Genomic DNA, 72,089 nt, shown 5'->3' on the forward strand with positions numbered 1-72,089 from the left:
CCTCAAGAGGCTAAAATGGCCCTTTTCAAGGACAACAAGGAGAGGGGGGGCCCTCTCCTTCCTAGGACCTCAAGGCACCATCCTCATCACTGAAATCCCTCAAGATTTCAGTGGTGAGGAGGCCCAAACACAATGGCCCCAGAGCTCAACCGAAATGGCACAAAACAAGGGCCAAACAAGCCCTAAGAGGGGTCAAACAACCCCAAAGCTTAAAACACCCTTAACAAACTATTTAGAGCACTCAAAAACAAGACTTTTCTATGTTATATGTTAAGCTCAAAAACAGTTGCAAATATGGAAAAACAAGCTATGAAAACAAGGCTTAAAATAGGTAAAAGCTCACCCTTGAAGCACAGCAGCAAATCAGCAACTTTTGGACCAAGAAAAGGCTTCAAATCACTCCAAAAATCACCTTCAAGTACCTCAGCTCAATAAAAGGAGTAAAGAACTAGGTGTTTGTATGCAAAAGTGCAAATAAAATGCACTTTTGAGCACAAACAAGCCCTAAACCTTAGAGAGAGAGGCAGAAAAATATATAGAGAGAGAGCGAGATTTTTGCTCCTTAGGTTGTATATTTCCTCCTCTTCCTCTTGCCTCTCTCTCCTCTCTTGAGAGAGCTTGATTGATATAGAGATATATCAATTCTGTAGCTTCCTCAGAAGTCCCGCGTCCAGGCATGGGCTGGGGTATGGCCTGGAATGACAGCTGCCAGCTGTCTGCAGAAATATCTGTTGAAAATCACATTTGGCCGGCCGGCCGGCCGGCCATCAAAGTGGCCAACCGGTAGTCAAATTGGCCGGCCGGCCATCACATTTGGCCGATGGCAACATAACACAGCTGGTGGCCTCAAGCCATGGCCGGTGGAGTGTGGGGATGTCCCAAAATCCATTCCCTGCCCTCCAAAGCAAAAACACAAGTGTTTGGTGCAAAACCAAACACAAAACGGTCGAGTCGAGAGATCTTGAGGCAAGGCGCGTAGCCGAGGCCTCTGGGAACTCAAGACGAACACAAAACATGGATGATCACCGAGTGTTCAAGCGGTGACGTCCAAGTCTTGAGGACGGTCAAAAATGGGGTGTCTACAGTTGCCCCTCTTTGACAGAACTCGAAAGCCATAACAATGACGGGAGTGAATGTCAAAGCCCAGAGACGACCCATTTTTGACAAGGCCAAAGACTTAGACAATCATGCAAGACAAACAAGATATGCGCCCGAAGCCAGGGGCAAAATGCAAGACAATGCACAAAGCCGAACATAACTTATGATCATGCAAAGAAAGCTGTAACGAAGCATAACATGCGACAGTTTTAAGTTAGCATATACCAAACTACACTACGATGTAGAAAGGATGTAAGAGAATTATGTAATTCTCGATACGTCTCACTCGAAGAATACAATACCTGCGCGGTTCGTCTGGTTGCACCAGCCTCAAATGAACCGTACATACAATATCGTGCCTGGAAAGAAAGCAAACTTAACAGGTACAGATATCGTTAGCAATATGCAAAATGAATGCAAAATGATATGCGATATACAAAACTATGTATAGTAATGAAGATGAAAATGAAATGCAATTGAATCATAATCAAATCATGAGCGGTTCAAAACCACACAAATGTCAAATAGATTGATGGAAGTAACAAGTCCGTCTACCATAGAAAAGGTGCCGCAACCCTCAAACCAACATACCAACGTGGAATAGGTGCGTACACATGCAGAACTATGAGTAATGTAGACGGACACAAGAACAAGTAATTGGGTGGAATGACATAGGTGGGGAAATGACCCGCTAAAGAAAGACCAATGATCCTAATGCTGGATGCAAAAATTACACTACAATATATATAATGGATATGGCATGCGGCCAAACCAAATCTTGCCGAGGAAAGGCATGGACACACACAAACCACGTCTAACATAGAATGGTCATACAGAACTATGAGTGTATAGACGTAAAAAGTATGGGCACATACTAGACCAAGCTCAACATGGAAAGGCGCAAGCCCTAGATGGAAGTGATGCGGTGAATGCATGCAAGCTACAATGCAACGTATACAAATATGCAATGGAATGGAATATTTATAATGGATAAGGCATGCGGGCGAAACCAGATCTTGCCTAGGAAAGGCATGTACTCAAACAAACCGCATCTAACACAGAAACGGTGCCGTAACCCTCAAACCAACATACCAGCGTGGAATAGGCGCGTACACATGCAGAACTGTGCTTTGATGTGAAAAGTGTGGACACATACCAGACCAAGCTCAACATGGAAAGGCGCAAGCCATAGGTGGGGGTGATGCAGTGAATGCATGCACGCGACAATGCAATATATACAATATGCAATGGAATGGAGTATTTACAGTAAAATGCATGACATATGCAATATTTACAATGATGCATGACATGTGCACTTTTTGTTTTGTTTTGTTTTTGAAATATAAATGCGTGATGATGCATGATTTTGAAATACGCGACAACGTACGACTTTTGAGATGCATGACAATGCAGATGATGCAAGTGCACAACGACGTGACAGAAATGACGCAAAATCAGCGTGCGTTCACGACAGAGCGTTGCAACGTAACCCATGTGGGGCAACTTTCGAATCTTGTAAGAGATAAAAAGGATACCAAAAGGATACACCTTGCATGAATTCGAGTGCCACGCACAGAAGACACGGTCGGAGGTTGAAACAGAGGCCGGTTGAGCTTCGGAAATGCCTTTTCTTGTACTATCTCGAACAATAAAGGTTCCAAACCACAAATCTGACCTAAACAAGTTTGTAGGATGTTCACCGGCCGGAAGGGGAAGCCACCGGCCATCCACCGGCCACCAAAAAAACATCACTGGCCAAAAATCTGGCCGGCCAAAAATGCCTAATTCGGGGCAATTTTGACTTTTTGCCTTGGGTCTTTTAAAATAGGGTTTCACACCCTATTTATTTCATTCCCCCCTAGCTGAAATTACATTCCCTCTCTTCTAGAAGATTTTCCCCCCTTTCTTTGTCCGTTTTCTCGCGTTTTACGCCCATTCCATCGTTTGATTCGCGAAGTTTATCGCGTTTCGAACATTTTCACCCGATTGAAACTTCGTTTCGGTGCTTCCTTTGCTATTTCCTCTTTTTAGGGTTTGTTCCCCTTGAGTTTTCCTTGATTTTCCCACATTTTCCACGTTTCGGCTTTTCCGACCATTTTCCACCCTCCCGGGGGTTGACTTTTCGTTGACCCTTCGCATTCTAGCTTTATTTTCCTTTTCCAACCAGTTTCCTCGTCACTTTTGATATGGCCGACGATATTCCACAGGGTGGGACTCCCCCAGAGCATGAGATGGATCCAGAGGCTGAGCTCCTTCCCTTGAGCGTCCGCCCGTTCGACCCGGCGACCTACCGGCCGGCGATTCACATCCTGCCTCCTGATGGACTGCGCCAGTTTAGGAGCTTCGAGAGGGGCGTGCCTCCAGAGCTTCTCTTGTGCGAGCCTACATCTCTTTTGTCCTTTGGCGCTTTCGAGGTAACATTCTTCCCTCTGCTTTACTTTCCGCAATGTAGAATACTTAGCTGCCATAACTGATTATGCTCTTTAACTGCTTAGCCCAAATGCACTGAGGCACTGTACACTGTAATCGACCGTGAACACACTTGCAACTGCTATCTGTTTGAATCTGAACGCGTGCACACACACACACTGCACTTGCCCTGAATCACTCAAATACACTGACACATCAATCACTGTAGTTCACTATGAGCACACCGGCCCCCGATATCTGTTTGAATCTGGAAAATGTGCACACATGCTGTATCTACAACAAAACATGCAAACACACTGACACATCACATGTTGTAGTTCACTACCAAATCTGAATGCTTTTCAAAACTGTACTTTAGCGTTTCTTCGCCATTGTCTGCTTGAAAACAAGGAGATTCCCATACCGTCCAGGGGTATGGGAATATTGCCGCTCGGGATTGGTATGCAGAGTTACCCGACGCGGTTCGCCACATCGTGGACCAGGCCAGCTTTGGCACATTCTGCAGAGGGCTTTCCAGATTGATGACGAGCAGGCCTCTCCTTGCCGCTCTAGCAGAGAGGTGGTGGGACACCACCGACTCGTTCCACCTTTCTGCCATGGGAGACATGACGATGACTCCCTACGATTTCTCGATGCTCACAGGCATCGGGGTAGGCGGTGATCCGATCCCCTTTGATACTGATATGGATGAGTGGACAGCTGCTCAAATCCATCTGCTCGGCGAGGTGCCGCCTCTTGTGCGTCCCGGCTTCGTTCGATATTCCTAGTTCGAGGTCCAGTTTAGGGTCCAACCAGCTTTGACCGAGGAGGCTCCGATGACTCAGGAGGCTATGGAGAGATACGCACGCGGCTTTCTCATGTTTCTGTTTGGGACTACCATTTCGCCGACCGGGCCAACACTGTGTCTCTCTGTCTACTTAGTGCACTGGTGGATGTCAGGAAGATCCTGCACTACGACTGGGGCGGCGCCGCTCTGGCCACTCTCTATGGGTACATGAGTTCAGCTTCCCGTGGCAGTGGGCAGTTGCTCGGAGGCTATTGGCGCGCTTGGGAGGTACATTTCCTTTTTCTGCTTTACATTTTCTGTACCCTGTACACTGCACACTGTACTTTCTGTTTCATGCTAATCGTATACTGCACACACGGCACACACATATACTCTGCTTTACACTGACTGTACACTGCATACACCGTACACTCTACTCAACACACTGCACATTACACGGTCCTGCAATTTCTGCTTTATTTTGCGTTCTGCTTTATCTGATAACCCTTCTGGTATTTGCTCTGCAGCTGTGGGTCTACGCCTACTTTCCAAGACTCACCACAGTGCCAGACGTAGAGACCCCTCTCGTCATCCCATTTTCGCGTCGCTTTGACGTGAGGTGTGTGCGGAGGTCGCGGGAGACATTCATCTTTTTCCGCCGCTATTTTGACACTATTACCCCCGCAGAGATATGTTTTACTTGCGGTTCATTTAAGCTTCACTTCACACTGTTTTGTCAATAATAGTAGATAACAAACTACACGTCATTTACAGATCACTTGGCAGCCTTGGGCTCCATTGCCTGCGTCGATTCGAGATCGGTTTGCCGGGGCAGAGGAGACTGCACATTTCCGGATCCTGCTGGAGGGCCCGGTCTGTCGGGCTTGGTACCTGGGTGAGCATTTCCTATGCCAAACCCTAGGCTTGCCAGAGCAGATAGTTTCGGGTCCGCCTCCTACCCACATGAGGGACACTGAGAGGTTCACTGCCCAGCAGATGGTCGATTACACGATTGGCTGGGACGCGGAGGACTTCAGGGGCGAGGGCGACTATAGAGAGTACGTCCAGACCTACATTATGCAGCCTCTGAACAGTGGCCGTCGAGCTGAGAGAGGGAGACCAGTGGCGCCAGCAGCTGGAGCTGGAGTTGGGGCAGGGACGTCGAGGACAGCTCGTGTCCGTGGCAGGAGCGAAGCTCGGAGGGGTCGAGGGGGTAGCTGGCCAGTGCTACCCACGATGATGACATGCCGATTCCGGCTGATCATGAGTTGGTCGGGTTCTATGACTTACCTCCGGTATGTACTACTTCATCTTGCATCTTGCATTGTCATTTTATTTCAGTTTATTTTGATATTCCGCAGAATACTGATGCATTTGATACTTTTGCAGGCTTCTTCCGAGTATACCTTGGAGCTGAATGCCTCCATGATGGGGATGTTGCAGCGGACTTTCGAGCTCCTGGCCCTCTACAGCATTCCGGTATGTTCTTCTGATCACGGCCTCAAGCCATACTCATAAGCTGCTTCACATAATCTAGTGCACAACACAACACTTGATAAACTGCTCATGTCATTCATACACTGTACTCATACACTGCATTCTGCACTGATAAACTGCTCACGGCATTCGCACACCGTACTCATACACTGCATTCTGTATTGACAAATTGCTCATGGCATTCGCACACTGTACTCATACACTGCATTCCGCACTAATAAACTGCTCACGACATTCGCACACTGTACTCATACACTGCATTCCACACTGATAAACTGCTCACAATATACTGATGCGTTTTCCTCTTATACTTTTCAGCCTCCTTTCCAGATTCCCACTGTGGGAGGTGTTCCAGCTGGACCTTCTATTCCTACCAGAGGAGATGGCAGAGCATACCCCTGCACCAAGACGGGGCGCACCCATGTTGGGAGTAGCTCACGGGCACCCATCCCTGATGATGATGATGAGGAGTCGGAGATAGAGGCAGAGGCAGAGTCGTCGGAGGGGGAGACCGGAGACGGCTCGGACTTGGACTCAGATGACAACGCTGATGATGCTCCTGGACCTTCGTCCAGGAAGAGGACAAGGACGGACCCCTAGACCCACGGCCTTTTGTCATTGATCCAGACTTTTACTGTTTTTTTTCTTTTCTTTTTCTTTTGTACCTTTTGCTGGTAGCTAGAGTACCTTGTACTGCCGCAGGCATATTTTTATTTCCAAAACTATGTACTTAAAAAAATGATGAAATAAAACAAACTTTTTTCTGAAAAAATGTTGCATTTGTACATTTCATATATTGTATCGCATTGCATCATGTTGTACCTCAATGTAAATGAAATTGATCTGTTGTCTGAAAATTGAACACTTGTATTGTAATAATCAGATAACGAACCAGCCAACGGCAAAACAAACCGTACCAACCACTGCACATTCTGAACACTCGGCTCATACTCTACTGGGGATTAATCTGCATACAACTCATAACACAGTGCTTGGTTCATTTTGCACACAGCGGATGCTGAACAAACAGCCCAAATCTGACAAGACGGACCATGAAGGTTGAATCTACTGAAGTTAAAGCACACTCAGATGCGATCTAAAACCCAGAAGCTTCAAAGAGGCCCAGGTTTTTCCTGTTCACACTTATCGGGGGTGGACCCTGCAGTTGTATGAAAGAACCAAATCATGTTTTTGCACAAATGTGCAGAATGGCACAGCATTCTGAGCACAAAACGATTAATCTTTTGGAGATTGAAAAAGGGTTCTTCAAACCGGGGTATTGAGCCTACAACTGAACTCAGCAAGAAAGACTCAACAGCAGAGACAAAAGGGTAAACAATCTAAACACAACAAGACACACTTGGAAAAGACTCAAAACAAAGGTTGAAGTAAACAAAACAAAAGACACAACATACCGACGTGCATAAAAAAGAGACTTTAAATCACGAGGAGCTAGTTCCTCCGGGCATTATCTCCCACCCTTTCTTATTTATGATTCTCACATCAGTCGGCCCTCAGGCTCGGTTTTTCTCTCAAAACCCTTTTTTCTCACTCTTTTTCTCAACTTACACCTCTCTATTCTTTATTCTCTCATTTTTTTATCCCTCCTCGGGGGTGTTTAATGGATGAATGGGAAGTTGTGGGTTCATGCCCAACATGATTAGCTCACGGCTGTTTCTTCCGGTGGCGCTTGGCTGATGCCCCTGGTAAGGGAACGGAGTACCTTGATCCTTTCATATTCGTGCTTCTCACTTGGTTCGATAACTCGTTGCTCGGAGGTTGAGAGAGCTTTCAGCCCTTTAATAACAGCTCGAGTTGTGCCCTGCTTGGCAAGTATGTTGGCGATGGGGGAAAAACAGGAAGCCCGACTCAACTGTGCCCCTAGTTCATCATTATGACCATTTTTTTTGTTTTGCTTTTCTACTAAAACAATTTTGACCAATATGAGAGTTAGATTAACACACTTGTTCGATTTTTGATTTGAAAATCATGCAAGTCAGGCTATGAGCACTGAAAATTCTCCTTTTTGGGTCCAAGAAAATGGTCCGATTTTGGAAAATGAAATAGTTTTCGAGAAAATAGTCAACCTCAGTAAAAAAAAATTTCAAAAACTATTTTTTCAAATGGCCAATGCTCGACGAGCACGGAACCTACGCTTGAGATGCACAACCTCGGATCCGAAGGAAAATGGAAAATTGCCCCTTGTTCGAAGGATACCGTATGGCAACAGAAAGTTGCCCCTGGTTTGAATGACGACTCATGGCAACGGAGAGTTGCCCTTTGTCTGGATAACGCCGCAGCATACTATAGTCAATCCTCATTAGTGATGATCGCAACTGAACTCTCGGATACAGAGAAGTCGAAGATGGTCAAAACCAATATATGGACACAGTCACTTTGAAAGTGTTGGTGGCTGAACATCAGGATGAAGTTGCCTACGTATCCCAAACATGGGAATCAAGCCTTACGTAGTTCGGGTTAAGGTACACTCGGGTATTTTAACCTTCACTTTTTAGGCTCTAACTTTTGCCAAGGCGCCCGATACGGGTTTTCGACCGTGCGAGCTTTTCTTTCCTTTTTCTTTCTTTCTTCCCTTTCTTTTTTCTTCTTTTGTATATTTCTTTCGACTTTGAAGGTTCTATTGTTGAAGCCATTGGATTACTTTCATGAGAGCCTTCATCATCATTAGAGGAGCCCTCTCGGTTCCGTTGATGGAAGCTTAAAATCATCATCAGATTCATTTTTCGCGGTGCTCGTGGATTTTTTTTACCATTTTTGCTAGATTTTTTAGGGAGTCTCTTTTTCCGTATGATGGTAGGTGGAACTTCAAAATAATCATCATCAACATCTCCATGTTTGCTTCTAGTAACAACATTTTAGAACACTAAAAAGTTTCCCCATATCAACAGTGTAACATTTACTTGATGAAAGCAAAAAAATGCACAAATATTGTAATGAAATAGTAAAGTTTTGTTGTGAAAGTAAAATTTTACTCTAATTGGAAGTGAAAATTTACTTTGAACAATATACCCTAGCAAATAAACAAAAAATACCTACAAAAATTCTAGAACCAATAATATTGACACAACTGCATTGCCATAGTCAAGAAATGATGGTGAAGAAACAAAGATACTGTAACACCCTAGAGAAATACCTCTCAATTCCCCTGATACCTTAATACAATCAACAATAATATACGCATATAGATAACAAATATTAACAATAATACCATCCACTAACTCTTCTTTCCAATTGAACTATCTCAAAAATACATCATTGTTACATTCCATTCATATACAAAATAAATTTCCAATTCCTCCATACAAATAGTCCATACAAAATAATCCAAAGCCATATCTTAAAACATCAATAGAAGAGCGTCCATGCTCTCATCCAACTTCATTTCATATATTCATCCTTTTGGAGGTGCCTCAACATCATTTCCTGAAATTTGTTAGCTTTGGGGTGAGCGAAAGCTTAGTAGGCAATGCATTTAACAAGCTATATAATTAATTGAAACGCACAAGATCATGCAATGTGGATCTGATAAAAGTGTGAATGTTTAATTATAAATATTTGTTTAAATACAAATGAAATATGCAATGCATGACATTTGTTCAACATTTTTCAAAGTAACTATGGGTAGTAAATATACTATGACATCCTGAGTGCGAGTTGCGATCAAAACAATTATACATATATATAGTTTTGTATACTGAAAATAGTCCCACATTTGCCGGCTCTAGAAACAACGGGGCAATGGGCACCTAAAAGCATTTCGACCTTACACATTTGCCGGCTCCATAAACAGCAGAGAGTGGACACCCCAAAATCATCCGTTTTTTCACATTTGCTGGCTCCAAAAACGGCGGGTTCGTGGACACCCAAAAAAATTTTCCTAAATTCGCTCGGCGATATGCACAGATAGGGCAATTGGGCACCTTGACTCCCCGTATGGGTACCAATTATAATACACAACTCAAAACCAACCCGACTCACTACCCGGACTAATAGACTATTTACCTCCTTTTAACTTTCAACTTTTGACGCCAAGATAATACTAAAAGAAATAAATAATGCATATGATGCATGAGTTTATAAATACTTCATTTTTCCTCCAATGATTTCCATTCACAACAATTTCACAACTTCACATGTCCAAAATAGTGGATTTAGCACTAAAACTTCATCCTTTCAAAGGAAATATGTAGAGAGAAGCTTAAAGTTTTACAATCTCAACCTTAAAACCAAGTAATTACAATTGATTTCATGTTTTTGAAAAAAATTGAGCAAAACCCCTTTTTATAAAAATTTGGAAAACTAGGGTTTGAGAAAAATTGGGATTTTTCCATTCTTTAGGAAATTCAGGCAATTACTTATCGTAAACAATAATAATCATCCATAATATAAGCATAACTTTACAATATATACCCAAATATTCATTCACACAACCATATCCTCACAAAATATATATATATATATATATATACACATATAACTACTCACTACATGTATATCTAATGAAATCATCACATATGTATCCCAAATCAAACATATAACAAGTTAAAGATATCACTACCTCAAGATTGGAAACGAAAAAGCTAGATCAAGAGCAGTTTTTCAAAAATCCAAAATCTAATCAGTTGAAAATGTTGATCTTCTCTTGTTCTTCATCCTTGATGCAAGATCCATGGTAGATGTTGGTAAAAATGGATGAAATCAAAGTTTTGAGGGCTAGGTTTTCGGACATGGAGGAGAGGGAGAGAAAAGAGAATAAAGTTTTTGGGCCAAAAAGTCACTTTATAATGTCTGTTAGTGACTTGGTTGCTCGAGCGAAGAAAGCTTGGCTTGAGCATAGAAATGAAGCTCCCAGAATCTTTGAAATTCACCCAGTTCACTCGAGTAAAGAAAATCTTGCTCGAGCGAGCTTGCTTTCAGAACAGAAACTTGAAATTCAAACGGGCATAACTCCCTCATCCAAACTTCGTTTTAGGTCTTTCTTGTGTCCAAATCGAAGCCCCAGAAATAAAATTTCCAATGGTTCTAGCCTCACATCCAAATTCAAAGTATGGAAAGATAAAAGGGCAAAAGAGTGAAGGTTGGTCAAAAACAAAAACTCAAATTTGGGGCTTTTGATCTAATCTTGCCTAAATACCTTGTTAAGACTTCAACCAAGGTTCCAAACATCACCCACATGTCCTTAATTATAATATTTAAGGTTCACTTGCCAACCCATCAATACCAAGAGTCCGACAACCATACAAATTTTTAAGGCAACAGGCACCAATTTACACCAATCTGGTACGTATTAAAATCCGAGTCATTACAATCTCCCTACCTCAGGAAATTTCGTTCTTGAAATTCGTCCAAGTTATAAAACTAGGCCAAACCTCATCAGTACAGCATGAGCCTCGGAACTCCATGGCCACTTCCTCACCGAAATACTCCCTTAGCACACTGACCAAAAGAAATTTTACATTGTCATTTTTAAGAATTTAACTCTCTCACCAATTCTTTCTCACAGGAGATGTTACAACTAACACCCAAAGTCTATTAGACCCTTATAAATTAGAGTTGGAAACATAACAAGGACTCCTCAAACAATGGTAACACTGCCTTCCATAATTTGACTCCAGCAGTAGTCACAAACGACTCAACCCAAGTGGCTTAATCACTGTTGTGACAATCCGCTCTATCCAACTTACCAAATAAACATGCATGTAAGGAACAACTTAACCACAATAGACTTTGAATACGGTTCCCACACCTAGGGTCACCCACAATTCTTAACACAACCATTTCGTAATATTAAATTTTCTCCAATCAACAAATTCGCTTAAGAAGATGCATGTAGATGCCTCTAGCAACTCATAAGGAATTAACTAAGATTTTCAAGGTTCACTATAGAAATACAATCGTCCCCCACAATATCCTCAAACATGGTCACCCCACTAATCAACCTTTATTCATGCATTGCGAGTACCTTAACAGACTACGTTGACGAACAACCTCAATCGTCACACCAACACAACATGATCTTTACAAACAGAGCAGACAATTTACCGCGAAATACCGAAAAGGATAACTCAAGTCACCAAACATAACAGAGCCACAAACCAACCCCATAAAGAATCAGATTGATTTAACTTACAAAAATGTTTAATGAACTAACAACAAAATGTGCCAATCTAAACTCGGTAACCAATACCCAACTTCTATTACCAGCATTAGAACAACAGATACTAAACACCATCCACAACAAAATCTTTAGATCCAAATCCTTACAGTACACATCCACTATGTGTTCTCTATACTCAACTCGAGCATCAACAATTAAAAGAGAATTTAAACCTTTAACCATATCCAAATTTCTCAAAAGAATACCCTAAAGAACACCTGAACTACATCCACCATTGGTGATAACTCACCACGAATAACCCCTTCTGTCTTTTAATGTAATATTCCATCTAAGACTAAATGATCACCCTGAAATTTTGAGTAATAATGACAACCTTCCTTCAAAAACGCAAGCCAACCATGCACCTTGTAATTGATAACCATCATGCAATGGTCAAAACCATACGTACACCAAAGCAATATTAATTCGGATACCCAAAATGAGATGAATTCAAACAACCCACAATCTAGGAATTTCATCCCTCAACAACCACAACTCAACTTTCAAAACACCTCTATTCCTATCAAAGTATCTGCACGTCACCATGAAACTCCATTAGTCATCTAAACGCCAAAGGTTCGTTCAAAGATAATCTAGAGTACTAACACTCATAGAAATGAATACAACTACACTAGACATACAATTGAGAAATTCTAAACCACAACCTCCGTTATCCAACTAAGGTAGTTTCCATAAGGATCACCCACCAACTCCTTTCCACACGACAATTAATAAGCTTGCCACCAATAACTACGAACAACCTACATGACCTATCAACATCAACTTAACTGGTTTTACTCTGACGTGGTGTTCACTAAAAACTTCTTATAATGTGTTCTAAGTCCATTCAAGGCTCTTTCATGACTAGGTATACAACCAGACCATACTTTAGTATACAACCAGACCATACTTCAGCACTCCAAGTCTACAAGCTAACTCACATCAGCACCTATTCTTTAAACACGCAATACTACACTAGTATTATGGTGATTCACAATGCCCAACCTATGCTTGACAATAATGTAGCTTGACTTTTTTGCGCCCCCTTTCGAAAACTCGAAAATAAGCCCTACAGTTTGGACTCCCGCGGTTCTGAATCTAATCTCACAAGTGCAATGTGAAATTGATAAACACCAAAGAGTCCAAGTCTGAAAAATCTTTTGGAAAATTGATTTGAATCAAAAATGCCAAAATTGGACTGTTTTGCCAGATACAAAGTCGCTACCTAAATATTTTATTTCTGGGGAAATTTAGGAAACCCATGACTTGTGCCAAAGGCCATGTGTTTGTCATCACCAAAGTTGTTTCAGCTCGGGAACTTGGGTACGAGACGGGAAGGTCATGAATTGAGCACCCCTACTCGCCCGATCAAAGATCAGCCTCTATTAATCATGATATGATTTTTATCAACATTATGTGCTCTTGTTCCGGTTATTAAGTTAGCTTTACTATGTGATGTGCACAAGCAAGTATAGACTAGTTTGCTCAAATTGGAACAACTTAATTTCATGTTTGTTTTGTGAAAAGGGTTTGAATTTGCCACATCAAGTGGGCTTAAAGTTTGCAAATTTGCCACTCAACAAACTGGGCTTAAAACTATGAATTTGCCATTAGACATAGTGGGCTTAAAACGTACATTCGTTGAATTGTTCCAATTCAACGAACAAGCCTTCATCCACAAGCATTCAAGCAGATTAACAAGTATGCATTTAGCCTCATGGCAAGCATACTAGGCATGGCAATCACTCACACTCATGCAAGTATGCTAAAGCACTAAAAACTCACCTAGTACTCCAAGCTAAGAAGATGAGTTAGAAAAATATGCATGATCCTTAACTATACAAGATGTCTAATGCAACACATGCAATATGCAATTACTAGGCTCGGCTACTTATATGGCATATGAATTAATTCTAGACATGCGGTCTAAGCACGTATTCAATGAAGTAATTGAAACGACAATGCAGTTTGAATGATGCGCTGAGCTTTGGTGCATGCAAGACAAGATGAATGGATGCAAATATAAAGTATGCTAATTAAAACATGTCCCTAATTTAACCATCAAAAGCGATTAAATAAAAGGGAGAAAGATGTGGGGTTGGAAGACATACACATTATTACATTTTGCTCTCACGAAGGAGAGTCCGAATGAATAAAGCAAAACTAACCAGCAACTAATTAGAGCTAAACTAATTAAGCTAATTATTATAAAACCAAATAAATAACCAGCTAAACTAATTAACTAATTATTATAACACTTTTAATTTAACCAACTAGTAAGCTAATCAAATTATAACACAAATGCAAATAAGCTAAGTAATTAAAGTATTTAACTACTCTACCACTACTTTGCCTCAAGCAATAAAAGATGCACATGCTCGGATATCACCTGAAAAAATCTCTGTTTCACTCCCGAAAGCCTCTATTTGCAGAGTTGAACACTTCCAGAACCATTTTGCTCCACCTTACCAACATTCTGCTGAGGTTTGCATCAGTGGCCAGCCGGCCACTGGTAAAGACTATTGGCCATCAATGGTGCTCTGCCGGCCACCTGCCGACCATGGATAATGGCCTGCCAGTCACTAATGCACTGGTTCAACTTGCTGCAATAGAGAACAAATAGAGCAAAAAGAGGGTATTCCCATAGATTGTCTGCACAACTCACCTCTCATTTTCTTGAGCAAATCCAAGGAGTTGTGAACTTAAGCCACAAACCACTAACTTAAACAATTTCATTGCATGATGGCTTGTGATTCAAGAGGTGCGAATTCAATAAATGCAAAATGAGACACAAACCTCCTTCCTTTCATGGAAGATCAAGAGAAGAAGTTGACATTGGAGACTTGGATCATTTCATCACTAACAAGTATGAAATGGTCCAAGTTCTATGTGTTCAATTAACGTCTGATTGAACACATCAAAACATAACCAAATTCTTATCTTGGCTCACCTTTAGTCCCAAGTTTTAATTACTCTTTTTACTTTACCAACCATCCTTTAATCCAATTAAGTCCAAAAAGTGAATTAAAGTCCTCTAATGGAAAGAAAGCTCAAAGCACAAGCTGCTTTAGGTATGAAAGAAGCATCATACCGTTGGTAATGAACCCCCTAAGGGATTAAACCATTAAGTATGAAACCTCAATTTCACACTTAGGCAAATAAGTGACTTGAAATCACTTTCAAAGCAAAATCAAAAGCCAAGAAAGGAGGGAGGTTGCATAAATAATTAGTGCTGAAATTGTGAAAAGCACCAAAAACAAGCAATCAACTCAAACAAGTGGTGTTTAATGGCCTAAAACACTAAGCTTATGAGGACTATTAAACTACAACTATGCAATACAAGACTCAAATGCGAAAAACAACCCAAAAACAAAGTTAAAACAACCTAAATCAGAGGCTAAAACATGTTGGAATTAAGCCATAACAAGCTAGCAAAATAAGCTAAAACATGACACCAACTAGGCTAGCAAACAAGACACAAGGAGAGGAGGCTAACCTCTCCAAATTTGGACTTTAAAACATGATTTTTACTACTGAAAACACTCTGAAAATTAGTGTTTAAAGGCCCAAAAAAAGATGGTTTGAAAATGGGAAACAAAGGTGCAAAAGCTTTTTTAAACAAGGAATACAGAGGGATGAACCACCCCCTAACCTTAAATGACCAAAAACACCAATTTCAACCCATAAAAAAAGGTTTTTTTACAGCTCAAAAACAGCCCAAAGAAATGAAAAAAAGATAGGAATACAAGTATGTAAAGCAAGCCTACAAAGCAAGTATTATACCTCTTGAAGAGAAGAGTGATTCCAAGTAACGATTCCAAGAAAATACCACATTCTAGAGCTCAAACCAAGCCCAAGAACACCTTAGCTCAAAGATGAGAGGATTTGGCTAAAGGTGTATAGGCAAGAGTGTAGGAATTATAGGCAAAAATGTAGAAAATTTGAAGAGAGAGAAAGAATTAGAGAGAGAGAGAGGAAAATTTAAGTCTAGAATTTTTCTAACCCCAAAACATTGTGGGCACACCCTCGGGCTTTATGCCACCACAGTTCGGACTCCCTTTTGTGTCACGGTTCTTAGTCTGAACCAAAGAGTGCAAATCCGGCAAATCGTTTTGAGAAAACAGATTTTTAGAACAGAAGTGCCAAACATGGACTGCTTTGCCAGATACAGAGTCGCCACCTAAATATTTTTTAATAGGGGAATTTAGGAAACCCTGACTCATTTGCCTAAGGCCACGTGTCCGTCATTACCAAAGTTGCCTCAGCTCGGGAACTTGGGTACGATTGGGGAAGGTCAGCTATGAGCACCTCCTCTTGCCCGATCCGAAGATCAGCCTCTACTAACCATGATATCCAATTTTGAAAATGTTATGTGTTCTTATACCGGTTATTAGCCTAGAATTACTATGTGATGCGCATGGCAAGACAAGTATAGACTTAATTGCCTAAGTCAGAATGAAGCATCGCATTCCCGTTTATTTGGAAAATGGTTTGAATTTTGCTACTCGCGAGTAGGCTAAAATACGGATTTCGATGGATTATCCCAACTCAAACAATCCAACCTTCACCCACAGGCATTCAGGCAGTTCATATCACATAAGCATCTAGCCACATGGTAAGCATGCTATCATGTTAACATTTACACTCATGCGAGATGCTAAAGCATAAAAGCTTACCGAGTACTCTAAGCCAAAACAAGAAACTAGTTAGTAATCATGCATGACCCTAGTTAATGCTTAAGATGGCTAATGTAACACATGCAAAATGCAACTAGAAATAGGCTCGTCTATTCTAAGAATGACATGTAAGATGTTACAACTAACACGTATTCAACTTGGAATTGAAATACAATGCAGTTAGTATGATGCGCCGAGCCCGGTGCATGCAAGATAAATGTATGAATGCACACATGCATAGCATAAGGTATGCTAATTTAAACATGCCCTAATACTAATCATCAAAGCAGGTAAGTAAAAGGGAGAAAAAAGTGGGGGTTGGAAGACATGCACACACGCACCCACACTTATTACAAATTTGCCCTTGCTCAAAGGGACCGAAAGAATAATACAATTTAACTAACTATCAAGCTAATTAAATATTACAGACAATTAACTAGTTAAGCAAATTAACTAAGCTAATTAAGCATTAAAAGCAGCCTCGGGAAGAGGGCCCAATGCATGTGTGCTCGATTCTGCTCGGAAGTCCGCTGCCATGCACAAGCTGCCTCTGTTTCCCCTGCTCTGCTCCTCTGAAAATTGCACAAATCCCAAAGTATGCTCCATGGACACTTTGGATCACCACCGACCAAGTGGAAACCCCACCGACCATGTCCGGATGGTCATCGACCATTTGTTGAGCTCTCGGCCATCAATAATTGGTTGGTCAGCAGTATAGATGGCCGGCCGGCCAAAGCTTCTTGCAGCAACCTGTTTTGACAGCAGCAGAGGACAAAACATGGCATGGCAATGTATTTCAAGCAATGTTTGCACCAACCACACTCCTTATCATGTTTATGACTCAAAGAAGGATGGTCCTTAATTCTCGGACCATCAATTGCGCATTTCAATGCGTGATGGCCCAAGAAACCAAGTGTGCCATTTCAATGTCGAATGAAATGCACTTAAACAAACAAATGGCCCAACCCCTATCGTACTCAATTCAAGAGGCAAAGCATGCATGCCAATGCCATGCAACTTAGGCATGTGAGCTAGTATGCAACATGAGCATGAAAATAAAGATGTGAGGATGCAACTAACAAGCATGCAAAGTTTAATGTCAACATGCACACATGCAAGGCATATAACATGTTAGTCAACTTAGCAAGAAATGCATGCCAAATGCAACACCATTCAAGCATGCAACAACATGTCCTGAACCAAGTATCTAAACATACAATCATGCATGCAAACATGGTTCATCACTTAGGCATAAAGAAGCAACTTCTAAGCACGCTTAAAAGAGGCTAAACATGGGCATATGGCAAGCAATATAGGCTCTGAAAATCATGAAAAAGAGGTGCCAAACCAACTAATCAAAACAAGCAGAGCATGCGTAAAAGCTTGGAATTAGCCCAATGACTTAAACCATGATCATGTGACACATGAAACAAATGATCAAAGTGAATCAAAACAGTCTCAAATCATGCAAAAGTAGGCCCCAAAAACCACTTAGATGGCATCTAAATGATCTAATCCTAGAGGCATACACAATAGCACAAACATGCAGCATGAAACACCAAACCTCTAACACATTAAAAGGGCATCAAATGCAAGCATACAAGCACACCACAAGGACTGAAATGGCATGGCAAGTGGTTCCAAACCACTGAAATAATGCAAGGATGGCATGCTAGAGGGGTCAATACTTAAGGCATACAAGAGCGGTTACATGGTAGCTATACAAAGCAAGGCATGGACAACCCAAATGACCAAAACAGACCTTTAGCATGCTAAAACAAGCATGAAAGCCTCACAAAGTTAAGCCAAAAACATACTAGAAACAAGGCTCAAAGCACAAGGCATGTTAAGGCAATTCATGGCATTACAAGACATGTATGCTAAGCAAGCATGGTGTGTCTAAACCAAGTAAAAACAGAGGTAAAGCATGGCAAAATACTACCAAATACCTACTAAAACATGGCCAACATGAGTTCAAAAATGGTGCTCACACATGAGGCTTAAATGGCACATGTTGAAGACAACAAGGAGAGAGGGTGGCCCTCTCCTTCTTAGGACCTTAAACCACAATCCTCACCACTGAAATCCCTCAAGATTTCAGTGGTGAGGAGGCCCAAACAAGGTGGTCCCGGAGCTTGCCAAAATAGCATAAAAATGGGGCCAAACAAGCCCTAAGAGGGGTCAAACAACCCCAAACAACAAAATACCCTTAAACAAATATTTTAATAAAGTAAAAACAAGACTTTTATTAGTTATATACAAAGTCTAAAAATAGTTGCAAGATAGGCAAAAAAGCTATGCAAAAATGGGGAATAAAAGGCAAGAACACTCACCCTTGAAGAACACTTCCAAGATCACAAGGTCAGACCTCTTCTTGGATCAAAACCAGCTCAAAAAGTCCAAGATCAACCCTCTAAAGCCTCAGCAATTAAGGGAAGGTGTAATGGTAGGTGTTTATGTGCAAAACTATGAACACACACACACTTATACACAATGAGAGGAAAGTATAGAGATAGAATAGACACACTTCTAACCCTAAAAAGAACCAGACCTCTGGAGCTTCTTTCTAACCCTAGAAGAGGGAGGAGAGGCTTCCTCTTTATAGAAGCTCACTCTTGCAAAGCTTCTCAAGTAAGCTAGTCAAGAGGGAGATCCCTCCATACACGTGTATAGAGGGGAGCAAAGTGGGTGATAGCTGGCACAAAATATCTGCCAAAAGCAGATGCACAGTGGCCGGCTGACCAAAAATGCAATTTGACCAAAATAGATGGCCAGTCGACTACAAAGAGTGTCGGTCGGCCAAACATTTGGCCGGTGGCAACAAACCAGTGGCCGGTGGCCTCAAGCCATGGCCGGTGGAGTGTGGGGACGGCCAACAAGCCATTCCTTGCCCTCCAAAGCAAAAACACAAGTGTTTGGTGCAAACCCAAACACAAAATAGTTGAGTCGAGAGATCCTGAGGCAAGGCGCGTAGCCGAGACCTCCGGAAACTCAAGACGAACACAAACAAGGATGATCACCGAGTGTTCAAACGTTGACGTCCAAGTCTTGAGGACAGTCAAAAATGGGGTGTCTACAAACATGAGAGAGGGGGTCCCTATATATAGAAAAAATGAAATCTATACAAAGAGATCCAGGCCTCCACGTGTGGACAGATACAAGCATTTGTGTAAATAGCTAGCACAGCTAGCATAAAATATCTAGAGAAAACACTGGTGGCTGGCCGGCTATCAGTGATGGCTAGCAAGACACATCAATGGTCGACAGACATGAAATGATAGTCAGCAGCCTCCAAGGATGGCCGGCAGGCCACTAGAGATTGCAGGATGGAAAGACCAAGGCATGGTCCAAAAAGGAGACAAAATAGATGCATGGTTTGAAAGGCTTAAAGTTGTGGCGTTCCCTTGAGGACTTCAAGCGCTCGGCAAGCAAACAGACTCATCATCAGATGTACCTGCAAGAACATCCAAGTCTTGAAGGCCGTCAAAAATGGGGTGCCTACAAATAACATATTGGCACCATCCACATAATACTAAAAAAGGATACAATCCTTTAGACCAACTAACAGATCATGTCTCCTATCAAGTAAGCACCTCATAAATTTATTTTATTTCATTTATTTATTTATTATTATTATTATTATTTTCAAGATATCGATCATTACATTGACCTTCCCAATTAACAACACCCTTCAAATTCTAATCATCCACTATGTCGTTCACCATCTTTCCTCAAATACCACGCCTCCCAGAAACTTCACCTCGTGAGTCCAAAACCCACACTTCCCAAACTTAACTACCCATGAAGAGTCCTAAATAGTTCAAATACTACCAAACCATTTACATGTTTTTATAAAGAAAAGACAACTCAACTCAAGCCAAAGTAGGGAATTACAACAATCTAGAGCTTACGAAAGACCTTGTCAACCCAAGGCAAAAGGTCACCCAAACACATACTTGGCTCTTATAATTACTTCCAAAACTTCACTTAACTCTCTCTCATTGTCTCACTGCCAACCAATTCAACCTATACCTATGAAATGAACCCTTGCTACAAACTATCATACCACCAAATTCTAACCAAACAAGGGATCAACATTTCAAGTCTATAACCCTCATCGCACTAATACAAGGACACTCATATTTCAATTGCAAAATCAACCCTATTTCCAATACAAGCATCACACGATGAACCATATCAATACACACCCGTATGCTGCCAATTCAAAACAAGGACCTATGATTAAGAGCAACCACAAAACGAAATTAATTACCCTCAAAAGTCCAGGAATAAATTTCCACAAAATGAAACTCAAGTCACTAACATGCCAACTACATTTGTACTTCCCAAACTCCAACACCGCTAACTTCTAATATCCCAATAAGAACTCCTAAAAGGTGCACTATGGGCACCAGCTCATCTAACCCACTTCTTAGTATGATAATGATGACACTATAATCAACACAGACCCATTAACAACCTAAAATCTCCTCTATGCATACAATATAATGGAAAAACTAAGTCAAAAGCTTACTCTCCCTAAAAAAATTAAGATAACTCTTACTCGAGGAAATCTCCACATTTGCACCCCAAGTAATGACTAGCTTAACATAACCCAACCTCACAGATAAGATACAGCACCAAAGTTTATCTTTACCTCAATATTAGAAACTATGTCATCACAAACACTTCTAAACCCAATCAAAATACTTACTTACACCTTTAACCATTAAAAAACTTTTAGCTCATAGTCAAAAGCAGCCATAGAAGAATTAACATCAATGATTTTTCAAACCACCAGACACAAATTTTTATAAGGACACACTGATCTGACTTTACCAATCACTCTAACAGACTTTAGTCACACATTCTATTGAACCGTAATAACCTCCCAAGTTAACTCCAAAAACTTCTTCTAAGAACATTTATTATGCCATCACGACCTTGGATATAACAACTACACCACTCAATTAGCAATACTCTTTTCTACTCAAGCACACCAATAATCAAGCAAGGAGACCAATTACTCATGCACTATACCACAATTTCTAGAGAGCAATCAATCCTAGCACTTCTTATCTTAACCGTTAATAACAATTCACCAATCCTCAAGTCACTATCTCCACCACTAGAGATTAAACACCATTATTACAACCTCTATCACTTACTATCCACATTGAAACTCTACATTTAACTCACTTCTAAAACAAATTCTCTACTAGATTCCAAATTAGCCAAATTCTCAATCAATCAGTCTCTATTCACCCATCACAATCCTCACTGTGCCATAACCACTCACTTCCAAGATCTACCTTCTAACCTCTTTTCAAAAATTTCAATGTGAGTCTGTGAAATAGTTTCAACTTTTCATAATCACAAACCATTCACCATACAATAAGAAAAAATTTACCATCATAGGGTCACATTTGTTTCTCTTTGAACTTACAAAATTGATAAACCAAGGTTCCACACCAACCTCATAATTGCATCCTTACGTAATCCCAAGACGATATATCTTCCCAATAAATATGGTGCCAAAGATTTAAGTCCCAGAAGTTTTTCCCATTTGGGGTCCCTCACATCCTAGATCCCATAGGAGATTAGAGATAAGGTCTAACCCACACTTAAATATTCTACACGAGATCTCGCACGCCATACGTGAGTTACACATATGCCTATACATGTATCTACATCTATGTAAGACAAACCACATAAGCATATAAGCACATAGAGCTAATATGGATCATTCTCCTAAGATATCAACTCATTCCATGGCGCTCAAGGACCTCCAAGTGGAAAAAAAAATTGATCAGATGCCTTTCCAAAAGGATTTCGATGAATGCAATGGTCACTAGTCATATCCTAGAAGCTTAATCCCATACCCACATGGCCACATAAAACACAAAGCATTCAAAGCACACAAGCGTCGCATCCTAGCCTAGTAAATCTATCGTGAAAAATGTCACTTCCCATGAGCCTAAGGTATTCAAACCTATTGCTTTGATACCAATCTACAACACCTTGGAGAAATATCTCTTAATTCCTCTGATACTTTAATATAATCAACAATAATCCATGCATACAGATAACAAATATTAACAATAATACCATCCACTAACTCCTATTTCCAATTGAACTGTCTCAAAAATACATCATTGTTAAATTACATTCATATACAAAATAAATTTCCAATTCCTCCATACAAATAGTCCATACAAAATAATCCAAAGCCAAATCATAAAACATCAATAGAAGAGCATCCATGCTCTCATCCAACTTCATTTCATATATCCATCCTTTTGGAAGTGCCTCAACATTATTTCCTAAAATTTGTTAGCTTTGGCATGAGCGAAAGCTCAGTAGGTAATGCATTTAACAAGCTATATAATTAATTGAAACACACATGATCATGCAATGCGTGTATGATGAAAGTTTGAATGTTTAATTATAAATATTTGTTTAAATACAAATGAAATATGCAATGCATGACATTTGTTCAACATTTTTCAAAGTAACCATGGGTGGTAAATATACTATGACATCTTAAGTGAGAGCCGCAATCAAAACAGTTATACATATATATAGTTTTGTATACTGAAAATAGTCCCACATTTGCCGATTCCAGAAACAGCGGGGTGATGGGCACCCAAAAACATTTCAACCTTGCACATTTGCCGGCTCCATAAACGGTAGGGAGTGGACACCCAAAATCATCCGTTTTTTCACATTTGCTGACTCCAGAAACGGCGGGCTCGTGGACACCCAAAAACATTTTCCTACATTTGTTTGGTGATATGCACAGACAGTGCAATTGGGCACCTTGACTCCCCGCACAGGTACCAATTACAATACACAACTCAAAACCAACCCGACTCACTACCAGGACTCATAGACTATTTACCCCCTTTTAACTTTCAAGTTGTGGCACCAAGGTAATACTAAAAGAAAAAATAATGCATATGATGCATGAGTTTATAAATACTTCATTTTTCTTACAATGATTTCCATTCACAATAATTTCACAACTTCACATGCCCAAAATAGTGGATTTAACACCAAAACTTCATCCTTTCAAAGGAAATATGTAGATAGAAGCTTAAAGTTTTACAATCTCAACCTCGAAACCAAGTAATTACACTCGATTTCATGTTTTTGAAAACAATTGACCAAAACCCCTTTTTATAAAAATTTGGAAAACTAAGGTTTGAGAAAAATTGGGATTTTTCCCTTCTTTATGAAATTCAGGCAATTACTTATCACAAACAATGATAATCATTCATATAAAGCATAACTTCTCTCATAATCATGAAACATTTACAACATATACCCAAATACTCATTCACACAACCATATCCTCACAATATATATATAACTACTCACTATTTGTATATCTAATGAAATCATCACATATGTATCCCAAATCAAAAATATAACAAGTTAAAGGCATCCCTACCTCAAGATTGGAAGCAAATATACTAGATCAAGAGCATTCTTTCGAAAATCCAAAATCTAATCAGTTGAAAATGTTGATGTTCTCTTGTTCTTCATCCTTGATGCAAGATCCATGGTGGATTGTTGGTAAAAATGGATGAAAACAAAGTTTTGAGGGCTAGGTTTTTAGACATGGAGGGGAGAAAGAGAAGAGAGGAAGAAAGAATAAAGTTTTGGGGCCAAAAAGTCACTTACAATGTCTGTTAGCGACCTAGTTGCTCGAGCGTAGAGAAAAAGCTCCTAGAATCTCTAAAATTCATGTAGTTTGCTCGAGCGAGCCTGTTTCCAGCACAAAAACTCAAAATTCAAACAGGCATAACTCCATCATCCAAACTCTGTTTTAGGTCATTCTTGTGTCTGAATCGAAGCCCCAGAAATAAGTTTTCCAATGGTTCTAGCCTTATCCAAATTCAAAGTATTGAAAGAGAAAAGGGCAAAAGAGTGAAGGTTAGTCAAAAATGTAAACTCAAATTTAGGGCTTTTGATATAATCTTGCCTAAATACCTTGTTAAGACTTCAAACAAGGTTCCAAACATCACCCAAGTGTCCTCAATTATAATATTTAAGGTTCACTTGCCAACCCATCAATACCAAGAGTCCGACAATCATACAATTTTTTAAGGTGATGAGCACCATTTTACACCAATCCGACACATATTAGAATCTGAGTCATTACAGATACCTCGAGCGATGTATAGAAATTACGTATAAAGACCACAAAATCTATATTGACAATATCAGACTGAAAATTTGTTGCAAGATCAAGAACATTGGCCTAAATTCGGTAAAATTCCAAGAAAACCTTGTCTCAATTACGACTATACGCAACACAGTTCTGAAATTAACATGTACAATTCACATTCAACCAGAAACTGACAGATCTACACCAAATTAAAACTGAAATCAGAGAAATGACAAAACTATAATCACATTCACATACATAAATATATACATATACATATACATATATATATATACATATTCATATATGTAGGAGCTGAATAATTACGTGTTCAAGAGGTCCAAACAGAGCGTCGAGAATGATGGTAAGGATAACTTAGCACTGATCAAACCTATTGAACAAGAACAAGGTTGAGTAAAATCCAGCCCATGGGCTGAATATGCCGAATAATTTCTGACGTACCTGGGGGTCCTATATATGATAATGAAATGGTAGGCCGCAGGAGAGCAATATAAAAAGGAGAAGATCAGCCAAAGAGAGGTATGTGTGAATATAGAAGATAACTTGAGATAGAAGTAATTAGAGAGAGTATTGACTTATCCGTCGGAGTGCTAATTCCGAAACCCCCGACCGGAGTGTTCATCCCTTTTTTCAAGTAGCAATCAGAGGATCAAGGACGACTAACTAGATTCTAGAGTATTTCCAAACCACTTCACCACAATTGGCGCCGTCTGTGGGAATACTCAAGTGCATCCATGGTGGCCCCAACAGATGACCCTTCGGTAGTTGCTGACAATGTTACGCCAAGAGATGACATCACTCCAAGAAACTTTCTTGGACCGGAGAATATCACCGCACGACGGGCCTGAACTTCGACCCAGTAGCTCAAACCTCATCCTCAACTTCTGTGCAAGAGACTATGTAGACAATCATAGATCAAGCAAAGTGAAATAAACAGCGTCTAGAAGATATGATGGTTGAGAACAAACATTTGCGCCAGGAATTGGTCCTCGAGCTAGTCAAATCCCAGCAGGCCGCATGCCATGACCGGGGTCGATCCCCAAGAAAGAAAGATGATTGATGACATCGACTTCAAAAACATGATAATGGCAGTGATTCTGACTCACTATCCCAAGAACCCAGAAAAAATGGACGAGTTGATGTCTCCAGCTTATCTGAAGGAAGTCCGTACGTACGGCACAGGTGAAGGAAATAAAGTGATAATTCGGATGAAGAAGACAGGCATGATCCTTTCGTACGACACACCGCAAGGGCTATGCTACCTAAAAAGTTTAAAGCACCGACATTCACCCTATATGACGGAAAATCAAATCCCATTGACCATATTCGTCATTATAAACAAGCGATGGCGTTGCATGCCGATGATGAAGCCCTCATGTGTCGAATGTTTCTAAGTAGCCTGGGACCGTTGGTCATCAAATGGTACTATAAACTGGAGCCGGCGTCAATAAAAAGCTTTCATCAACTCCAAAAATCTTTCAGGGCAAGATTCATTAGCAACGAAGTTCAGCCAAAGCAAGCCGACTCTCTCTAGGCAATGCAAATTAAACCAGAAGAGACCCTCTATGAGTATTCGGCGAGCTATTAGAAATGTTTCAACCTGGTGGATAATGCCTGCAATGATTTCATGGCCATTACCTCCTTTAAGATGGGATTACATTCTGATAGTCCTCTCCGTAGTTCATTGATTAGATGGCCCCCCAAAACAATTTGGGCACTAATGAAGAAAGTTGAAGAGTATTGTAAGGTGGAAGACGATGCCCTGCGGGTCAAGGCCGGATAGAAAGTTGTTAAGTCAGCTCCATCTAGTCGCATTCAGCCGATAAGCGTCGTGCCATCAAAGAGCCTCAAACCTCGGACTTGGGCTAAACGAGACAAGAGGCGTGATTCGCGTCGTTCAAGCAATCAGTGTTCGCATTGATCAAACAAACAATATCAAGTGGATAGTAGGCGCACAAGATGTTCAGACAAGAAGTATACAGAATTGGCAGAGCCGATCAGTAAGATCCTATCCAAAGTCCAACATCTTCCATTCTTTAAATGGCCGTCCATAATGATAGGGCCTTCTAATACAAAGAGAAGGGATAAGTAGTTCAAATATCACAAAGACCACGGCCATGATACCGACAGCTATTATGCACTGAAGGACCACCTGGAAGAGTTGGTACAAGATGGCCGGCTGGCGTAACACGTCCGAAAGAACAATCCATTGAACACAGTAGCCCTACGGCCGGATTCACCTCTACTTGGCGTAATTTACATGATATACAGCCTACTGTCATCAGCCGAGGTATAAACAATTCAGTTGCAACCTAGCCTGCCCAAGCCGACCACACCAGCCAAACGGCCCCATGAAATTGGGAGGATTAGCTTCGATGACACCGACCTAGATGGGGTAACTCTCCCCCACGCCGATCCCCACGTCGTCGAGCTATGCGTGAACAGATTCACAGTTGAACGTGTTCTCATCAATCAAGGAAGCACCTCGAAAATAATGTATTACAAGATATTTGTTAAACTCGGCTTCACTTATTCGAATTTGTTGCCAGCCGATTACCCATTATTTGGTTTCAACGGCAATCTTGAATATCCCTTGGGTAAGATCACATTACCAATACAGGCAAGTACCAGATCAATAGACGTAGAATTTCTGGTCGTTAAACTCTCGTCACCATACAATATTTTCATAGGAAGGACTTGGTTGCATACCATACAGGCTGTGCCGAGCATCTACCATCCACTACTCCGCTTTCCAACCGAGTATGGCATCGAGCAAATTTGGGGTTCTCAGAAATCGGCACAGGCTTGCTATCTTATTGCTGCGACAAAGAGGCCAAAGGAACAAGAAGTAAACTTGATTAAAGTACCGGATCAAGAGAGCCTCGAGGACATTAGGAAAATCCCTAGTGAAAAGACAACTAAAGACCTTGATCAGATTGAAATCAATGGAAGTCTTGACAAATTCTTCATGATCGGCACCTCTTTGAGCGAAGTTGATAGACGCGAGCTGGTATCCTTCTTACTCAGCAACCTTGATGTGTTTACGTGGACATCATGCGAGATGCCAAGGGTGGATCCAATCATGGCCCAGTATTGTTTAAGCGTTGATCCAAAAGTCAAACCAATCATTCAGAAAAGTCGGCAGTCAGCTGCTGAGCATGCATCGGCCGTTGTTGGTGAAGTCAACAAATTGCTTGATGCTGGGGCAATTCATGAAGTCACTTATCCCACATTGCTGTCCAATACCGTGGTTATAAAGAAGAAAAATGGATCTTGGCGCGTTTGCGTCGATTTCACGGATTTGAACAGGGCCTGTCCAAAGGATTGTTTTCCTTTTCCCAAAATTGATCAACTTATGGATGCAACGGCACATCATTAGTGCATGAGCTTCTTGGATGCCTACAGGGGTTATCACCAAATTTCCATGCATCCGGAGGATCAAGAAAGGACCACATTCCTCACCCCAAGGGAAACCTATTCCTAGAAGGTCATGCCCTTCCGACTGAAGAATGCGAGGGTAACTTACTAGAGACTGGTCACCACTATGTTTAAGGAACAACTTAGCTGCACCATGGAAGTATACATCGATGACATGGTGGTGAAATCCAGGGAAAAACACGACTATCTAGCCGATTTAATAGAGACCTTCAGCATTCTTCGAAAGTACAAAATGAAATTGAATGCCTCAAAATGTGCATTCGGCATCGGATCCGACAAGTTTCTTGGCTATGTTGTCAACCATCACGGAATAGAGGCCAACCCGAGGCAAATCAAAGCAATTCTAGAACTCAGCTCTCCTCGGTCGATCAAAGAAGTTCAGAAGTTGATGAGAATGGCCATCGCCCTGAATAGGTTTATCAACCGTTACTCATATCGTTGCCGACAATTTTTTCACACACTTCAGCAAGGCAAAGCATTTGAATGGACTCTCAAGTGCCAGGCTGCGCTGGACGACTTGAAACTTATCTCTGATCAGTACCACTCTTGGCAACTCCATCAGTAGGCGATCCGTTCATCTTGTATTTGGCGGTATCTAATCGGGTGGTCAGCGCCATGCTACTAACGGAAGAACTCGAGGAACAGTGACCAATTTACTATGTAAGCAAGGCCATCGTCGACGCTAAAACGCGATATCTACCATTAGAGAAGCTCATCCTTGCTCTCGTAGTGGCTGCAAGAAAATTGATGCACTATTTTCAAGCTCACACCATAAGGGTATTAACGGACTATTCTCTCCGGTCAGTGCTCCGCAGCACGGAAGTATCAGGACGAGTCTCAAAATGGGCTTTGGAACTCGGCTAATATGATATCTAGTTTTTGCCTAGAACTGCCATCAAAGGGCAAGTGCTCACCGACTTTGTAACCGAGTTCACGGGATGCCATGCCAACTTCAAGTCCGATCAAATGCAACCTAAACCCAACTGGCAAATATATGTTGGAGACATTTGGCAGATGTACTATGACGGATCATCCAACCAACGTGGAAGTGGGGTAGGCGTAGTAATCATGACTCCCAAAGGGGCAATAATTGAGTAGGCGGTTAAATTGGGCTTTGATGCATCAAATAACGAGGCTGAATATGAAGCATTGATAACCGGCCATCGTAACACACTTCACCTTAGTGCACGACAGTTGTTTGTTTTTTGTGACTCGAAATTAGTCATCAACTAGTTGAAAGGGGAGTATGCAGCTAAAAATGACCGCATGGCAACCTATATGAAAACGGAGAATTCTTTACTTACGAAATTCGACCACCACGAATTGAATCAGATAACCCAGGATCAAAACACGCATGCGGATGCCTTTGCTTGCCTAGCCTCCGCTATTAACTCAGAAGTCAAACAAACAATCAAAGTGGGGTTCATCCTAGAGCCAAGCATCACCTCTTCTGAACTAGTTCAAGCCAACATCATTGAACCAAGACCAAGTTGGATAGACCCTATCGCTGCATTCCTTTCTTGAGAACGGTTCCCAACGAATAAGAAAAAATTCCATAAACTGCGAAATAAAGCCTTGCGATACTATCTGGATCCGCAGGGAAAGCTTTATAAAAAAATCTTTCTCTGGACCGTACTTGGAATGTGTTCACCCAGATAAAGTTGATGAACTCTTGGCTGAAATACACGAAGGTAGCTGTGGCGCACATTCTGAAGGATGTTCATTGGCCCACCGAGCCATAGCACAGGGGTATTATTGGCCAACCAGGTGAATAGATGCCGAAAACTATGTAAAAAAGTGCAAACAATGCCAAAAGTTTTCCCCTTTAACTCATCTATCTGCCGAAGAATTAAACTCTATTACTAGTCCTTGGCCGTTCACCCAATGGGGACTTGATATCGTAGGACCATTACCACGGGCTCCAGAGAACAAGCGATTCCTGATCGTCGCAACAGATTATTTTACAAAGTGGGTCAAAGCAGAAGCATTAACACATATTTGAGATGTTGATGTCAATCATTTTGTATGGAAAAACATCATAACACGATTCGGCATACCTAGAGCACTTATCTCCGACAATGGCACCCAATTCAATTGTGGCATCTATTGGGAGTTATGCAACACATATGGTATTTGTCCCTACTTTTCCTCGCCGAAATACCCACAAAGCAACGGTCAGGCGAAGGCTTCTAATAAAGTGATCCTGGACAGCATCAAGAAACGGTTGGAAAAAGTCAGAAGCAAGTGGGTCGAAGAATTGCCTAGTGTGTTGTGGGCTCATCGTACTACTTCAAGGCGATCTACTGGGAAAACACCATTCGCTTTGTGCTTTGGAACCCAGGAAATTATCCCCCTTAAGATTGGCCTACCCACGCTGAAATACAAGGTTTTTGACATGGACCGTAATGACATGATGTCGGCCTTAGATTGAACTCTGATTGATGAACGTCGAGATCGTGCTCTTGCGTGCATGGTGTGGTATCAACGGCAGCTCACCCAGTCATATAACCAGTGCGTACAATTGCGTCGTTATACACCTGGAGAATTAGTCCTCAAGAAAGTGCTTCCTGCTACTAAGAATCCGGCAGACTGTAAATTAGGCCCCAACTGGGATGGCTCTTATCAAATTAGTTTAATCGCTGGAACAAGGGCGTATCGGCTTTCAGACATGGCTGGCAGAAGTTTCCATGCCCCTAGAATTCCACACATCTACGTAAATTTTATTATTAAGCCAACTTGTATGGCGTGTTAGTTTGTTTCTAATTTTTGCTGCTATGTTAACGTGTACACATCTACGAATTCCTCAATGCAATGTCTTTTTTATCGTTGTCTCATTAATAATGGTTTAAAAGACTCTGAATTCGGAGCGCCCTTCGTGGATATCACGTATGAGCCGAATAAGCCTCCGAACTCGGAGCGCCCTTCGTGGATATCATGATTGGCCGAATAAGCCTTTGAATTCGGAACGCCCTTCGTGGATATCACGATTGGCCGAATAAGCCTCCGAATTTGGAGCGCCCTTCGTGGATATCACTATTGGCCAATACAAAAGACTCTGAATTCAGAGTGCCCTTCGTGGATATGACTATTGGCCGAATAAGCCTCTAAATTTGGAGCGCTCTTCATGGATATCACGATTGGCCAATAAAAAAGACTCTGAATTCGGAGTGCCCTTAGTGGATATCACCATTGGCCGAATAAGCCTCCGAATTCAGAGCTCTCTTCATGGATATCATGATTGGCCAATAAAACAGACTCTGAATTAGGAGCACCCTTCGGGGATATCACGATTGGCCGAATAAGCCTCCGAATTCGGAGCGCCCTTCGTGGATATCACTATTGGCCAATAAAAAAGACTCCGAATTCAAAGCGCCCTTCGTGGACATCACGATTGGCCGAATAAGCCTTCGAATTCAAAGCTCCCTTTATGGATATCACGATTGGGCAATAAAAAAGACTCTGAATTCGGAGCGCCCTTCATTGATATCACGACTGGCCAACTCCGAATTCGGAACACCCTTTGTTGATATCATGTATGGGCCGTATAAGCCTCCGAATTCAAAACACCCTTCGTGGATATCACGATTGGCCAATAAAAAGGACTCCGAATTCAGAGCATCCTTCGTGGATGTCATGATTGGCCGAATAAGCCTCCGAATTTGGAGCGCCCTTCGTGGATATCACGATTGGCCAATAAAAAAGACTTTAAATTCGAAACGCCCCTCGTGCATGACCATGAATGGCCCAGTAATCCTCCGAATTTAGAAGGCCCTTTATGTTTGGCCATAGAATGGCATGGACCAACATACAATTGTCACAAGTAAATACAAACATTAAACAAAGCAATATAGCAAACATTTATTTATTTCATCGAAGAAGTACAAATACATGGCTTTTGACAAATTCAAAAGTACCATAATGTGTATTGATATCTAGGTCTTCTCCGATTCGGCACCCTCTTCATTGTCAATTTTTTCGGCATCGTAAGCTTCAAATGTAAACTTGTAATTCTAATATACAGGTGACGTCGAATCGACACCCGCGGCCTGCAGAGCCTTAATCCATCCATGCTTAAATCCACGATTTTCACATCGATAAACATCATCGACTAACTTTTCCGTAGTCTTTTCAATACCAATTTTTCGGCCGTCAAAAAAGCTTTGTTCGTAGGCCTTCATTCTTATCACTTCTCTTGCAAACATGCTCGCCGTATCACGATCGGCAATGGCATGATCAAGAAGGTGCTGGTTTACTCCTTCCGTCACGATTGGGTTCGTTTGACTCGCCAACTGCATTTCAGAAGCCTTAACTTTTTTAAACTCATTCTCAGCCTTTTCTACACAATGTTCCAAGCTCCGAATGCGGCTGTCTTTCTATTCTATTTCTCTTCTCGTGGCATGAAGGCGCATGCCAATTTCATAAGAGGTATATAGTCCCTTTAATGCTCCATGGACACCCTTCTAAAAAAATTCGTAATCAGGCCGACCGACCATTGATTGTTGGACTTCAGGAAAAAAAATTTGTTGAGTAAACTCGACTGCCACATTTGGAACGCGAATAATCAAATCTGCTTCCGTTATCAGTTTATTCCCAATAAAAATCAAAAAACTCAACAGGCGTGGTGGCCTGCTGGTTTCATTTCATGAACGAGGGGAGCTCCCTCGCTACTACCTCTCCTTTCTTGGTGACTTCTCTATACCGCCCCCTCTTGGAGACCTACTCCGACGACAAGAAGAGCGACGCCTCTCACGCCCCTCTGACATCCTATTACCCGTTCGTGCAGGTTCGCCACCTTCTCAATTCATCTCTAAATCCAGTTTAACTAGCGTCCTGTCCTCGCCTCTGCTGTTAAAGAATACTCTTCTTGACATACAAATTTCCTCAGTTCGACACAATTCTCTTTTCCCTCTTGCACTCTGTTGAATTTGAGAAAAATATATTTAACGACAGCACAGGACCCACGCGCGCTTGCCCCCCTTCCCCCGGTCCACTTATTAATTATGGATGCAGCATTCCCGAAGCGACCACTGCAAAGCATTTTACTGAATAACTACAATGCCCCAACCGATCCCATGAACTATACATATTCAGCAGTTTCGTCCGCTAGGGCAAGGGCAGAATTACCAAGCTATTAGGCCTATTTTCAAAGCATTTAGCCAAATAATTACAATGCCCCAACTGATCCCACGAACTATACATATTCGGTGGTTCTGCTCAGTGATCCGTTGGGGTAAGGGCCGAATTATCCAGCTATTAGGCCTATTTTCAAAGCATTTAGCCGAATAACTACAATGCCCCAACCAATCCCATGAACTATACATATTCAGTGGTTTTGTTCAGTGATCCGCTGGGGCAAAGGCAAAATTACCAAGCTATTCGACCTATTTTCAAAGCATTTAGCTGAATAACTATAATGCCCCAACCGATCCCATGAACTATACATATTTGGCGGTTCTATTTAGTGATCCGCTGGGGCAATGAAAGAATTACCAAGCTATTCGGCCTATTTTCAAAACATTTAGCTGAATAACTACAATGCCCTAACTGATCCCATGAACTATACATATAAGGCGGTTCTGTTCAGTGATCCGCTGGGGCAAGGGCAGAATTATCAAGCTATTCGACTTATTTTCAAAGCATTTAGCCAAATAACTACAATGCCCTAACCGATCCCATGAACTATACATATTTGGCAGTTCTGTTCAGTGATTCGCTGGGGCAAGGGCAGAATTACCAAGCTATTCGGCCTATTTTCAAAGCATTTAGCTGAATAACTAGAATGCCCCAACCAATCCCATGAACTACACATATTCGGCAGTTTTATTCAGTGATTTGCTGGGGCAAGGGCATAATTACCAAGCTATTTGACCTATTTTCAAAGCATTTAGCTGAATAACTACAATGCCCCAACTGATCACATGAACTATATATATTCGACGGTTCTATTCAGTGATCTGCTTGGGCAAAGGCAGAATTATCAAGCTATTCGGCTTATTTTCAAAGCATTTACCCGAATAACTACAATGTCCTAACCGATCCCATGAACTATACATATTCGGCGGTTATGTTCAGTGCTCCACTGGGGCAAGGGCAGAATTATCAAGCTATTCGGTGTATTTCAGTTAAAATGACATTTGTTTTTCAACATTTAATGATAACACTCAATAAACTGTGTACATCCACTTTGTACACTTGTCGGATTGCCGAATTGAAATCTACAGGTCATGATCTCAGTTGAAATGACATACTTTTGTTTTTCAACATTTAATGCTAACATCCAATAACAAAGTGGACATTTTCATTAATAAACTGTTTACATCCACTTTATACATGAAAATGTCCTACATATGAAATAAACTGCTAATAAAAATCTAATAAAAGCTAACAAAAAACAAATAATGGCTATTTATTATGGAACTGCCGATCAAGGGTCCAGATCCTCTGGATCCGATTCCAATGGTTCAACTTCCAGTTGTTTGTAAGGAATCACCTAATCCAGAGTCACCTTAGTGGCTGCCAAAGCCTTTAGCCATCCATGCTTGAAGCCTCAATTCTTGAACTTCAAGGCTTCATCAGCATAAAGCTCCTTGGCCTTCAACAGGCGGGCTTCGAAGGCTCTGGCCACATCCACCTCAGCACACTCCTTCGCTTTCTTCTCAGACTCAAGTTCGGCCTTCAGCACTGAGATTTCTTCTTGAGTCGATTTGAGAGAGCATCCATCAAGTTTGTTCTTTCTTCGGCGGCCCTGCGGAGCAAATCGGCATGTTCAACTTTCTATTGAGTAGCCACTACCCTCGCCTGCTCTTCTTCAGCTTTTGTAGTTGCTGTAGACAGATCAATGAGCGTTGCAGAGACCTTGCCCTTCTCTTCCTCCAGCTGACGCTTAAGGACGCCAAATTGCTCCACAACGTTGTAATGACGATGGCCTATCTCTGCAAGCCTTCCCGCCATCTAGAAAAACAATTAAACGAGATTGGACAGGAATACGAATTTAAGCTATTTGGAAATTTGAGGTTTTTAACTTATCAAAATGGCCGACTGAGTGGCCAGAGCAATTGAGATTATACCCGGCTCAGCACAAAAAGTCGCTCTGTCCGAAGGCAAAGAAAGGGTCGAAGCTACACTCAGGGCCACGACGGGATCTTTGATCGCTGAGCCACTGGTGAGCACTGCCATATTCTTCATCCTTGGTTGGATAACGAATGCCTTGGCCAACTCATCTTCAACAGGTGGTGTATCCACCATCGGTCATTTTTCAATCGGCACCTCTTGCAAATCGATCACAGTGTCAGCAAGACGTTTCTGTCCTGTGAGATCGGCTTCCAGGACTTCAACTTGATTTTGTTCAGGAATTAACTCAGCCAATGTTGTTTTCTGAGCTGTTTCTTCCTGACGCACTTAGCTAGTTGGCATTATTTGGTTCCCCCTTGACCCGCCGGCCTGTCTCCTGGCCGCCATCCTCTCCGTGTTTCGTCGCCTAATAAGCTGGGCAAGCGACTCTGAGCTCATCTCTTTGGCTTCGGATTCGGCTCTTGGCAGATTCTCTAAGCTGGTGAAGATATCGTCCTCTAGAGTAACTAAATCTAGTCGGCCAGAAGTAGAGGGAAGTTCGGCGTATTAGTCTGCACTGATATTCTCGAATGCCAATTCAATTTCTCTGTTCAACTCCTAGTCCCCCGTGTGGCCCTCAGATTGTGCGTCTTCACCAGCCTTCCCACCGGCGTCAGAACCTTCGATGCTGATGTCCTTGAGACTTTTGTAGCTAGGGAAGATGAGCACAGTAAGCTGCCATTTGTGTGTCAGCATAGGAATATTATATGCAATCGGAAAAATGGAGTAAATTGGGTCATATCTCAGTAAGACATGGGATGCACAACCTTGTCCTTGGAGGTTTGCATGGCCTTTGTAATTAAGGACCATCTTCATTTGGTCTAAAACGGGTTCGTCCGCAGATGGTTGTACTCGTTTCAAATCGTTGCCTACAAAAGACAAGTGATCAAAACAGTATTAAAGCCAAATAAACTGTTTATTTTAAGATGTGTTAGCAATTCTAGCTAGCAACCTGGTTCACCCTTTTGCCTAGGAATTAGATCTTGGCGATCTTCTCCCTCACTGAATGCTTAATTACCTCGGACGGTGACCATGACATCATCAACCCTTTTGCTAGAGCTGGCGAGCATGGTTACCAAATGATGGTCAACGCCCTTGGCTCTTAAAAAGTAACAGCCTTGCCGATCGGTCTATTTCACCATAACGCAGCAGTGCCGAATTGCTAGGATTCCTAAGTTAAGACCCAGTCGGCGATTCAATTCCACTATGCCCATAACAATGCGGTAAAAGTTCACGTTTGGCTAGGAGGGAATTAATCCCCAGTAATGCAGGACTGTCCTAAGAAGAGGATGGAGGGGGAATTGAACTCCACCCTCTACGATGGCCAAAAGAGGAAAATTAATGGTGCTAGTGTCAGCCCTCTCCATGTCCACTACATTATCTGGAACAAGGGATAGGTGAACGTCGTCTGGAATGGAAAAATGACGACGGAATGCTGCATCTCGATCCTCAAAAAGAAGGGCTTTCAAATGCCTTGCCATTTGAGACAAAACGAAAATAGCCCGTACAAAAAATGAAAGCAAAAGTATGCAGGGAAATTGGAATGAGAAACAAAATGAGAAGAGAGAAGGGACTTACAGGATAAGGAGATGAACAGTAAAAGGTGAGGTTGCAGAGGTCTGGAAGGAGATTGATATGAAGGATGCTCAAAGGTTGACAGTAGCTTTCCAATTCAAGAGTATACAGGCGTAAAAAATGTCAATGGCTTTTTGATTCATAAGTATATGGAGGTACAGATTTCAAAATGCATTAAATGAATGTCAAATATGAAGGGGCGAGAAGCTGTAATGATTAACGGCTCTGACGAATCGATACAAAAAGGAGTGCAACTGCCGTATCTGTCTTTTGAGAGCTCTTGCTTTGATTGGTTGAGAAACCAAACATGCCAAGTAAATATTTTATTCGGGTGTTTGGGGGGCAATTGTAGGAGCCGAATAATTACATGTTCAAGAGGTCCAAGCAGAGCGCTGAGAATGATGGTAAGGATAACTCGGCACTGATCAAACCTAATGAACAAGAACAAGGCCGAGTAAAATCCGGCCCATGCACCGAATATGTCGAATAATTTCTGACGTACCTGGGGGGTCCCAGATATGATAATGAAAGGGTGGGCCCCAGGAGAGCAATATAAAAAGGAGAAGATCAGCCAAAGAGAGGTATGTGTGAATGTAGAAGATAACTTGAGATAGAAGTAATTAGAGAAAATATTGACTTGTCCGTCGGAGCGCTAATTCCGGCATCCTTGAAGATTAGGCGATTTAATGCTAATCCATTGTTGGTGTCATTGAATATGACCATGTTATAGATACATTGTATATGTATGTTTATTGGGAGGAGAAAGGGGATGTACTCCATATGTGATTATGTTTATAAATACATTGCATATGTATATTTGTTGGGGAGGAGAAAGGGGATGGACTCCATTTAAAGCAAGTTGGCCAGAGTGTCCTGGGTGAAAGACCCAAAATTTTATATATAAATGGGTGTCGATTCCTTCGGACGAGATATTCGTAAAATGGCAGGTTTGAAGTGTTTATGTGAGTTTTGTATAATTGGGAAAATCATTGAATTGTAGTTTCATTTTGATTGTTGAAAGATAACGAATTTAACTCATGAATTAAGTAGCATATATGAACTAGAAATGAAATTAAAGGAAAATGGAATAAGGTTGGTTTTAGTGGTATATGGATATGCAGGTCTTGTGAATGTTTCAAGATTGGTATTATTTATGTATGTGGTATTTATACCTTTGCTAAACCTCATAAATTATGTTAGATTATTTCCACTGGGTTATTGGCTCACCCTATATGGGAATACCATTTTCAGGTACAGGTGAGATGCTTCCTCCAAGGCAATAGCGTGGATGGAGTTTTGGGAAGTAAGAGCTTCTTAATTATGCATTATGTGTGTATGTTTGTCATTTCTAAAGCCAAGGGCTTAAGATGTAATGAGGGAGACTCAATTTGTGTAACCAAGCAATGACTTGGAAACATGTAAGCCTACATGGCATTTAACTGGTTGTTAAACAGTAAACTCTGATATATAAAAGTATGTTGTTTATCATATTTATTCTACATATGAGTTATCTTTATTGAATTATTTTGGAGGGCATGACAGGTGGAAGGAGGGTTTCGAATGCTCACGGCGGTGGTGGAAGAAAGGTTTCAAATGCTAGGGTTTCCGAATGAGGGTTTTCAAACTATGAAATAGAGTAAGGGAATAGAGCAACGATTCAATTGTTTCATATTTGGCCATTTATATGGAAAAGCATTTGTCTTTTGATCATATTTTTTAATTTGAGGGAGTTTTGGGACCATTATTTTATTCCACGGGCTTTACACAAAAAAGGCCCAATGGGAGAGGCTTTTTACTAAAAATCTCATAAAAATAACCACAGAAATTATGTGGGTCCCGACATTGCCACATTGCGGAATTATAAATTATCATGTGTATGATAGTTGTCAAATCATTATCAAACACTTTATTAATGTTTTATGTTATGCAAAACTCATCAGGACATGAAAGCTTATCGATATAGAAGTCTTAAACAACTAGAAATTGTTTGAAATAGGATTTCTGGAACATTCAAACTATTAGATAGGCAAGTCACTAGATATTATAAATAGACGACACTCCTATGGATTGAGATAGTGTGTTTGTCCACGACTTTGCCAACTCAGTAGATTGAGAACACATATGCAAAGGAAAACCTATTAGGTCAATTTGCTACTCGATTGTAGTCACGTTGTTGTACTACGTGCACTACAAGAATTTGCACTTTTGGCGACCAAATTTGGCAACTAAAAGAAATTTTAGTCGCCAAAAATATCACTTTTGGTGACTAAAAAATGTATTACTCAGCGTTGGTTTAGGATGTAGATACTAAAATTTTTTAGTTAAGAAATATTACTTATTGGCTACTAAATTTATTTTTAGTCGGCAAAAATGTTACTTTTGGCGACTAAAAAGTATATTAGTCGCCATTTATCTAAATTTTAGGCTACTAAATCCTTTTTTAGTCGTCGTATATTATTTTTTGTTGACAAAAGAAATGTTAGTCACTAAAAAAGGGCATATTTTTATGGTTACTCTTTGGTGACCAAAAGATTTTGTCAGCAAATGTTACTTTTTTCCGACCAAAAGGAAAATTAGTCGCCAATAAGCGTTCATTTGCCGACAAATACCAAAATTAGTCGCCAAGGTTGAAAGTTTTTAGAGCCAAAACATTTTTTAGAGCGCCAAATACCAAATTCATTTTGCCCACCCCTTTCTTTATTACAAAAAACAACATTCAAACCTCTCACACACACTGACTATCCTTCACCAAACCTCATTGAGAATCACCTCACCGCAGCCCACCATATGGAGGACATCGCCACAACCACAGCCACCGCTACAAATCACCACCACCACAGCCGCAGATCACAGGTTCTCTCTCTCTCTCTCTCTCTTTCCCTTCCTCTATTTCTCCCTTTTTGATTCTTGCTTTAGGGTTTTATATGCTTAATTCAGTTGAATTTCGTGTTGATTTCTAAAATAGGTTTGGTTAAAGGACATTTTGCTTTGTTTCCCCCTTTTCTAATTTTTGCTTTAGGGTTTTATATGCTTTATTCAGTTGAATTTCGTGTTGATTTCTGAAATGGGTTTGATCAAAGGAAATTTCGGTCAGCTTACCATTCAATGTTGGCAAAACTTTTCCAACTGCCTGTAAAATTAGGGACAACACAAGAAAATCAATCCAAAAGCTTAACACCACAAGACCACGAACATATACTACTAGGAGTAAACTAAAATTAACAAAATACAGAGTTCCCATTTAAGACAATGTCAAGGAATCAAACTGCATCAAATCAAATCAAATATAGGCAACAATTGTTATATCTATCAACCGTATCATTGCATAATTCAATAACTACTTTGGTAGCTACAATGCTGCTGGGAATAATGTTAAAGGAAGTAGCTTTGCCATCTCTCCAGTCCTTGTTTGATGGCCCGTCAACAGTCTTTTGGGTGGCTACATAACAATTCAATAGAAAACACATTAAGATTAACATCACAATTCATAATTCAAAGCAAAAACATAACCAATTAACCATGAAAACAACCAAAAAGCCACCACTAACCAGTAATGGAGTAAACATTGGTCATAAGACCATCAACAATGCTAGACTCATTCTTTTCCTATTATTTTATGCAAGTTGTCTCGCTATTTTTGTTGGCCCTCTTTTTTGTCTATTCATTCTTCTGGAACATGGATTTTAGCTCTTATTTAATCAGTTTTTTGGGTTCCAAGGATCGTATTAAGAATTTTTTTGGTGAAAGTTACAAATATTTGTGTCATTTTTTTGTCATTTTGTGATAGAAGTTACGAATAACGAATGGTGAAGTTACGAATAGCGAATGGTGTACACTCCTAAAGTGAGTTACGAATCATTGTGGTTGGTATGAGGTAAATGTTACAAATCACTTGTGGTGAAAAATGTTATGAACCATTTTGATAAGAAAAATCGTGGCATAATGTGATGTATATTACTAATGTTGTGATCTTGTTAGATTATAGAGTGTATAGAGTACACTTCTTTTTTCAAAAAAAAAAATTATACCATTAGTTAACACTTTCAAGTCCATCTTCTAGCCTCATTTGCGTCTATTGGACCTTATCAGTTGTAGTCTTGACACAATTAGGATTATAAACAAATTGAATAGAGTTTGAGCTAAGTGGTAAGTTATTTAATTTAATTTAAAATTTTAATTAGTTTTAAAATGAATTTAAGTTTGATTTAGAGACTTAGCAGAGATATACAGGAGGCTTGTTTGGCTTGATACCTGATCATACTTTACACATTTTGATTGTGCACCTATAACTTGGTCTTGTTGGGTACGTAGATCATTTGTTTATTCCAAGTTTATCTTCCAATCATATTCTTGACTTTGAATTTCAAATTTATAGTTTTTTTTCGTACTTGATTTCTAACTATAATCTGCTATATGAACCATAATTTTCAATCTGCTATATCAATCTGCTAAATAATTTTGGGGCTAAATAAGTCCTTATTACCCTTAGGCTTGATGCAGAGACATTCAATTTTGGGGATTTAAGCCAAAAAGGAAGCATTTACAGCTTTCACAAGTTTCCAATTCGATTGAAATTCCTTCAAAAATCTAACATCTCCCTTTTGGGTATCCAAAATTTGTTAATGAATCAAGGGTTTAATCCATTTGCTCTGTATCTTTGTTTCCATCACAATTAATTACATCCAAGTAAAAAAAAAACATTTTCCCTTTCTTGTTTCTATTCATGGAACATAAATATATGACACAATCATTTCTTACATTTTTTAAAAGAAAACATGAAAAATAAGATGTTAGATCTAGAAAAGGCAGATCACAGAGACATAGTACCATCACAGTGGACTGGTTTAGATATATAGCAGTAAAATAACATGCTCTAGACATGAAGAGGAGGACAAGAAGCTGGAAAGACAATGCCATTATGTTTCTTTATGAACTAAAGACTAAACAACGTATTTCTATTTGTCACATTAAAAGCATTATTAAATAGTATATATATCTTCTAAGTAGCCAAATTTACCAAAATGACACTTCACTTTCTCTCTATGTTCATTATGGACAAAGCGAGCCAAAGGATACAAAAATCCTATCTCAGAGCGATGTTCTCCTAACCACCTATGGAGTTTAATCTTCAGAATTTTCAATAGAGGTATCCTAAAGGGTTCTTGTTTGCATTTATGTCATATCTTTGAGCACATCTTGCTTAAATAGCATGTACAGATAAAATCAATATAAAATTTTCTTTCATTCTTTAGTTTTACTTTGTAGAATGCTGAAGAAAATGGGGGACTTTACTTAGTGAGATGGTTTAGGGTGGTGGTTGACGAGGCACATACCATAAAATCTTCTAAGAGTCAAATTTCTATGGATGCAGCTACACTTACTGCTGATCGTTGATGGTGTCTTACTAGTACTCCTATCTAGGTATATTAATATAATCAAATTGTGGTGTTGTACTGAGATTATTATTCAGTTAACCGTCTTTTTCTTTGAACAGTTTCTATTATTATTCAGTGCACAATTGGGACACATTCATTATTTAGCAATTTCATTTTTTTTCTTTCTTGTAATTTATACTTTGTTATGAACTAAAACAGAAAATCTTATGAGAATTTCTGTATTTATTAGCTTTTGGGGCTTATTGTCTGGTTTGCATTAACTGGTATAGGAACATTATTTGCCTCATTCACATTTCTTTTGAAAAGTTTTTTCATAATGTTTAAATTCTACACAATCTTTTATCAAACATTCTAGATTGCAATTTTCTACTTAAGTACATTGTGATTGTGGTTTCAACTCCTAGTTGCATATATATTTTTATTTCTTGACTTTAAGGAATTACATATTGATAAAAAAAGATATATGGAAACCCTCAAACTATGAATATTTTACGAAATATGATAGCATGGAAGAATTTGCAGAAATTGATAAAAGTAATATGATAGATGGATAATGTTAGTACATAGATATGTTGAAGTTAGGAATATGTTGATGGCTATATCATAAAAACTACATAATTTTGACTGCTATTTGAATTTTCAGAGCAATTGTACAGTTATGTGTTAAATCTCCCAATCATCACTCAATTTCACTTGGATTTTGAGTAAAAACTTCATTTGATATGAACTCCAATGGCAAAAACCAATTTTCTTTTTAAAAATTCTCATCTTATCACAAGAATGGCAGTTTGCTAAATGATAAACTTCAAATGAAGCAAATATAGTCTTTGAATTGAACATTTGAGTCAAGATTTAAGTCTTCCTTCATTTGGATATTTAGGGTTGAAAACTCCATAAACTAGGTCCAAAAAGGGCATTGGGGGGGGGGGGAACGTAAAATAGCCCCCAAACTGCTCTAGGGATGTCACGGACAGGTTCCTCATGACAAATAAGACTTGTGGGGTCAGACGGCATGCAATTAGCATACAAAGGTTGGGAGTTAGAGTGAAAACACCTAAAACTTAGTTGAAAAAGAGCATTCCTCCTGGGAGGGGGGAATGCAAAACAACCCCTAAACCACTCTATGGATGTCACGGGCAGCTTTCTCATGACATATAGGACCTAAGAGGATAGACGACATGTAATTAGCACACGTAGGTTGTGAGTTAGAAAGCAAGAAACAATTAACTCTCTGGATCAACTTCACATGCATAGAGAATACTAGAAGCACCACAAATGACTATCAACCAAATAAATGAGGATAAAATACACTTTCACCTAATTATGTAATGCTCAAACCTCTGAAGAAGATGAATAGTTTAATTCATTCACCATAACCTTTAATGTTTTTGCCTCAAACTATCAAGTTTTGCATGCATTTATGGTACTAATGGGTGCGATTTTTTTTTTTTTTTTTTTTGTAGATGGCTTTTGGCGTGGAATTGTGGATATTCTATTTTTGTGCACGGAAGACAATTTGCACTTTTGTATAATCCCGCTATTTTTTCATCCTTTACTTTTGTGTGGATTAGTATTAATCATACAGATAACTTTTGGCATGGTACAGATTACTTTTGACATTGAATGGATAATTATTGGTGTAGTATATAGATTATCTTTTGTCGTGTAATTTGTATCATGCCAAATGGTCATTTGGCATGGTATGGTTTTCGTATGATTCTATGTTTTGTATAGAATTATTATTTTAGGTTGGAATATACATGGTTTTTATAGAATTCGACATTAAAAGTTTTTCCTTTTTGGATGGTTGGAAGTGAAAATTGATGCAGATTGTAGAATGGTTGATAATATATGTATTGTATTGTTTTGTCTATATACATGATACAAGTTGCATGGAATACATACAGGTTGTGAACAAATTAATTTTAAAAAATACAAAATGATGTTTTTGGCGACTAAACAATTGGCAGCTAAAAAGGAAGAAAATAATTTTAGCGACTAAAACTTTAGTAGCTAAAAAAAATAAAATGAAAAAAAAAATTTGGCAACTAAGTATTTAGTAGCCAAAAGAAATCAAACTGTAAGTGACTAAGACATTAGTAGCTAAAAAAAACAAAAAAAAAATAAAATAAAAATTGGTGATTAAATATTTAGTAGCCAAAAGAAATCAAATTTTAGGCGACTAAAATATTAGTAGCTAAAAATAAAAAATAAAAATAAATAAATAAGATTTTTTGCTACTAAATATTTAGTAGCCAAAAAAAAAGAGTTTTAAGTGACTAAAACATTTAGTAGCTAAAAAAATTAAGATGAACAAAAAAAAAAAATTGAAGACTAACAGTCGCCCTAAATAATATAAGTTTTTGGCGACAAAAAGCTTCAGTCGTTGAATATGAGCTATTAATTTTATTTAAAAGCTTTTGGAGACTAAAATATTAGTCGTCAATTGTAGACTTTCGGCGACTAAATATTTTTTGATCGCTAAATATCTTTTCCGACAATCATTCAACGACTAATTTGGCGACAAAAAATTTGAATTGACAAAAAATTTCAACAATTAAAAATTTAATTGCCAAAAGTGCCATGGATTATAAGGTTAGACTGAAGCAATGGCAAGATTCTCGTCTCCACTTTGGCACCGACAACAACAAGATAAGATCATCAAAGTATTTTACTTCGCGTGATTCTCTGATTGGGAATTGTTTATTCATGGGTGCATGTTAGTGCTGAACATGATAATAAACTCTAATTAAAGCTTTCCAGAAGCCATACCCATGACTTATTTCAATCAAGCAATGATTCACGTTGCCCGACATTGAGATCCACGCACAAACTCTCTTTGCTCCCTTGAATAAACAGAGTATGAATTTTATGAATTATTGTTCCGAGCATGGGGATATTATTATCAGTTATTATGTTTGATTTTTATTATCTACGGAGTATGGATTTTATGCACTATGATTTTGATCACGAAGATATTTTTATAAGTTATTATGTCAGATTTTTGTTATCTGCAGAGCATAGGGACGGAACTATGTTGAGACTATAGGTGGCCGTGGTCCCCCGGCTTTCAAGCTTCACTTTAAAATATTATGGATTGTATAGCTACTTCCTGTAAATACCTTAATGTGGCCCCCTCCATTCTCTAACAGCCATTTTTCTTTTTGCAGGACAGTAATATGATATGAAGTAAAAGTAATAGTTTATTTATTTTATTAGTCAATCCCAAATGGTTCGGAATAGCAGTAAAAGTTTGCTGTTTATATTTGTTTTACTATTGAGTGATTAATGAACATACATAGAACTAATTTTGTTGGTCAATCATTTTAATTAGTAGTTTAATATACATATGTATAAACAAAAAAACATTAAAACAAAATTTATAAAATAAAAGTTATCTTCACAAGTGTTTAACCTTAAAGTAAAAGGTTTATAAATCATATCATTCTATATGAAAATTTTCTATCATTCTATATGAATCGTTTTGGGTCGAGACTTGAGGCTTAATCGGACCCATACATATATGCCTGGTCTCGACTTGGCCCCTCAGTGTATGAATCCTGGTTCCGTCCCTGGCAGAGCATGAATTTTATGCATTATTATTCCGACTGTAAATCAAAAGGCATAATAACGCAGCGGATAAAATATCAAAACCATACCTTGTAGCGAAGAACCTCGTGGGTAAATCACGTGCTTCCAAACTCTGAACAACGAACCCAGCAGTGGAGTAATACTACAAAATGAGTATCACCCACACAAGTCACAGTGCAAAATGACTTGATCGTTGTTTTATGGGAGAGAGTCAGAGAGAGAGTATGGGAAAAATGGTTATGGGTAAAAATCACATAGCGTATATCTGATATACGTATCTCATAGATTAACCATATAATCTGATATATAACCACATATATATCAATCTATCCATCTATCCATATCTATTGATATGATAGATATAGATATCCTGAATGGTTATCCAAATAAGTTTTAAATTCAAATTCAAACTTATATACATAAGGTTCAAAAAGGTTCAGGTTCAAAGGGTCATGCCACATGGGCGCCCAATTTCTAACATCTCCCACTCGCACATGAGTTGGCATGACACTGCCACATCTCTTATCTCAATCTCCCCAAAAAAGAACAATCTCATACTAGCCAATGCACCGTACGACTGCTGAGAACACCTGCATGTGGGAGCTCTATACTAGAAACTCAAAATGAGCCAGCATAGAGACATCAACCCAAAAAGAACAGAAATAGTGTCTCATATACCCCAGACCCATCTAATTACACCGGTCCAAAAAACATCTCTAATCCCTCAAAAGAGCATGTTTGACCCTCTCAATGCTTGCAATATATTCACACTCAATCTGCTTCTCATACAGAGCAACGTGAGTTGCCAGCAGTGAATATACAACAGTGGTGTAATACTAGATGATCTTCCCTTTGCCCTCATGCCATTTAGTTTAGGATTGATAGTTTTCCCAGTGATATCCCTTAAGGCCGAATCATACATGACCGCAGGCAACATACCAAAGTAGCAGAACATCAACCCCTTACCTTATGACATAGTCAAAAGTCACAAAAGGATACATAAATGAAAGTCATATCAATAATGACACGTAAGACTCACACGGTGAGAAAACAGGGATCCATTCTCTCACCTCATTACTCAATCGCCAAGCATATATAGTATGAATACATGTTACGGTGGAGTAACTCTTCCAAAAGAGTGACGTCATCCTCGATACACCGTACAGATATAAGTCTAGTCACTTTCTAGCGCCTAACTCGAATTCTCTATTTGCTCGCCTTCTAGGCGCCAAGTGAGATCTCGCATCTGGCTAATCATAACAGGCATAACATGGAAAGTGGGTACTAATATCCATGTTTGATCCTTAACACGACCTCATCTTGGTTGTAACCAAGGCGACATATATAGTGGATTATTTAAGCCTCTCTTGGCTCCAAATAAAAATAAACCACTAGTCTCATCCTTGCTTGCTCCCAAACGCCAAGGGCGATTGCTCGTGTGAGTGAGCTAATCTTGCCTACTGACATCATCATCTGCTAATCATTATGACACTAACCATAATAGTGTCAACATCCCATCATCTCATAACAAATAAGTGATCGATTAAGAAAACTTTGACCACAGCTTGCGCAATTCTAGATTCCAAGCATAACCCTTATCAGCACCTCTTGCGATAAGCATATACAACAGAATCCACTATTTGCGCCTCATATGAAGTGGTTCAAGATCACTACCTCTTGTGCAATTACCTCTCTAAAGATATTTTGGTGACGAATTTGCGTTCATTCTGGATGCGCCCAACTAGCGCCGAATCTTACAAGAAGCAAATTAATATACTATTAGTAAAGTATTTTATCCACAATCTAATGAGCATGGTCAATGTCTAAATTACTCAGTTGACCATTTACCAAAGATAACACTTATCATGCCAAACACGCCCACATAGCGTACTTGAGGCTCCCACAACAAAGAAAATATCAAGGAATATAGGTTATCTGTTTCTCCTAAAGACAGTCCGAGGATTCACTCAATAGCTAAGGCTCTGGCTTTTACCGATATGTAAGTCAATGGGTTTGCAATTTTGCATCTAGAATCGTTCTAGGATATTCCTTATGTAAGTCATCGAAGACAAAACATGAATTCTCCCAAAGCAATCCCTAAGGATCGTACATCCGAGCATATAAATTACATCACCCATGTCCATCATATCTAAAATAGAGGACTGCCCACCCTAGGTGGCGACAACCTTATAAATTCCTGGCTCATAATGACTAAGTAAGGAAAAACTTCTTTTGGACCATTGATCATGCCTCAGTGGTCTTCATCGATCATCGTTGGCCTATCATGGCTTGACGAAATCTAAGAACCACTATTTGGATAACTGTTTTAGGCTGTAAAAGATTTATTGGAAATAGCAACCTTTTTGCGCTCCTAACTTTTCACCACAAAAGCAGAAGGTAAATCCCTACGGATCTACTTATCCAATTCTCTAACGAGAAAGTTGGGTCACAATGTCCACAAATCAATGTTCCGAACTTATGTCAATCATAGCCTAAGTCAAAATAACCTCACTCCCCAGGAGGAAGTCTTCTCATGGTCTACACTTTCCTCAATGGTGCGACTTTTCAGTATCTAGCGAGCCTTATGCCTCAACAATGACTATCCAAATTACGCATAACTTTGTAACAGTTTTGCGTCATAATGGAAAGTCAACCAAATTATAAAAATGGTTAATCCTCAAAGACTTTGTCTTAAACTGCGCAACATTGATCCACTTTCTAAAAATAGGGGACTAGAGCCTTAGGCATTATCATAGGCTCTTTATCATCTTGCAGAGCAATCATGAATGTTTCCCTCTCAATCACCCAGTGATGACGTGGAAAATTTTCACATTCGCTACCACGCAACTAAGAATGTAGAGTATTCTTCTCTAATGGAGTAATCCATTAGTAGGCACATCGCTCCCACTGTCCCTAGGATATTGGAAATTTCTTTCCATTCTCAACTAGGCTACATAGAGCGCTATGCTTAGAATTCTCTATCTTATAGAGTTCCAAAAACTCTATTCACGTCACCTTTACTAATAAAACTTTATGTGACTTAGTTACACTACCACAAAGCTGCTTACCTATATGTACATGACCTGGAGGGTTTGCATGACCGCATACAATAATGCGCCACACGACCCTTTGTGTTTACATGACAGCATACAATAATGCGCTATAGAACCCTAGGTCTTAACTTCGCAATCTTATGAGAAGTAAAATAAAGATAAGCTGTTTAACGGTTACAGATCGCCCATAGATGGCTCTCCGCTAACCCATTACTCAAATGGAGTGTAAAATCTGATATGGAGGGCACTTAGTTAGGAATATAGGCAACAAACTAGTGCAATTCCCAAATGGGAAACATTTTGCGCCATTATCCACCTAACATTAACAATATTTAATTCCTTATCTCTACTACACCATTGTGTTGTTGAGTACTAGGAATAATCAATTTTCTAAGCATCTATCTCTCTTCACAGAGTTTTCTAAAATAACTCAAATAGATACTCGTCACTTGGTCAAAACTAAAGGCACGAAGTTATTATCTCATTGATCTCAACCTCATATGTGCTATGTCAAAAATCATCTCAAAACTTTTGACTTATGGGAGATCAAATAGTCTTTACTCAGATGCATATCGTAATCTATAAATGTGTCGAGATTGAGGCTCAGCTATCATACCCTTACACATATCTAATCACAAATATCATAGTGAACTAAATGCGCCAAAACAAATGACCTTCTACGGCTTTCCTACTTACTTGTGCGCACCCATTGCGAACAAAGTTACACATTCACATGAGAGCAGGATGTCATAAGCGAGAGGGCCTGAGAAGGCCTACTCAAACCATCATGTCATCATCTCGTTAATGTGATTAAGTATAATAAGCCATTGGTTCATGACCAATGTCATAAACTAATTCCAATCATCTTAATGTGTGAGTTCTTAAAGACAAGTTTTAAAGGTTTAGGTCCAACTAGGTAATGACTCACGACTAATTCATGTTCACTAGATCATAAAAGAATGTCATGGAGATATCAAGTGCGCCTAAGTCGCAAATTTAACTAGTAAGTGCTAATCCCCTACACCTTCAAGTCAATTTTATTGTCCATACACTTTACTGTTGGACAATCTTCACTGTATTTAATTAAGTTAAATTCTGTTGTGTACAAAACAACAACAAGAATATAAAGAAATAAAGAAAAGAAGAGAATATGTTTGATTACAAAAATCAAACTCAAAATAATAAATAAATAAATAAAACCACAGATTTTATTTTGTTACAAAAACAAAAATAAAATCTGATTAAATAAACAAATAAAAAACAGAATAAAATTAAACAACTTACTTGGCTAATTTATTTGAATAACTTTTCTGATCAAGTCCAGTGTTTAACACTGTGTCCTTAAGACAGATTCGTCCTCTCCATGGTGCTATCAGAATTTGGACGTCTATCTCACAGGATAAAATGATCTTATCAACGAATAAAAGCAGCACTACAATTTAATCGTTCGTCGAACACACAAAGTGTTTACACTCTTTCTTTCAGAAATAAAATGCAGCAAAATACAGAGATTTAAAGCAGAGGATGGAGTCCGAAAATTGGAGTCAAATCCAAATGGGAGGCTAGTCTATTTATAGATGTAAAGGTGGCTCTAGCTTTTGAATTGAACAGGTATGAAACCTGTTAGTTTCAAATTTAAACAAATTTGAATCTGTTGGGTTAATAATTCAAACAGATAAAAAAGGGGAAGGGCTCTGTTTGGATGAACAGTAAATCCAAACCAGTTTAATTCTGTTTGAAAACGGGAAGGGCCCTGTTTGGATGAACAATAAATCCAAACCAGTTTAATTTGAATTCTGGATTTTATTTTAATAAAAAATAAAATTAAATTCAAATTTTTTTGACCCAAAAAGATTAATATCGGGTTGAACAAGCCCAACCCAACCACACACCCGTGCCCAAGCCCAGGCCCAGCCCAGCCCGCCCGACCGGATGGATGACGGCGACGGCGCGCGCGCGCGTGTGGTGATTTTTGGGTCCAATGGGTCTAGCCCATTTTGCCCATAACCTCTCCCTCTAAAACACTTGGGTACCCCTTGGGGCACACCCCAAGTATCTAACCCAAGCCTTATAAACCCTTTCAAAACTTCCCACCAAATCAATGTGGGACAAGCCAATTTACAACCTTAAAGAATTTCCACCAAAACTCCATTTCCATGGAGCACACTTTGGCTTCAATTTTCCATTCACTCGGTAATGGTTTTGAGCAACCAAATATACCACGTGAATCACAACGCGGCATAGAACGCGTTACCACTTTGACCCGAGTAAATCGACGCTCGGGGCCCACCTAGAAAATAGACCAAACCTGAGAAATAATTCTGGTTTTATCCAGAATTTTTCTACCATTTCCAAAAATCCCCCACATGAATGGAATTTGATGACAATGGAAATGCAACAATATGTAGACTTTTACGAAAGAGTATAAGTCAAAAATATCTTGCATCAGGATAGGTAGTTTTCGGCCTTGAACCTTCCCTAGTGATAACCTATCGGACTTACTGGCTAACCAATGGACGCGATGCCTTGAATTGTTCAGCCGTTTGTGTAAGCCAAGACAGTAGATTTCACACAAAATATCTTCTGACACATCGTGGTTCTCTCTGTTGTGTTCATTTTGGCCTTGAACGCGCCTGGTTTTCATAAGTGTTTCTAGAGAATTTAGCCTTTTCATTCTCATAAAACCGGCCCAGTTCAACACTCATATAGGTGATTCTTATTGTGAGTATATCCTTATACTCGTATTGATTTTATGCCTTAATCAAGATATAAGTAATCATTAAAAGCAAAGCTTATCCTTATACCCCTGCAGACAACATATGTTGCAAATATCACTCTCACCATAGGAATGGGTAGGAATTTTAATCCCTTGGTGATTTCTGGCGAGCCATACATAACTTAGTTGTCCCTTTGAACTTAGTTCTTGGGATCTCCAGTCATATAAGTAGGGTTACCATTATGACGACTCTTATGTAATAGGCTTTAATCTCATCCCCTTTGATGAACTATACACTAGCTCTTTTGTCAAACCTTTTGTTAACGGATCCGCAATATTCTCTTTAGATTTTATATAATCTATTGAGATTATTCCGTTTGACAACAATTGCCTTACGGTATTATGTCGACGATGAATATGTCGTGACTTACCGTTATACATGTGATTCTGTGCCCTGCCTATTGCAGATTGACTATCACAATGAATGCAAATAGCTGGCACAGGTTTTGGCCACATTGGAATGTCTTCTAAGAAGTGACGAAGCCATTCTGCGTCTTCGTCTGCTTTGTCTAAAACAATAAACTCGAATTCCATTGTGGATCGTGCGATGCAAGTTTGTTTTGTGGACTTCCAAGAAACAGCAGCGCCTCCTAGAGTAAAGACATATCCACTAGTGGATTTTGAATCTTTAGTATCCGATATCCAATTGGCATCACAATAACCTTCGAGTACTGCTGGATATCGAGTAAAGTTCAAACCATGATCACGAGTAAATCCTAGATATCTAAGAACCCGAATGATTGCTTTCCAATGGTCTTCTCCAGGGTTACTAGTGTACCTACTCAATTTACTGATAGCATAAGCTATATCAGGACGAGTACAATTCATTAGGTACATTGGGCTTCCAATGATTTGGGAGTATTTTAACTGAGACACTGCATCACCTTTATTTTTCGATAAATAAAGACTGATGTCTACAGGTGTTCTAGCTAAATTAAAATCATCTTTGATAAATTTATCAAGAATTTTCTCAATATAATAAGATTGAGATAATGCATATCCGTCAGATGTTTTAGTAATTTTCATTCCTAATATAACATCTGCGACCCCCATATCTTTCATATCAAAACTTTTGTTAAGCATTTGCTTAGTTGATTTGATCATGTTTTGACTGCTTCCAATGATAATCATGTCATCCACATAAAGACAAACTATGACATATCCTTGGTCAGTGTTTTTAACATAGACGCATTTGTCACATTCGTTTATCTTAAACCCATTAGTAAGCATTGCATGATCAAATTTTTCATGCCATTGCTTAGGTACTTGTTTTAATCCATAAAGGGATTTTACAAGTCGACAAACTTTCTTTTCTTGCCCTGATACTACAAACCCTTCGGGTTGTTCCATATAGATCTCTTCATTTAGATCACCGTTTAAGAAAGCTGTCTTAACATCCATTTGATGTATTTCTAAATTAAACAACGCTGCTATAGCAATAAGCATGCGGATGGATGTTATTCTTGTCACAGGAGAATATGTGTCAAAATAATCCAGACCTTCTTTTTGTCTGTAACCTTTAACTACAAGTCTTGCTTTATACTTGTCAATTGAACCATCTGCTTTCATTTTTCTCTTGAATATCCATTTATATCCAAGAGGTTTAGAACTTGGTGAAAGATCCACCAATTCCCAAGTATGATTTTGCATAATGGATTCAATTTCATTATTAACAGCCTCTTTCCACAAAGGTGCTTCAGGACCTGTCATTGCTGCCTTAAAGCTTTGAGGTTCATTTTCTAACAAGTATGTCAGAAAATCTGGACCAAAGGATTTTGATGTTCTTGCTCTCTTACTTCGTCTAGGTTCATCATTAGTTAAATCCTGTTGGTGGAGAGTATTACTAGTCTCTTGTGTATGATTGTCATTAGTCTCTTGACTTTGTGTACAATCATAAGTTCTTTTCTGTAAACTTAATTCCTGTCCTTTCTTGTAAGAAAAGACATGTTCAAAAAACACAGCATTCCTTGACTCTATAATAGTGTTCACATTTATATCAGGTATTTCTGATTTATAAGTCAGAAACCGATATGCACTACTATTCTGAGCATAACAAATAAACACACAGTCTACTATTTTTGGTCCAATCTTAGTCTTTTTAGGAACAGGAACTTCAACTTTCGCCAAACACCCCCATACTTTTAAGTATTTGTAAGAAGGTGGTCGACCTTTCCACAATTCATAAAGAGTGCTGTTGGTTTTCTTGTGGGGTATTCTATTAAGAACGTAATTAGCAGACAATATTGCTTCCCCCCACAAGTTCTGTGGTAAACCTGAACTTAGTAACATGGCATTCATCATTTCTTTGAGGGTTCTATTCTTCCTTTCAGCAATTCCATTTTGCTGTGGAGAATAAGGGGTTGTAGTTTGGTGAATAATGTCATGTTGTGCACAAAATTCATTTAATGGTGCATCATATTCACCACCCCTATCACTTCTAACCATTTTAATGGTTTTACCAAGTTGATTTTCAACTTCTGTTTTGTAGAATTTAAACATTTCTAAGGCTTCATCTTTACTTCTAAGTAAATAAACATAACAATATCTTGTGCAATCATCGATAAATGTTATGAAATACTTTTTGCCTCCTCTAGTTTGAATAAATTTTAAATCACATACATCAGTATGAATTAATTCTAGAGGTTCGGTTTTCCTTTCAACCGATTTAAATGGAGCCTTAGTTAGTTTCGCTTCTACACAAATTTCACATTTATGATTAGGATTAATTTCAAACTTTGGTATATAATCTAAACCAATTAATCTACGCAAAGCATCAAAATTCACATGTCCTAATCTACCATGCCATAAATTTGACTCAAGAATATAAACAAAAGATGTGTTATTCTTATTCATAGCAACTTTCGGTACAACTGTCATTACATTCAACTTAAAGAGACCATCACTCATGTATCCCTTACCAACATACATACCACTCTTTGTTAATACAAATTTATCAGACTCAAAAACAAGCCTAAAACCATTTTTACTTAACAAAGACCCAGAAACTAAATTCTTCCGGATGTCAGGTACATGCAGTACGTTGTTGGGGGTCAGTTCTTTCCCTGATGTCATCTTCAAGATCACTTTCCCTTGTCCAGCCACAGTAGAAGTAGAAGAATTTCCCATGAAAAGTTGTTCACCATTTGCAGCCTCATTGTAGGTAGTGAACATCGTCTTGTCCGCACATATGTGACCAGTTGCTCCAGTGTCAACCCACCACTCTTTGGGATTTCCAACCAAGTTAGCCTCAGACACCACAGCAGAAAGGTTGATGTCATTCACTCCGTCAGAGATGTAATCCAATTCTGTTACATTGGCCTGATTGGTGGTCTTCTTACTTGTACTTCCATGATCCTTCTTAGGGCGGCGGCAGTCAGAAGCTCGATGTCCAGTTTTGCCACAGTTATAGCATTTTCCTTTGAACTTCTTGCTACTATCACCTTGTTTAGGACCATCTCCAGTAAACTTTCTCTTTTTGTTATGTGGTTTATGAACTTGTTCAACCACATTAGCCTTAGACTCAATGGGATTTTTCCCATTCCTCTTTTCAGCCTTTCGGTTATCTTCCTCAATTCTTAATCTTACAATCAATTCATCCATAGTCATCTCTTTGCATTTATGTTTTAAATAATTTTTGAAATCTTTCCAAGCCGATGGTAACTTTTCCACTAAAGCAGCGACTTGGAATGACTCGCTAAGAGACATACCTTCTGAATGAATATCATGCAAAATTATTTGAAAACCTTGAACTTGAGATATTACCGTTTGGGAGTCTACCATAACAAAGTCCAGAAATTTACCGACGACAAATTTCTTCGTGTCGGCATCTTCTGTCTTGTATTTCTTCTCCAAAGAATCCCACAATTCTTTTGCTGTTTTCAGAGGACTGTATACATTATACAGCATATTGTCAAGGCCATTTAGGATGTAGTTTCTGCACAGAAAATCTGAATGTTTCCAAGCATCTACAGCGGCAACAACTTGCCGATCACTTTCACCCTCTTTAAGTGCTGGAGCCTCTTCATGGAGAAATCGGGTCAAATTAAGAGTTGTAAGATAGAACAGCATCTTCTGCTGCCATCTCTTAAACTCAGTACCGTTAAATTTTTCCAATTTTTCTCCATGATTGATTGGTACATGAACATGGTTCTGGATAGGGACCGATGTAGATGTAACAATACGAGTACCACTGCCAGATGCAGTTTCAGTTGTAGTAGCCATAATCTCTGATTACAAAAATCAGAAAAAATTAAAACACAAATTAATTTTCTAGTTACTAAAACCAGAAAATAAATTATAACAACAAAATAATTTTATTTTCCTTGTTACTAAAACTAGAAAAATAAAATATCACAATATTTTCTGTAATACCAAATAATATTCTGCAATTGTTAATGACACCGGTATATTACTACTAGTTGTCAAAGAAAAGAGACAGTATATTACTACTATCTGTCAAATAGCACAAATCACTATTTGTTTTTCCAACCAGAATATTACTTTGAAAACACAGAAAATTAAATACAATGAAGATACCAAAAAAGGAATCTGTCTTAAGATTGTTGGACAATCTTCACTGTATTTAATTAAGTTAAATTCTGTTGTGTACAAAACAACAACAAGAATATAAAGAAATAAAGAAAATGAAAGAATATGTTTGATTACAAAAATCAAACTCGAAATAATAAATAAATAAATAAAACCACAGATTTTATTTTGTTACAAAAATAAAAATAAAATCTGATTAAATAAACAAATAAAAAACAGAATAAAATTAAACAACTTACTTGGTTAATTTATTTGAATAACTTTTCTGATCAAGTCCAGTGTTTAACACTGTGTCCTTAAGACAAATTCGTCCTCTCCACGGTGCTATCAGAATTTGGACGTCTATCTCCCAGGATAAAATGATCTTATCAACGAATAAAAGCAGCACACAATTTAATCGTTCGTCGAACACACAAAGTGTTTACACTCTTTCTTTCAGAAATAAAATGCAGCAAAATGCAGAGATTTAAAGCAGATGATGGAGTCCGAAAATTGGAGTCAAATCCAAATGGGAGGCTAGTCTATTTATAGATGTAAAGGTGGCTCTAGGTTTTGAATTGAACAGGTATGAAACTTGTTAGTTTCAAATTTAAACAGATTTGAATCTGTTGGGTTAATAATTCAAACAGATAAAAAAGGGGAAGGGCTCTGTTTGGATGAACAGTAAATCCAAATCAGTTTAATTCTGTTTGAAAACGGGAATGGCCCTGTTTGGATGAACAATAAATCCAAACCAGTTTAATTTGAATTCTGGATTTTATTTTAATAAAAAATAAAATTAAATTCAAATGTTTTTGACCCAAAAAGATTAATATCGGGCCGAACAAGCCCAACCCAACCACACACCCGCGCCCAAGCCCAGGCCCAGCCCAGCCCGCCTGACCGGATGGATGACGGCGGCAGCGCGCACGCATGTGGTGATTTTTTGGTCCAATGGGTCTAGCCCATTTTGCCCATAACCTCTCCCTCTAAAACACTTGGGTACCCCTTGGGGCACACCCTAAGTATCTAACCCAAGCCTTATAAACCCTTTCAAAACTTCCCACCAAATCAATGTGGGACAAGCCAATTTACAACCTTAAGGAATTTCCACCAAAACTCCATTTTCATGGAGCACACTTTGGCTTCAATTTCCCATTCACTCGGTAATGGTTTTGAGCAACCAAATATACCACGTGAATCACAACACGGCATAGAACGCGTTACCACTTTGACCCAAGTAAATCGACGCTCGGGGCCCACCTAAAAAATAGACCAAACTTGAGAAAAAATTCTAGTTTTACCCAGAATTTTTCTACCATTTCCAACATTTACTGCATCTAGTTGAAAGATGACGATACTCCTCTTGCCATATCTATTTCTCGCTTCATAGTTACTTGCAATTAATTCTACTATCCACAAGAAGGAGAGAATAAGCTATCAACTATGACATCTCCTGAAGTAACTTAAGCGCGAATTAGGCTAAAGAGTCTAATTCAACACAATACTCTCACGAGCCATGCGTCAAATTCTTAGAGTCATAACAACCTTGTTAGCCTTGACCTTTTCATTATTATGCTGCAACGTTTGCGCTTAGTGGTAAACGTCATTCAAAAACGTTAGCCTAGCTAAGGAATCATACAAAGAAGCCCCTTCTCATGTCTCACACTCAAGTGTGCAAACAGTAAGTGTCCAGTCTTAGACAAGTTGGCAATGCTAATAGATTTTGCAGCCACTAAGTGCTAATCTTTTCACGTAATATTAATAGATTTTGCAGCTTCTAAGCGCTAATCTTTTCACGTAATATTAATAGATTTTGCAGCTTCTAAGCGCTAATCTTTTCACTTAGTGTTAATTCAACGCATACTATTAAAATGCATGAAATTTTGCTCCATCCACTCCCAATAATTGGGTAGAGAGCAAAACACTGCTCATACTGGCTACTCGTCTTACACTTAATGACTAATTTATTTAAGCTCACATTTCTTGGATGACGTGACTCTTGAATGTTACTTCATCTAATGATGTAACATTATTTACAAGTCAAATTACAAAGTCAATCCACGCAGCTCAATAGTCAAGATCATATATTGATCTATTGAGGGCTTATTAATTTCATAACTCCAAAACTCGCCAACCAAAACTACGTAGCGTGCGGCTAACCATAGCGCACACATTAGTTTTTATTATGCCAAATAAGGAAACAAAACCACGACGACTTTGAGTCATATTTCCTTACTTTGGCTCAATCAAGACTTGACCTAAAGTCTCCAAGACTTTTGCTCATCCAAAGAATGGGATTACATTGTTCACATTTGAACATCTTTACTAAGTCAAGGTCAACCAATTAACTTCCATAAGCTAAGTCAATTTAGAGAGAAATTCGCATTGGGATTAATTTGATTAGCATAATATAATTTTGCCATAAAAATCTAAATTAAATAGTGACAATATTACACAAGTCGCAAGATCGAAAATCCGCTATGCTCGTAATCATCTCTTGCGCCACAGGTGACAATTATCCAAAATTTAATTTAATTTATGCGCAAAATATTGGTTTTCGAGAGTTAATCTACAAAGATTTCTCTCAAGCGAATAATCTTCCACTGACTATGGCTTGTTTAAAAGCATGATAAAAAAATTCTAATTCAATACAATAGCAGCATAATGTAGATTCACAATCAATACATGCTATGTTACATTTAATAATGGAATTAAAATAAAAAAATAATTAATCATGCTTTTCTAATCACAACATATTACAAACCCTAAAAAAATAATATGTTGTATTTAATATTCAAATTATGCCATAACAGAAACTGTATCACTTCTGAAATTTTCTGGAATTTTTCTGAAATTTTCTGGAATTCTAAATAACTAATAAACACACATTAAATTAGAAATAAAAAATTCCAGAATCTGATAAACTGAAAAAATTATTCCAGTAAATAGTAAAACATTTTAGAAGTTTACAATAAAAAATTCAACCCCAGAAAATAATTTATGCAATACCAGAAGCATTTTAAAGCATAAATAATGAATTATAATCACAAGAAAAATACTTTTTATTTTCATAAAATTTTCAAAATTTTACAAAAGATAGAAAATATAATTCTGAGTCTAACGGTACTAACCACGCTTAAAACAAAGCTATAACGAATTAATTATAACCATTTAACTTAATTCTAAATTTAAAAACAAAACAAACAGACCCTTACATCAGCAACCAAGCCGGCGGAGGAAAAACGGCGCGGCTCAGCACACGGCACGGCTCGCGGCTCGACGCATAGCTCAGCACGCGGCTCGCGTGTGTGGCGCGGAGGGCGCGCGCGTGGAAAGCGCGGAACAGCATGCGCGTGGAGGCGCGTGGAGGCGTGTGAGAGCGCGTTGTAGCACGTGGAGGCGCGTGGAAGCCTCCCATGGCATCAGGTGGCGCGTGAGGCCCACGCTCCACCTTCCAGGGTGTTTTCTGGTTTGATTTTTGTACTGCCGGACTCCATTTTTCACAATAAAAACATTTATGGCATTAAAAATAACATTTAATGAACATAAAAATGAAGTGTATCACATTCTCAATCAATGAGAGTTGAAGTGCAAAAAACCGTGCACTTCATCTTCCTCCTCCATTAATTTTCATACATATAATGTGTATATATTTATATTAAAAAAATACACATATTTTAATGCATAAAAAATAAGCACGAAAAAACCCATATAGGCCCTGATACCAATGTAAATCAAAAGGCATAATAACGCAGCGGATAAAATATCAGAATCATACCTTGTAGCGAAGAATCTCGTGGGTAAATCACGTGCTTCCAAACTCTGAACAACGAACCCAGCAGTGGAATAATACTACAAAATGAGTATCACCCACACAAGTCACAGTGCAAAATGACTTGATCGTTGTTTTATGGGAGAGAGTCAGAGAGAGAGTATGGAAAAAATGGTTATGGGTAAAAATCACATAACGTATATCTGATAAACGTATCTCATAGATTAACCATATAATCTGATATATAACCACATATATATCAATCTATCCATCTATCCATATCTATTGATATGATAGATATAGATATCCTGAATAGTTATCCAAATAAGTTTTGAATTCAAATTCAAACTTATATAGATAAGGTTCAAAAAGGTTCAGGTTCAAAAGGTCGTGCTACATGGGCGCCCAATTTCTAACACCGACCATGAAGATATGAAAGATCAATTATTATATCAAATTTTTATTATTTGAGGAGCATGAGTTTTTATACCATTGAACCAAAATAGAGACAGTTATTATGGTTAAATATGCTACCGGACTGAGTTGGAGTTTGCGCTCTATGGATCACGAGGCAAGATGAATTACGCTACCCCTTGGTTAAAAAATTTATCACCTTGCCGAATTAGTGAGGGTTTTGCCAATTTTGAAAATCTTTGTTGAGCGGGTTTTGTTTGGCAAAGCAAGTTAGAGGGTTTTTCTAACTTCAACAATCTTTGCTGAGGGTTTTGCTCGGCGAAGTAAGTTGGAGGATGTTTCCAACTTCAAAAATCTTTGCCAAGTAGGGTTTGCTCGGCGAAGTAAATTACATGGTTTTTCCAACTTCAAAAATCTTCGCTGAGCGGGTTTTGCTCGGCAAAGTAAGTTGAAGCTTTTTTTGGATTTTGAAAATCTTCGCCAAGCGAAGTAAGTTGGAGGATTTTTTTAACTTTGAAAATCTTTGCCGAGCAGGTTTTGCTCAACGAAGTAAGTTTGAGGGTTTTTCCAACATCGAAAATCTTTGTTGAACAAGTTTTCCTTGGCGAAGTAAGTTAGAGAGTTTTTCCAACTTCAAAAATCGTTGTTGAGCTGGTTTTTGCTCGGTAAAGTAAGTTGGAGGGTTTTTGCCGAGATGGTTTTCGCTCGGCAAAATAAGTTGGTAGTTTGTCCAACTTTCAATAAATACCCAAATATAAAAAAAAATATAAAAATTCAGTACATTTTTGTATTTTTGTATATTTATTAATTTTTTAAAATATTTTTTCATAAATGTTTTACTATTTAGATATATCTAAGTAAGGTGCATCTAAAAAAATTAAAAAATTGTTCAAAATTTTAAAAATATTCATTAAAACAAGAAAAACACAAAAAATAAACTCAATTTACAGAAAACTAAAACTAAACACACACAAAAAAAAATTTGAAAAAATTGAATTATTTTTCTGTACAAACCTAAGAATTTTGTGTTTATAAAGGATCGTGATGATGGAACATTGATGTGAAAAATTAGGGGAAAAAAAACTTTAAAAATGAAAAAATCGATAATTTTATCAGTTTTAAAATTAGAAAAAAATTGATAATATTCTCGATTTTATTAAATAGTTAAATCAAAGTAATAAGTAGAAAGGTAAGAATGTTTAATCTGATGTTTTTTTTTTAATCAGTTAATGAAACAATTATTTGAAATACTACTATGCAAAATTAATGATGTTTTTAATTTTAAAAATTAAAAAAAATTGATAATATTATTAATTTTATCAAATAAGATTTATTAATATAAAAAATTTTAAATAAAATTTAAACTACTATAATATTTATAAATAAATTTTTTAAATAATTAACTCTTTAAATAAGCTGAAAGGCCAAAAATTTGCTTCTTTTATACCCTTCAGAAAAGAGGCCTAAATAGAGCAACAGAACGACAGCTAGAATTACGTCGAACTTTATTGGGGTTAGAAAACATGATATGATAACGATAACAATAAAGAGATGCAATTAATTGTGCAGGTATTTGTGGGTAAGGGTCATTCAATGTATCTCTCTCTCTCTCTCTCTCTCTCTCTCTCTCTCTCTCTCTCTCCTCAAAAGAGTCGAATGTAGGCAGAAAAAGCAGAGGATCTGAGCATTTTATATGCATAGGCATGCATTCTATGGCCTTGTCTGAGGAAATTAGGATACTCTCCTTCGCCTCTTTTCTTATCTTTTTATTTGTAATAATGGAGATATATTCTAAAGTGATATTTGTTTTGAGGGATTAAATGGTAGGATTGGACTATTAATCTATTCGGATTAATAATCTAGTATTTGGTTCAAAATTTTGATACCGGACTATTAGTGTCTCCAAACTAATAATCTCAAATCTATTGGACTGTTGTGTCTCATGAGAGGTGGAACACAAATAAAGGAATAACGGGATATAGGATTAGGTGGTGAAATGACCATTTTGACCTTCTACTATTTAATTACATATTATATTTAGTAAAATTCAATATAATTTAAATGTCTCAATTTAAAAATAAAATAATTTTATTTAATTTTTATTGATATTTTATTTATTTAATTTTTTAAAAATAATTTTTTATAGATATTTTATTGATGTTTTATTTTAAAATTTTGTTTATATTTTATTTAATTTCATTATTTAAATTTTAATAGATGTTTTATTTAATTTTATTATTTAATTATTATTATTTAAAATAAAGTTATTTGAAATTTTAAATAAAAAAATAACATATATTTTTATTGATATTTAATTTATTTAATTTTTTAAAAATAAATTTATTTAATTGTGTAAAAAATAAAATAAAATAAAATAAAATTTTATCTAGTTAAAAATAATTAAAATATCAAAAATATATTTAATATTGCTATTACTTAGTAAATAATTAAAAAGATTAAAATAGTCATTTGAACATTTATCATTCTCCAAAATATCCCAAACAAATACATGATTCATATCCTATCCAATCTAATAATCATTTTATAACATTTAATCTCATGACTAAATAAATATGGGATACAAATCTAATCCAACCAAGTAGTCCGGGGACAATATATCCCAAGATTAACAGTCCGGTAGATTCCAATCCCTCCTTATTCAGTCCGTCCAAACAAACACACCTTAAGATAATTCAACGGTTTAGATTTGGCCATTTAAAAAAAAATTAATAAAGTGATCTAGAGAGTTTGATTTTCTGAAAATGAATCTTGACCGTTATAAGGGGAGAGGCTATTAGAGACACCAAGGAGATGATCCTTGCTCTCCAAACAATGCTTATGAAAAATTATTGGTTAGTCTAGGGATGTCACGTGATGGTACTTCTCACTAATCACAAACTATTATGAAGTATTTTAAAAAATGAGTTAAAAGTCACTTCTCAACTTTTAACTCACTTCCTTATTTTATAAAAAAAGTCAAAAAAATAATTTTTAATCATCTAATATAAAATTATAATTCTCACCTCATTAATTCGTCATAACACTATTAAGGCACCACCGTGCCGTAGGGGTAACTGATAACTTCTCGCATTCAGTTCACACAGTACACTGACTGACTCCACCTCATTGATTTTCCACAGTATCGGTACTGATATTTGACTGACTTGCATTATCTGACACAAACAAACCACCAAGAAAATGTAAATGTAAAATCTACTTAACGTTGGGAATTAAGAACTCAACCAACCTGCCTCTAGATTCTTCTCTCGTCAATCTTGAAAATGTAAGAAAAATTATGATTTTTGTTATGGAAATGGGAAATTTTAAGGAGTTGGCTTTCCTCATTCCGTAATTGGATTAAACAGTACTATTGAGCCTATAGGAGTTCATTATAGATTTCGTTTTGATAATTTAAATCGTTTAATGTATAGATCTTGTTGAAGATTATATAGTTTTAAAAAATCAAGTTGATCGAATATCGATAATTGTCTCATCAAATCAGATTTCTATCATCGAATCAGATTTCTGTCAACTATTTATTTTTCCATCATCCTTTTTTTTTATATATATAAAATGGATTTGATCACGTAACTATTAATATCCAATCAACGTGATTGCTTACAGCCATATAATACTTTACGAGTTCTACACATTGAATGGTTCAAATTATCGAAATGAGATTCATGGTAGGCTCCCACGGGCCCAATAATACCCTCTAGTATCAGACTGGAGGGAAACCTAGTTCAAATTTTAATATACACTCTTAAAAAGAGTATCATTTGAATCTTTAGTTACGTAATTTTTTTTGGTTATAATCAATTTTCTTCTTTAGTTATAGCTCATGAATTCTTCAGTTATGACTCATGTTATGTTTAGTTATATTTTTTTTTAATTATGACAAAATATAAAATTAAATGAAAATTATGATTTTTGATAATAAAAGTTATCAATGATATAGTCATGGTGTGCTCCCTTAAAATTACGAATAATAAAATATTTTTTGTGATAAGTAAAAGACAAATGCTAATAATTGTTCCTTAAATATTGTTTAACGTTGGAAAGAGTGTATGGAGTGTCTTGAAAATATTTAAAAATATTAAGAAGGACTTACGGGTAAATCCTAATCGTTGTGCTTATTGTTCAATATAGGTCCTATAATAATTAATGACGTTTTTTTTATTAAACACTTTTAAAACGTCATTAATTATTAATTTTCAGCGACAATTTTAAAAAATTATCACAAAAAAAGTCACTAATTTTTAACTTTCAGCGATAATTTAAAAAATTCATCACAGAAAAACATCACTAATTGTAAGTTTTAGTGACAATTTATAAAAATCGTGATAAAAAATCACTAATTATTAATTTTTAGCAACATATGTAAAAAATAGTCATAAATAATTATTTTTAGTTATGATTTTATTATGACTTATTTTCAATATGACTTGATGAGAGTTAAGTTCAACTATCATGACCTATGGATAATTTATCCAAATATTAAAAAGTGTATTGATTTTAATAAAAATATATTGAATTTAGTAAAAAATATCTTATTTTCTTAAAAAAATTTGTCGTTTACTTATGCCTAAGGGTATTTGTTCGTAAGATCCTAAGTAAAAAGTTACATATTTATGATAAAAGTTATATTTTTGTTAGAAGAAATTACTTTTTAGTGGAACTGTGGAGAAAATATTTCGTTTTGACAATGGTCCAAGTTTTCTCTATGGATAGTGCAAATCTATTCATGTATATCAGAGTTGCGCAAAAAAAAAAAAAAAGTATCTACAGTGCAATTACTTTATAATTTCCTCACTAACTTGCAATTTTTTTTTTATTTTACATTTTACGATAAAATTATACTTTTTTTTATATAAGTGTATATCATATACACATTTTTTTAGGGTGAACATGGGAGCTTTTTCCTCCCATCACCTTTAATTTACCATCACAAACAGCCAACTGATGCTAGCTTGCCGTCATGCACTGCTCAGCTTATAAGTGCATGTTTGGTTTGATTTTTTAAAAATTATTTATAGGTTAATTTTTAGGAAAAATTATTCGAAACTCCCATTTTGGAGAGTTGTAGTCTATCAAGTCCCATTTTAAAATTAATAGACGTCCAAGTCCTATTTTTTTGGTAATCTGATCCGAAGGATCCCATTATGTAATTATGGAATGACTTTTCTGACTGATGTATCTTTTTCTTTGTAGTTGAAACATTGGGTCATAAATAACGTGAACACCCCTACATACATTACTAAACCCAAAAAATGTTACATGCACCCACATCATAAATATTCTTTTCCCAAACGTTGCATACATCCACATCGTAAAAAAGTTATAGTAAGCTTTTTCCAAACGTTATGTACACCTACATCATAAATGTTTTTCCAAACGTTACATACACCCACATCGTAAAAAAGCTATAGTAAGCTTTTCCCAAACGTTACATACACCCACATCATGAAAAAGCTATAGTAAGCTTTTCCCAAACGTTACATACACCCACATCATAAATGTTTTCTCAAACGTTACATACACCCACATCATAAATGTGTTTTTCCCAAACGTTACATACAACCACACGTTACATACACCCACATCATAAATGTGCTTTTCCCAAACGTCATATACACCCGCATCATAAAAAAGCTATAATAAGCTTTTTCCAAATGTTACATACACCCACATTATAAATGTTTTCCCAAACGTTAGTTACACCCACATCGTAAAAAAGCTATAGTAAGCTTTTCCCAAACGTTACATACACCCACATCATAAAAAAACTATAGTAAGTTTTTCCCAAACGTTACATACACTCACATCATAAATGTTTTCCCAAACGTTACATACACCCACATCATAAATGTGTTTTTCCCAAACGTTACATACACCTACATCATAAAAAAACTATAGTAAGCTTTTCCCAAACGTTACATACACCCACAAACGTTACATACACCCACATCATAAAAAAGCTATAGTAAACTTTTTTCAAACATTACATACACCCACATCATTCAACCATAATATCACCAAACCCAAAACAGTAAGTTCATGGGCAAAACTGTCCACCCCAAATAATGGAACCTTTAGGTGTACAAAATTAAATATGGGACTGATTAGATTACAATCTCTCCTTTTAGGATTTATGGATCAATTCCCCTAATTTTTATTTATTTTTAGTAATTTTTTAAAAAAATATTTTCATCACATTTTTGTATTTTTTAGATGCACTTAATCAAGATGCATCTAAAAAGTAAAATAAATTAGTTAAAATATTAAAAAAAAATCGTGTGCATTTTCATTTAGATTTTCATTTGTTTTTAGTGAATTTGTTTTCATAGTTAAGCTTTTTTTACTTTTTAGATATAGCTAATCGTAATGTATCTAAAAAACAAAGGATTAAAATATGATTAGAAAAAAAAAAGTTCAATAAAGACAAACAAAAATTTGTTTAAAAGTAATTTTTGGATAGTACTCAATTCATTCAAACTAAAATTTATTAACCATAAATTTAGTTTGTTGACCAAAGTCCATGTAGTTAATAACAGGTTATTGATTTATTTATTTATGGGAAGTTAATAAGAGGTTAATGGTTGGAAAATCTTTTTATCTGTGTGAATCTTACTCTCTTTATATTTATTTGAGATTTCTCTACTTCTAAAAAATGAAATAAAAATATTATTTGTAATAATGATAAGTGATATTTGATCTTTCATTGTACTTGAAATATATTGAGTTTTATCGTAATAAAAATAGTTGTTTCTAAAGCTATATACTTATTCTTTAATTTTATTCCCCCCCCCCCCCCTATAAAAGACTTGGGGCATGTTTCTTAGAATTTGTCTTTAAGTTGAAAGTCAATAATTTATAAGCAAAAGTTGAAAACATTACTCTCATGACTTAGGAGACAATCATATTTTTCAATTTATTTACGTTGTTTTTGACTGACAAGTTATAAGTAAAAATTGTAACAAATAATTTCACACATATTTTAAAAATAAAATAAAATAATTATGACACACTTTAGAGAATAACGAAACAACTATTCCGGTAGCATTGTTATATGAAGAAACAAGATAGAATATGGAAAAAGACTAGCTATTATAATGACATAATTAAAAATTTATAGTTAATCAATCTAAACAAAGATCCACAAATTCAGGGCAATTGTGAGACCGTCATGTTAGTTGTTGTTTTTGTTTTGTTTTTTTGTTTTTTTTTTTTTTTTTGAGGACTGACCACCAAAATATATTAGTTAAATAGCTTAATAACATTAGTTGCCAGCTTATGTGCTGGTTAGATTACATTCTTTCCTATCTTATTATTACAAACATATTCAAAAGCCTTACTATAGTTAATAATATCACTAACTATAGACATAATTTGCCAATCTGTGACTTCTCCTTGGCTCTGAAGTATCTTGACTAATACTTGGGTGCTGTTTGATAACACTTACGTTTTCAGTTTTCTGTTTATATTTACAAAAATTTAAAAAACTCAAATAAAAACTTGTTTGGTAAAATTTTTGATTTATAAATCAGTGGTTTCAGTTTATAAATTTAGCCAAAAAATGAAAACACAAAAAATGTGTTTCCGTTTTGAGTTGAGTTTTTTTTTTTACCACCCAACACTAGCCACCACCCGCCACTATTTTCCACCATTGTCTTCCGCCACCACCACCCACCCCCCACCACCACTTGCCACACCACTCACCACCCACCATCCACTACCCGCCACCACCACCAACCAGCCACCACCCGCGCACCAGCCACCTGCCACCCACTCGTCACCACCACCCACCCCTCGCCACCACCACCCACCACCCACCTGCCATCCACTCGCCACCACCCACCACCACCACCACCATCCACCACTTACTTGCCACCACCACTCGCCACCTATTTGCCAACACCACCCACCACCACCACCCACCTGCCGCCACCACCCACCTGCCACCACCCACCACCACCACCACCACCACACACTCGCTACCACCTACCACCTACCACCCGCCACCGTCACCCACCGCCACCACCACCATCCGCCACCTACCCGCCACCACCCACCACAACCAGCCATCCGCTACCCACTTGCCACCACCACCCACTCGTTACCACCCACCACCTGGCACCGTCACCTACCCATCCACCACCACCCACTCCTTGCCACCACCGCCACCGCCACCACCACCCACCAGCCATCCGCCCGTCACCACCCACCTGCCACCACTACCACCACCCACCCGCCACCACCACCCACCACCACCACCCACTCGCTACCACCTACCACTCGCCACCGTCACCCACCCACCCACCCACCACCACCACCACCCGCCACCTACCCGCCACCACCCACCACTCGCCACCACCACCCACTCGCTACAACCCACCACCCACCATCGTTACCCACCCACCCACCACCACCACCGCTCACCCGCCACCACCCACCACCACCAGCTACCCACCGCCCACCGTCACCACTTTCCACCACCGTCTTCCGCCGCCACATGCCACTACTTGCTATTTCTCACTTTCTTTTATATTTTTAAATTTTTTTAAACATTTTGTCAATTAGCAAACGCGTTTGTAGTTTATGTTTTTTCTAAAAATAAACAAAAAATAAACAAAAATCAGTTTATAAAATTTTTGTAAATATAAACTGAAAACGTAAACGTTACCAAACACACCCTTGGCAATCTGTTTGAATAGTTAAACATTTCATCCCTTGAGCCCTCATGATAAGCATACTACTCCTCTTACAGTTACAAATACATCTCCAGTTGTTCCAGTTAGTTAGTTGTAATTACATAATTAGTTAGTTTGTTAGATTAGTTAGTTAGTTAGTTTGTTATATCTGTTGTAACTCTGAGTGTATAAATATCTTTAATAGTTGATTGAATGAAATAAGAAAGATGAGTTCATGTCCTTGTTATGGTATCAAAGCCATTTAAGCTCTCACGAGCAAACGTAAGAAAACAATGGCAGATTCATCTTCATCACTGTCTTTACCACCAAGTCTTACTCTTTTAATCTCAAACTTCAGTTGATTGGTTACAGTGAGGCTTGATTCTACAAACTTTCTCATATGGAAAAACAAGATGCAAAATGTTCTTCGAGCAACTAATTTTCTTAGTTTTGTGACTGGATCTGTTCCATGTCCATCTCCAAATGTTCTTGATTCATCTGGTAAAACCATTCCAAATCTTGAATTTGAGAAATGGCAGATCATCGATGCCCATCTCCTCAGTTGCATTACTGCAACACTTTCTGCTTCTGTATTCTCTTCTGTTCTTCACCTTCATCATTGTTTTGAGGTTTGGACTGCAATTGAAAAGAGATTCACTTCTCTTTCTCGATCACACATTCATCAACTCGAACACAAACTTCAGAGCCTTACAAAGAAAGGATTTACAATGGAAGAGTATCTTCAACAAATCAGAGAAATGTCAAATCAATTAAGTCTTGCATCTTCGATTGTTGATGATGAAGATTTGGTTCTTCTTACTTTGAATGGTCTACCTGAGGAATATGATGCATTCAAAACTACCATTCGTGCTAGAGCTGAAGCCATTATAATGGCAGATTTGTCTGCTCTATTGTGTTCTGAAGCCATACATATGGAAAACAAGGTCAAACAAGCTCTTGGAGATGCAACTGCTGCCTATACTGCAACCAAGACATCTAAGTATGGTCCTTCCTCTTCACATTTTTCTCAACATAGAGGTCACTCTATACCCAATCGAGGTCGATATCAGTTTCATGGTTCTCGATGTAGTAGATATCGTGGTGGTAGTCGATCATATCGTAATGACAAAGGCAGAGGCAGATCTGGAAATTTCTTTTCTACTGGTTCAGGTTGTCAGATCTGTGATGTTCTTGGTCATAGTGCCCTTGACTGTTGGTACAAAATGGATCCAAATTATCAATCTTACCATCACACAACCTCTTCTTCTAATTCTGCTCCATCTGTTCAAGCATATGCTGCACTAAGACCTTCTGTTTCTTCTTCTATTCCTACCACTACTCCTTGGTATGTTGATTCAACTGCTACAAGTCATATCACCAATGACTTAAGCAACCTTCAGGTCTACCAGCCTTATCAAGGAACAGATCAAGTTGCAGTAGGTAATGGTCAGACCCTACCTATTCATCACATTGGTAAAGGTCTCTTGCCTACACCTCAGTGCTCTCTTCATCTCAATGATATGTTTCATGTTCCTCATATTTCTTCCAATCTTTTATCTGTTTATAAGCTTACTAAGGACAATAATTGTTCAGTTACATTTGATGCTAACTCTTTTGTCATTCGGGACAAATTTTTGAACCAGGTTTTGCATAAAGGCTCTAATCATCATGGACTTTACCAGTTTGCATCCTCTTCTTCTTCTCCTCATCCTCAAGCCTGCATTGCTCACTCTCCTTCTCAAGTCTCTATGTCCACTTGGCATCAAAGACTTGGCCATCCTTCTTCTCTGAAAATGCAGCATATTGTCAAACATTTACCTGTTGTAATAAAAAATAATAGTGCTAAATTTTCATGCACTCCTTGTAATGTTGCTAAGATCCATAGACTACCTTTTAAACTTTCTACTACTACTGTTAATAGGCCCTTTTCTCTTGTTCATAGTGATGTATGGGGCCCCTTTCATGCTTCTACTTCTAGATTTAAATACTATCTCGTCTTTGTGAATGACTTTACTCGATTTACTTGGATTTACCCTTTGTATGTCAAAAGTGAAGTTTTTCCACTTTCTTTTCTTTTAAAGCTTATGCTGAAACTCAGTTTGCTACTCCTCTTCAAATCTTAAGAACTAATAATGGTACTGAGTTTGTTAACAAACAACTGGATGCCTATTTGACTCACCATGGTGTTATTCATCAACTTAGCTGTCCTTACACTCCTGAGCAGAATAGCATATCTGAGAGAAAACATCAACATATTACTAAGACTGCCATTGCATTATTATCTCAATCTTCTATGCATGTTTCTTTTTGGTTTTAGGCTATTGCTACTGTTGTTTTTCTTATTAATAGACTGCTTAGCCTATCTCTTAGCCATAAGTCTCCTTTTGAACTTTTGTTTCACACTGTGCCAGATTATTCTTTCCTCGAGGTGTTTAGATGTCAATGTTTTCCCTGCTTTCGCCCCTATGTTTCTCATAAACTTCAACCTCGATCCACTCCTTGTGTGTTTATTAGTTACCATCCTACTACTAAGGGTTATAGACGCTTAGATCCATTGACAGGCAAAATACATTTGTCTAGGCATGTTTTGTTCGTTGAGTCTTGCTTTCCTTTTGCACATATTTCTAACACACCATCTTCATCTTCTTCTTTCTCTGATCTGTCTTCTTTCTTTTTGCCAAAGTCTGCTTCTTCTCAACCTATTTCTCCTAATCCTCACTTGCCTTCTACTTTTGCTGCTCCTATACCTTCCTCTATACCTCATTCTGGTCCACATACTTTTGCTCCTATACCCACTTCTTCAAGTCTGGAACCTGCTATCTCTGCTCCAGCAGTTTCCATAACTACTATTTCTGCTCCTATAGTTTCCATACCTACTATCTCTACTCCTACAGTTTCCATAGCT

The 72,089-nt window shown here is 38.1% G+C and overlaps 1 protein-coding gene and 2 long non-coding RNA genes across 3 annotated transcripts in view; 2 read left to right on the forward strand and 1 right to left on the reverse strand.

Annotated features, from left to right (window-relative positions):
* The first annotated feature begins 25,861 nt into the window (after window positions 1-25,861).
* LOC114274741 (uncharacterized) lies at window positions 25,862-28,218 on the forward strand. The gene is made up of 2 exons (XM_082918294.1): window positions 25,862-26,060; window positions 27,389-28,218. The coding sequence occupies exons 1-2, from the start codon at window positions 25,862-25,864 to the stop codon at window positions 28,216-28,218; spliced, it is 1,029 nt and encodes a 342-aa protein (XP_082774420.1).
* An 11,343-nt stretch (window positions 28,219-39,561) lies between these two features.
* On the forward strand, window positions 39,562-42,586 carry LOC145821090 (uncharacterized). The gene is made up of 2 exons (XR_014363134.1): window positions 39,562-39,815; window positions 42,228-42,586. It is a non-coding gene; the product is annotated as an uncharacterized LOC145821090 (long non-coding RNA).
* A 23,420-nt stretch (window positions 42,587-66,006) lies between these two features.
* The window catches only part of LOC145821091 (uncharacterized), an 8,459-nt gene continuing 2,376 nt past the window's right edge, over window positions 66,007-72,089 (reverse strand). The window contains exon 3 of the long non-coding RNA XR_014363135.1: window positions 66,007-66,388. This is a non-coding gene — a long non-coding RNA (uncharacterized LOC145821091). The remainder of the gene's footprint in view (window positions 66,389-72,089) is intronic.

The sequence above is a fragment of the Camellia sinensis genome, chromosome 3 (genome assembly GCF_055761805.1).
Source record: "Camellia sinensis isolate YWXY chromosome 3, ASM5576180v1, whole genome shotgun sequence".
In the NCBI taxonomy this organism is placed as follows: domain Eukaryota; kingdom Viridiplantae; phylum Streptophyta; class Magnoliopsida; order Ericales; family Theaceae; genus Camellia; species Camellia sinensis.

Coding starts and splice junctions, on each gene's coding strand:
- LOC114274741 (XM_082918294.1), top strand. CDS start 25,862: ATGACCGGGGTCGATCCCCAAGAAAGAAAGATGATTGATGACATCGAC. Junction 26,061..27,388: donor AATTCGGATGAAGAAGACAG/GCATGATCCTTT, acceptor ATTTGTTGCCAG/CCGATTACCCATTATTTGGT.